Source organism: Triturus cristatus, unplaced genomic scaffold (genome assembly GCF_964204655.1).
Source record: "Triturus cristatus unplaced genomic scaffold, aTriCri1.1 SCAFFOLD_141, whole genome shotgun sequence".
NCBI lineage: Eukaryota > Metazoa > Chordata > Amphibia > Caudata > Salamandridae > Triturus > Triturus cristatus.
In genome coordinates, this window is record NW_028188323.1 from 1,414,850 (window position 1) to 1,479,300 (window position 64,451).

Sequence of the window (64,451 nt, forward strand, 5' to 3'; positions counted from 1 at the left end):
TGTGGTAAATATTTAAATTACCTGTACTATTTTTTATGCGGTAAAGTCTAGTAAGAATAACTCAGTCAAAATAAGAGGCAGAATCCGTGGTATTAGAGGTTCTGAAAAGGACTTTATTCCTTACAAAGGAATTATGGTTCGAACCAGGCAATCTTATTCCATCACCACGAAGGTTCAGGAAGGGATCGGCAATACTTTATTGACAAGTAACAATATATATATGAAAAGCATTGCATTAAGACAGATGCAGGAGGCGTAACAGCTGATAATACAGATAAGAATACACATACGTAATGAAAATAGGCGTAAATACAGGCGTATACTAGAAACGTCATTTAAAATGATGTCACAAGTGGGTGGATCCATAAGAGAATCCTGCAGTGTCAGCAGAAATATTTGGCAGAGATGCGCGCGCAGCCGCATGACGTGTGATTGACGTGCAACTAGAGGGTGAAGGGGAATTGACATTTAGCTCTACATATGGAGACAGAAGTCTGGGGGTTCAGGTCAACCTAATCCCAAATCGTATCTAATATCTTTGTTTAAGGAACTGTTTTATCCAAAAGGAAAGGTCTCTCGGACGGAATCTATTCTATACTGACTGTTAGTGCATGTACAAGCGTCTATGTGTCTACATGAGATGCGAGGGGGCAGGAATCTTCCATGGTAACAGGAGCTATGAATTACTTGCATAGAGATAGCGAGGCCGAGCCTTTTGCTCGGTAGCTGGAAGGATGTTTACCTAAACTACTAGACAGGAATGCATTGGATGAGGAGCGGAGCAGATAACTTGAAGGCTGAATACAGTTTTTGGCAGGCAACAGGCCGCGTCAGGCACCGCTAGCCGCGCAGGGAGTAAGACAAAGTTCATGGACACGGATGCAGGTCCAGGCTGGAGCATTTCAGAGGCAGAAGCAGGAAAAGGCTTGATGACAGAATTCAGGGCCTACTCGCCTGAACTGTAAAACGTGAAAAGTGAACCATATAAAGTCGGTGGCCAATCATACTTAGGAATGGACTATTTGACCCATTCATGGCGGATCTGAAAGAGGACATGTTGGCGTTGGACGCACATGTATTTGCGTCTTCATAGCTGGAACTGGAGGGAACATACATGTACTTGTAGCATGTACATGGAGTCGTTGGGGTCTAAGATAGGGGACATAACTGATCATAAAATTCATATTTCCTCAAGTGAGTCAGTCAGTGAGTCTGTCAGTGAGTCTGTCAGTCAGTGAGTCAGTCAGTCAGTGAGTCAGTCAGTGAGTCAGTCAGTGAGTCAGTCTGTCAGTGAGTCAGTCAGTGAGTGAGTCAGTCAGTGAGTCAGTCAGTCAGTGAGTCAGTCAGTCGGTGAGTCAGTCAGTCAGTGAGTCAGTCTGTAAGTCAGTCAGTGAGTCAGTCAGTGAGTCTGTCAGTCAGTCAGTGAGTGAGTCTGTCAGTCAGTCAGTGAGTCTGTCAGTCAGTGAGAGTGAGTCAGTCAGTGAGAGTGAGTCAGTAAGTGAGAGTGAGTCAGTCAGTGAGAGTGAGTCAGTCAGTGAGAGTGAGTCAGTCAGTCAGTGAGAGTGAGTCAGTCAGTGAGTGAGTGAGTCAGTGAGTGAGTCAGTCAGTGAGTGAGTCAGTCAGTGAGTCAGTCAGTCAGTGAGTCTGTCAGTCAGTCAGTGAATCTGTCAGTGAGTCAGTCAGTGAGTCAGTCAGTGAGTCAGTCAGTGAGACAGTCAGTGAGTAAGTCTGTCAGTCAGTCAGTGAGTCAGTCAGTGAGTCAGTCAGTGAGTCAGTCAGTCAGTGAGTCAGTCAGTCAGTCAGTGAGTCTGTCAGTCAGTGAGTCTGTCAGTCAGTCAGTCAGTGAGTCAGTCAGTCAGTCAGTCAGTGAGTCTGTCAGTCAGTGAGTCTGTCAGTCAGTGAGACTGTCAGTCAGTGAGTGAGTCTGTCAGTCAGTCAGTGAGTCAGTGAGTGAGTCTGTCAGTCAGTCAGTCAGTGAGTCTGTCAGTGAGTGAGTGAGTGAGTCTGTCAGTCAGTCAGTGAGTAAGTCTGTCAGTCAGTCAGTGAGTGAGTCTGTCAGTCAGTGAGTAAGTCTGTCAGTCAGTCAGTGAGTGAGTCTGTCAGTCAGTCAGTGAGTGAGTGAGTCTGTCAATCAGTCAGTGAGAGAGTCTGTCAGTCAGTCAGTCAGTGAGTGAGTCTGTCAGTGAGTGAGTCTGTCAGTCAGTCAGTGAGTGAGTCTGTCAGTCAGTCAGTGAGTGAGTGAGTCTGTCAGTCAGTCAGTGAGTGAGTCTGTCAGTCAGTCTGTGAGTGAGTCTGTCAGTCAGTCAGTCTGTCAGTCAGTCAGTCAGTGAGTGAGGCAGTGAGTGATTCTGTCAGGAAGTGTGTGAGTCTGTCAGTCAGTCAGTGAGTCAGTCAGTCTGTCAGTGGGTCAGTCAGTCTGTCAGTGAGTGAGCCTGTCAGTCAGTCAGTGAGTGAGTCTGTCAGTCAGTCAGTGAGTGAGTCTGTCAGTCAGTCAGTGATTCTGTCAGTCAGTCAGTGAGTCTGTCAGTCAGTCAGTGAGTGAGTCTGTCAGTCAGTCAGTGAGTGAGTCTGTCAGTCAGTCAGTCTGTCAGTCAGTCAGTCAGTGAGTGAGTCTGTCAGTCAGTCAGTCAGTCAGTCAGTGAGTCTGTCAGTCAGTCAGTCAGTCAGTGAGTCTGTCAGTCAGTCAGTCAGTGAGTCAGTCAGTCATTCAGTGAGTCTGTCAGTCAGTGAGTGAGTCAGTGAGTGAGTGTCAGTGAGTGAGACTGTGAGTGAGTGAGTGAGTGAGTCAGTGAGTGAGTGAGTCAGTGAGTGAGTGAGTCAGTGAGTGAGTGAGTGAGTCAGTCAGTCAGTGAGTCAGTCAGTGAGTGAGTGAGTGAGTCAGTCAGTCAGTGAGTCAGTCAGTCAGTGAGTGAGTCAGTCAGTGAGTGAGTGAGTGAGTGTCAGTGAGTGAGTCAGTCAGTGAGAGTGAGTCAGCCAGTGAGTCTGTCAGTCAGTGAGACAGTGAGTCAGTCAGTCAGTGAGTCTGTCAGTCAGTTAGTGAGTTGGTCAGTCAGTCAGTGAGTCAGTCAGTGAGTGAGTCTGTCAGTCAGTGAGACAGTGAGTCAGTCAGTCAGTGAGTCTGTCAGTCAGTCAGTCAGTGAGTCTGTCAGTCAGTGAGTGAGTCAGTGAGTGAGTGTCAGTGAGTGAGTGTCAGTGAGTGAGTGTGAGTGAGGGAATGTCAGTGAGTGAGTGAGTCTGTGAGTGAGTCAGTCAGTGAGTCAGTGAGTGAGTGAGTCAGTGAGTGAGTTAGTCAGTCAGTCAGTCAGTGAGTCAGTCAGTGAGTGAGTGAGTCAGTCTGTCAGTGAGTCAGTCAGTCAGTGAGTGAGTCAGTGAGTGAGTGAGTGAGTGAGTGTCAGTGAGTGAGTCAGTCAGTGAGAGTGAGTCAGTCAGTCAGTGAGTCTGTCAGTCAGTGAGTCAGTCAGTGAGTCAGTGAGTCAGTCAGTCAGTCAGTCAGTCAGTCAGTCAGTGAGTCTGTCAGTCAGTCAGTGAGTCTGTCAGTCAGTCAGTCAGTCAGTGAGTGAGTCAGTCAGTCAGTGAGTCTGTCAGTCAGTCAGTCAGTCAGTCAGTGTGTCTGTCAGTCAGTGAGTCAGTCAGTGAGTCAGTCAGTCATTCAGTGAGTCAGTCAGAGAGTCAGTCAGTCAGTGAGTCAGTCAGTGAGTCAGTCAGTCAGTCAGTCAGTGAGTCAGTCAGTCAGTGAGTCAGTCAGTGAGTCAGTCAGTGAGTCTGTCAGTGAGTCAGTCAGTCAGTGAGTCATTCAGTCAGTGAGTCAGTCTGTCAGTGAGTCAGTCAGTCAGTCAGTCAGTGAGTGAGTCAGTCAGTCATTGAGTCAGTCAGTGAGTCTGTCAGTCAGTCAGTGAGTCAGTCAGTCAGTGAGTCAGTCAGTCAGTGAGTCAGTCAGTGAGTCAGTCAGTGAGTCTGTCAGTGAGTCAGTCAGTCAGTGAGTCATTCAGTCAGTGAGTCAGTCTGTCAGTGAGTCAGTCAGTCAGTCAGTCAGTGAGTCAGTCAGTCAGTCAGTGAGTCAGTCAGTGAGTCTGTCAGTCAGTCAGTCAGTCAGTGAGTCAGTCAGTGAGTCAGTCAGTCAGTCAGTGAGTCAGTCAGTGAGACAGTCAGTGAGTTAGTCTGTCAGTCAGTCAGTGAGTCAGTCAGTGAGTTAGTCTGTCAGTCAGTCAGTGAGTCAGTCAGTGAGTCAGTCAGTCAGTCAGTGAGTCTGTCAGTCAGTGAGTCAGTCAGTGAGTCAGTCAGTGAGTCAGTCAGTGAGTGAGTCAGTCAGTCAGTGAGTGAGTCTGTCAGTCAGTCAGTGAGTCAGTCAGGGAGTCAGTGAGTGAGTCTGTCAGTCAGTCAGTGAGTCTGTCAGTCAGTGAGTCAGTCAGTGAGTCTGTCAGTCAGTCAGTGAGTGAGTCTGTCTGTCAGTCAGTTAGTCTGTCAGTCTGTGAGTGAGTGAGTCTGTCAGTCAGTCAGTGAGTGAGTCTGTCAGTCAGTCAGTGAGTGAGTGAGTCTGTCAGTCAGTGAGTGAGTCTGTCAGTCAGTCAGGGAGTCAGTCAGTGAGTGAGTCTGCCAGTCAGTCAGTGAGTGAGTCTGTCTGTCAGTCAGTGAGTCTGTCAGTCAGTGAGTGAGTCTGTCAGTCAGTCAGTGAGTGAGTCTGTCAGTCAGTCAGTGAGTGAGTGAGTCTGTCAGTCAGTGAGTGAGTCTGTCAGTCAGTCAGGGAGTCAGTCAGTCAGTGAGTCTGTCAGTCAGTCAGTGAGTCTGTCAGTCAGTCAGTGAGTCTGTCAGTCAGTCAGTGAGTCTGTCAGTCAGTGAGTCAGTCAGTCAGTGAGTCAGTCAGTCAGTGACTGAGTCAGTTAGTGAGTGAGTCAGTCAGTCAGTGAGTCAGTCAGTCAGTCAGTGAGTCTGTCAGTCAGTCAGTGAGTCTGTCAGTCAGTCAGTGAGTCTGTCAGTGAGTGAGTCTGTCAGTGAGTGAGTCTGTCAGTCAGTCAGTGAGTGAGTCTGTCAGTGAGTGAGTGAGTGAGTCTGTCAGTCAGTTAGTGAGTGAGTCTGTCAGTCAGTCAGTGAGTGAGTGAGTCTGTCAGTCAGTGAGTGAGTCTGTCAGTCAGTGAGTCTGTCAGTCAGTGAGTCAGTCAGTCAGTGAGTCAGTCAGTCAGTGAGTGAGTCAGTGAGTGAGTCAGTCAGTCTGTCAGTGAGTCTGTCAGTCATTCAGTGAGTCAGTGAGTCAGTCAGTGAGTCTGTCAGTCAGTCAGTGAGTCTGTCAGTCAGTCAGTGAGTGAGTCTGTCAGTCAGTGAGTGAGTCTGTCAGTCAGTGAGTGAGTCTGTCAGTCAGTCAGTAAATCAGTGAGTGAGTCAGTGAGTGAGTCAGTGAGTCAGTCAGTGAGTCAGTCAGTGAGTCTGTCAGTCAGTCAGTCAGTGAGTCAGTCAGTGAGTGAGTCAGTGAGTGAGTCAGTGAGTGAGTCAGTGAGTCAGTCAGTGAGTGAGTCAGTGAGTCAGTCAGTCAGTCAGTGAGTCTGTCAATCAGTCAGTGAGTGTCAGTGAGTCTGTCAGTCAGTCAGTCAGTGAGTCAGTCAGTGAGTGAGTCTGTCAGTCAGTCAGTGAGTCAGTCAATCAGTCAGTGAGTCTGTCAGTCAGTGAGTCAGTCAGTGAGTCTGTCAGTCAGTCAGTGAGTTAGTCTGTCAGTCAGTCAGTGTGTGAGTCTGTCTGTCAGTCAGTCAGTGAGTCTCTCAGTCTGTCAGTCAGTCAGTCAGTGTGTGAGTCAGTCAGTCAGTGACTCAGTCAGTCAGTGAGTCAGTCAGTGAGTCAGTCAGTGAGTCAGTGAGTGAGTCAGTCAGTCAGTCAGTGAGTCAGTGAGTGAGTGAGTCTGTCAGTCAGTGAGTCAGTCAGTCAGTGAGTGAGTCAGTGAGTCAGTAAGTGAATCAGTGAGTGAGTAAGTGAGTGAGTCAGTGAGTGAGTGTCAGTGAGTGAGTGTCAATGAGTGAATGTCAGTAAGTGAGTCAGTCAGTGAGTGAGTCAGTCAGTGAGTGAGTCAGTGAGTCAGTGAGTGAGTCAGTCAGTGAGTCAGTCAGTGAGTGAGTGAGTCAGTCTGTCAGTGAGTCAGTCAGTCAGTCAGTGAGTCAGTGAGTGAGTCAGTCAGTCAGTGAGTCAGTCAGTCAGTGAGTCTGTCAGTCAGTCAGTGAGTCTGTCAGTCAGTGAGTGAGTCTGTCAGTGAGTGAGTCTGTCAGTGAGTGAGTCTTTCAGTCAATCAGTGAGTGAGTGAGTCTGTCAGTCAGTGAGTGAGTCTGTCAGTCAGTGAGTCTGTAAGTCAGTGAGTCAGTCAGTCAGTGAGTGAGTCAGTGAGTGAATTCAGTCAGTCTGTCAGTGAGTCTGTCAGTCAGTCAGTGAGTCAGTCAGTCAGTCAGTCAGTGAGTGAGTCTGTCAGTCAGTGAGTGAGTCTGTCAGTCAGTCAGTGAGTGAGTCAGTGAGTGAGTCAGTGAGTGAGTCAGTGAGTCAGTCAGTGAGTCTGTCAGTCAGTCAGTCAGTGAGTCAGTCAGTGAGTCAGTCAGTCAGTCAGTCAGTGAGTCTGTCAGTCAGTCAGTGAGTCTGTCAATCAGTCAGTGAGTTTCAGTGAGTCTGTCAGTCAGTCAGTGAGTCAGTCAGTGAGTGAGTCTGTCAGTCAGTCAACGAGTCAGTCAGTCAATGAGTGAGTCTGTCAGTCAGTGAGTCAGTCAGTCAGTGAGTCAGTCAGTCAGTGACTGAGTCAGTTAGTGAGTGAGTCAGTCAGTCAGTGAGTCAGTCAGTCAGTCAGTGAGTCTGTCAGTCAGTCAGTGAGTCTGTCAGTCAGTCAGTGAGTCTGTCAGTGAGTGAGTCTGTCAGTGAGTGAGTCTGTCAGTCAGTCAGTGAGTGAGTCTGTCAGTGAGTGAGTGAGTGAGTCAGTCAGTCAGTCAGTGAGTGAGTCTGTCAGTCAGTCAGTGAGTGAGTGAGTCTGTCAGTCAGTGAGTGAGTCTGTCAGTCAGTGAGTCAGTCAGTCAGTGAGTCAGTCAGTCAGTGAGTCAGTCAGTCAGTGAGTGAGTCAGTGAGTGAGTCAGTCAGTCTGTCAGTGAGTCTGTCAGTCAGTCAGTGAGTCAGTGAGTCAGTCAGTGAGTCTGTCAGTCAGTCAGTGAGTCTGTCAGTCAGTCAGTGAGTGAGTCTGTCAGTCAGTGAGTGAGTCTGTCAGTCAGTGAGTGAGTCTGTCAGTCAGTCAGTGAGTCAGTGAGTGAGTCAGTGAGTGAGTCAGTGAGTCAGTGAGTCTGTCAGTCAGTCAGTGAGTCAGTCAGTGAGTGAGTCAGTGAGTGAGTCAGTGAGTGAGTCAGTGAGTCAGTCAGTGAGTGAGTCAGTGAGTCAGTGAGTCAGTCAGTCAGTGAGTCTGTCAATCAGTCAGTGAGTGTCAGTGAGTCTGTCAGTCAGTGAGTCAGTCAGTGAGTGAGTCTGTCAGTCAGTCAGTGAGTCAGTCAGTCAGTGACTGAGTCTGTCAGTCAGTGAGTCAGTCAGTGAGTCTGTCAGTCAGTCAGTGAGTTAGTCTGTCAGTCAGTGAGTGAGTGAGTCTGTCTGTCAGTCAGTCAGTGAGTCTCTCAGTCTGTCAGTCAGTCAGTCAGTGTGTGAGTCAGTCAGTCAGTGAGTCAGTCAGTGAGTCAGTCAGTGAGTCAGTGAGTCAGTCAGTCAGTCAGTCAGTGAGTCAGTCAGTCAGTCAGTCTGTCAGTCAGTGGGTCTGTCAGTCAGTGGGTCTGTCAGTGAGTCTGTCAGTCAGTGAGTCTGTCAGTCAGTGAGTCAGGCAGTGAGTGAGTCTGTCAGTGAGTGAGTAAGTCTGCCAGTCAGTCAGTGAGTGAGTCTGTCAGTCAGTGAGTGAGTCAGTCAGTCAGTGAGTGAGTCAGTCAGTGAGTCAGTCAGTGAGTGAGGCAGTGAGTGAGTCTGTCAGTCAGTGAGTCAGTGAGTCAGTCAGTCAGTGAGTCAGTCAGTGAGTCTGTCAGTCAGTGAGTCTGCCAGTCAGTGAGTCAGTGAGTCAGTGAGTCAGTGAGTGAGTGAGTCTGTCAGTCAGTGAGTCAGTCAGTCAGTCAGTGAGTCAGTGAGTCAGTGAGTGAATCAGTGAGTGAGTAAGTGAGTGAGTCAGTGAGTGAGTGTCAGTGAGTGAGTGTCAATGAGTGAGTGTCAGTAAGTGAGTCAGTCAGTGAGTGAGTAAGTCAGTGAGTGAGTCAGTGAGTCAGTGAGTGAGTCAGTCAGTGAGTCAGTCAGTGAGCGAGTGAGTCAGTCCGTCAGTCAGTCAGTCAGTCAGTCAGTGAGTCAGTCAGTGAGTGAGTGAGTGTCAGTGAGTGAGTCAGTCAGTGAGAGTGAGTCAGTCAGTCAGTGAGTCTGTCAGTCAGTGAGTCAGTCAGTGAGTCAGTCAGTGAGTGAGTCAGTGAGTCAGTTAGTCAGTGAGTCTGTCAGTCAGTCAGTGAGTCAGTCAGTCAGTGAGTCTGTCAGTCAGTCAGTGAGTCTGTCAGTCAGAGAGTGAGTCTGTCAGTGAGTGAGTCTGTCAGTGAGTGAGTGAGTCTTTCAGTCAATCAGTGAGTGAGTGAGTCTGTCAGTCAGTGAGTTCGTCTGTCAGTCAGTGAGTCTGTCAGTCAGTGAGTCAGTCAGTCAGTGAGTCAGTCAGTCAGTGAGTGAGTCAGTGAGTGAATTCAGTCAGTCTGTCAGTGAGTCTGTCAGTCAGTCAGTGAGTCAGTCAGTCAGTCAGTCAGTGAGTGAGTCTGTCAGTCAGTGAGTGAGTCTGTCAGTCAGTCAGTGAGTGAGTCAGTGAGTCAGTCAGTGAGTCAGTCAGTGAGTCAGTCAGTGAGTCAGTCAGTGAGTCTGTCTGTCAGTCAGTCAGTGAGTCAGTCAGTCAGTGAGTCAGTCAGTCAGTCAGTCAGTCAGTCAGTCAATGAGTCTGTCAGTCAGTCAGTGAGTCTGTCAATCAGTCAGTGAGTGTCAGTGAGTCTGTCAGTCAGTCAATGAGTCAGTCAGTGAGTGAGTCTGTCAGTCAGTCAGCGAGTCAGTCAGTCAGTGAGTGAGTCTGTCAGTCAGTGAGTGAGTCAGTCAGTCAGTGAGTGAGTCAGTGAGTCTGTCAGTCAGTGAGTCTGTCAGTCAGTGAGTCAGTGAGTGAGTGATTCTGTCAGTCAGTGAGTCAGTCAGTGAGTGAGTCAGTCAGTGAGTCAGTGAGTGAGTCTGTCAGTGAGTGAGTCAGTCAGTCAGTGAGTCAGTCAGTGAGTGAGTGAGTCAGTCAATCAGTGAGTCAGTCAGTCAGTGAGTGAGTCAGTCAGTGAGTGAGTGAGTGAGTGTCAGTGAGTGAGTCAGTCAGTGAGAGTGAGTCAGTCAGTCAGTGAGTCTGTCAGTCAGTGAGTCAGTCAGTGAGTCAGTCAGTGAGTCAGTCAGTCAGTGAGTCAGTCAGTGAGTCAATTAGTCAGCGAGTCAGTCAGTCAGTCAGTGAGTCTGTCAGTCAGTCAGTGAGTCTGTCAGTCAGTGAGTCTGTCAGTGAGTGAGTGAGTCTGTCAGTCAGTGAGTGAGTCTGTCAGTGAGTGAGTCTGTCAGTCTGTGAGTCTGTCAGTCAGTGAGTCAGTCAGTCAGTGAGTCAGTCAGTCAGTGAGTGAGTCTGTCAGTCAGTGAGTGAGTCTGTCTGTCAGTCAGTGAGTCAGTCAGGGAGTCAGTCAGTGAGTCTGTCAGCCAGTGAGTCAGTCAGTGAGTCTGTCAGTCAGTCAGTGAGTGAGTCTGTCTCTCAGTCAGTGAGTCTGTCAGTCAGTGAGTGAGTGAGTCTGTCAGTCAGTCAGTGAGTGAGTCTGTCAGTCAGTGAGTGAGTGAGTGAGTCTGTCAGTCAGTGAGTGAGTCTGTCTGTCAGTCAGGGAGTCAGTCAGTCAGTGAGTCTGTCAGTCAGTCAGTGAGTCTGTCAGTCAGTCAGTGAGTCTGTCAGTCAGTGAGTCAGTCAGTCAGTGAGTCAGTCAGTGACTGAGTCAGTCAGTGAGTGAGTCAGTCAGTCAGTGAGTCAGTCAGTCAGTCAGTGAGTCTGTCAGTCAGTCAGTGAGTCTGTCAGTCAGTCAGTGAGTCTGTCAGTCAGTGAGTGAGTCTCAGTGAGTGAGTCTGTCAGTGAGTGAGTGAGTCTTTCAGTCAATCAGTGAGTGAGTGAGTCTGTCAGTCAGTGAGTCTGTCAGTCAGTGAGTCAGTCAGTCAGTGAGTCAGTCAGTCAGTCAGTGAGTCAGTGAGTGAGTCAGTCAGTCTGTCAGTGAGTCTGTCAGTCAGTCAGTGAGTCTGTCAGTCAGTCAGTGAGTCTGTCAGTCAGTCAGTGAGTGAGTCTGTCAGTCAGTGAGTGAGTCAGTCAGTCAGTGAGTCTGTCAGTCAGTCAGTGAGTCAGTGAGTGTGTCAGTGAGTGAGTCAGTGAGTGAGTCAGTGAGTGAGTCAGTGAGTCAGTCAGTGAGTCTGTCAGTGAGTCAGTCAGTGAGTCAGTCAGTGAGTGAGTCAGTGAGTGAGTCAGTTAGTCAGTCAGTCAGTCAGTAAATGAGTCAGTGAGTGAGTCTGTCAGTCAGTCAGTGAGTGAGTCAGTCAGTGAGTGAGTCTGTCAGTCAGTGAGTCAGTCAGTGAGTGAGTCTGTCAGTCAGTGAGTGAGTGAGTCTGTCAGTCAGTGAGTGAGTGAGTCTGTCAGTCAGTGAGTGAGTCTGTCAGTCAGTCTGTCAGTCAGTCAGTCAGTGTGTGAGTCAGTGAGTCAGTCAGTCAGTCAGTCAGTGAGTCAGTGAGTCAGTCAGTGAGTCAGTCAGTGAGTCAGTCAGTGAGTCAGTCAGTCAGTCAGTCAGTGAGTCAGTCAGTGAGTCAGTCAGTCATTGAGTCTGTCAGTCAGTGGGTCTGTCAGTCAGTGGGTCTGTCAGTGAGTGAGTCTGTCAGTCAGTGAGTCTGTCAGTCAGTGAGTCTGTCAGTGAGTCAGGCAGTGAGTGAGTCTGTCAGTGAGTCAGTGAGTGAGTCTGTCAGTCAGTCAGTGAGTGAGTCAGTCAGTGAGTGAGGCAGTGAGTGAGTCTGTCAGTCAGTGAGTCTGTCAGTCAGTGGGTCTGTCAGTCAGTGGGTGTGTCAGTAAGTGAGTCAGTCAGTCAGTGAGTCTGACAGTCAGTGGGTCTGTCAGTCAGTGGGTCTGTCAGTGAGTGAGTCTGTCAGTCAGTGAGTCTGTCAGTCAGTGAGTCTGTCAGTCAGTGAGTCAGGCAGTGAGTGAGTCTGTCAGTGAGTGAGTGAGTCTGTCAGTCAGTGAGTGAGTGAGTCTGTCAGTCAGTCAGTGAGTGAGTCTGTCAGTCAGTCAGTGAGTGAGTCAGTGAGTGAGTCAGTCAGTGAGTGAGGCAGTGAGTGAGTCTGTCAGTCAGTGAGTCAGTCAGTCAGTGAGTTAGTCAGTGAGTCTGTCAGTCAGTGAGACTGTCAGTCAGTGAGTCAGTGAGTGAGTCTGTCAGTCAGTCAGTGAGTCAGTGAGTCAGTGAGTGAGTCAGTGAGTGAGTCAGTAAGTCAGTGAGTCTGTCAATCAGTCAGTGAGTGTCAGTGAGTCTGTCAGTGAGTGAGTCTGTCAGTCAGTCAGTCAGTGAGTCAGTCAGTGAGTGAGTCCGTCAGTCAGTGTGTCAGTCAGTGAGTGAGTCTGTCAGTCAGTCAGTGAGTGAATCTGTCAGTCAGTGAGTAAGTGAGTCTGTCAGTCAGTCAGTGAGTGAGTCTCTCAGTCAGTCTGTCAGTCAGTCAGTCAGTGTGTGAGTCAGTGAGTCAGTCAGTGAGTCAGTCAGTCAGTCAGTCAGTGAGTCAGTCAGTGAGTCAGTCAGTCAGTGAGTCTGTCAGTCAGTGGGTCTGTCAGTCAGTGGGTCTGTCAGTGAGTGAGTCTGTCAGTCAGTGAGTCTGTCAGTCAGTGAGTCAGGCAGTGAGTGAGTCTGTCAGTGAGTGAGTCTGTCAGTCAGTGAGTGAGTGAGTCTGTCAGTCAGTCAGTGATTGAGTCTGTCAGTCAGTCAGTGAGTGAGTCTGTCAGTCAGTCAGTGAGTGAGTCAGTCAGTGAGTCAGTTAGTGAGTGAGGCAGTGAGTGAGTCTGTCAGTCAGTGAGTCAGTAAATCAGTGAGTCAGTCAGTGAGTCAGTCAGTGAGTCTGTCAGTCAGTGAGTCTGTCAGTCAGTGAGACTGTCAGTCAGTGAGTCTGTCAGTCAGTGAGTCAGTGAGTGAGTGAGTCTGTCAGTCAGTGCGTCAGTCAGTCAGTGAGTGAGTCAGTGAGTCAGTGAGTGAGTCAGTGAGTGAGTCAGTAAGTGAGTCAGTGAGTGAGTGTCAGTAAGTGAGTCAGTCAGTGAGTGAGTCAGTCAGTGAGTAAGTGAGTCAGTGAGTGAGTGAGTCAGTGAGTGAGTCAGTGAGTGAGTGAGTCAGTGAGTGAGTGAGTCAGTCAGTCAGTCAGTGAGTCAGTCAGTGAGTCAGTGAGTCAGTCCGTCAGTCAGTCAGTCAGTGAGTGAGTCAGTGAGTGAGTGAGTGAGTGTCAGTGAGTGAGTCAGTCAGTGAGAGTGAGTCAGTCAGTCAGTGAATCTGTCAGTCAGTGAGTCAGTCGTTGAGTCAGTCAGTGAATCAGTCAGTCAGTGAGTCAGTCAGTCAGTGAGTCAGTCAGTCAGTCAGTGAGTCTGTCAGTCAGTCAGTGAGTTAGTCAGTTAGTGAGTGAGTCTGTCAGTCAGTCAGTGAGTCAGTCAGTGAGTCAGTCAGTCAGTGAGTCAGTCAGTGAGTCAGTCAGTCAGTGAGTCAGTCAGTCAGTGAGTCAGTCAGTCAGTGAGTCAGTCAGTGAGTCTGTCAGTGAGTCTGTCAGTCAGTCAGTCAGTCAGTGAGTCAGTCTGTAAGTCAGTCAGTGAGTCAGTCAGTCAGTGAGTCAGTCAGTCAGTCAGTCAGTCAGTCAGTGAGTCTGTCAGTCAGTCAGTCAGTGAGTCTGTCAGTCAGTCAGTGAGTCTGTCAGTCAGTGAGAGTGAGTCAGTCAGTGAGAGTGAGTCAGTAAGTGAGAGTGAGTCTGTCAGTGAGATTGAGTCAGTCAGTGAGAGTGAGTCAGTCAGTGAGAGTGAGTCAGTCAGTGAGTGAGTGAGTCAGTCAGTGAGTCAGTCAGTCAGTCAGTCAGTGAATCTGTCAGTGAATCTGTCAGTGAGTCAGTCAGTGAGTCAGTCAGTGAGTCAGTCAGTGAGACAGTCAGTGAGTGAGTCTGTCAGTGAGTCAGTCAGTGAGTCAGTCAGTGAGTCAGTCAGTGAGTCAGTCAGTCAGTCAGTCAGTCAGTCAGTGAGTCTGTCAGTCAGTGAGTCTGTCAGTCAGTCAGTCAGTGAGTCTGTCAGTCAGTGAGTCTGTCAGTCAGTGAGTGAGTCTGTCAGTCAGTGAGTGAGTCTGTCAGTCAGTCAGTGAGTCAGTGAGTGAGTCTGTCAGTCAGTCAGTGAGTCTGTCAGTGAGTGAGTGAGTGAGTCTGTCAGTCAGTGAGTGAGTCTGTCAGTCAGTCAGTGAGTGAGTCTGTCAGTCAGTCAGTGAGTGAGTCTGTCAATCAGTCAGTGAGTGAGTCTGTCAGTAAGTCAGTGAGTGAGTCTGTCAGTCAGTCAGTGAGTGAGTCTGTCAGTCACTCAGTGAGTGAGTCTGTCAGTCAGTCAGTGAGTCAGTGAGTGAGTCAGTCAGTCAGTCAGTGAGTCTGTCAGTGAGTGAGTGAGTCTGTCAGTCAGTCAGTGAGTGAGTCTGTCAGTCAGTCAGTGAGTGAGTGAGTCTGTCAGTCAGTCAGTGAGTGAGTCTGTCAGTCAGTCTGTGAGTGAGTCTGTCAGTCAGTCAGTCAGTGAGTCTGTCAGTCAGTCAGTCAGTCAGTGAGGCAGTGAGTGATTCTGTCAGGCAGTGAGTGAGTCAGTCAGTCTGTCAGTGAGTCAGTCAGTCAGTGAGTGAGTCAGTCAGTGAGTGAGTGAGTGTCAGTGAGTGAGTCAGTCAGTGAGAGTGAGTCAGTCAGTCAGTGAGTCTGTCAGTCAGTGAGTCAGTCAGTGAGTCAGTGAGTCAGTCAGTGAGTCAGTCAGTCAGTGAGTCAGTCAGTGAGTGAGTCAGTCAGTCAGTGAGTCAGTCAGTCAGTCAGTCAGTCAGTCTGTCAGTCAGTCAGTGAGTGAGTCAGTCAGTGAGTCAGTCAGTCAGTGAGTCAGTCAGTGAGTGAGTCAGTCAGTCAGTCAGTCAGTGAGTCAGTCAGTCAGTGAGTCAGTCTGTAAGTCAGTCAGTGAGTCAGTCTGTAAGTCAGTCAGTGAGTCAGTCAGTCAGTCAGTCAGTCAGTCAGTCAGTGAGTCAGTCAGTGAGTCTGTCAGTCAGTCAGTGAGTGAGTCTGTCAGTCAGTCAGTGAGTCTGTCAGTCAGTGAGAGTGAGTCAGTCAGTGAGAGTGAGTCAGTAAGTGAGAGTGAGTCTGTCAGTGAGAGTGAGTCAGTAAGTGAGAGTGAGTCTGTCAGTGAGAGTGAGTCAGTCAGTGAGAGTGAGTCAGTCAGTCAGTGAGAGTGAGTCAGTCAGTGAGTGAGTGAGTCAGTGAGTGAGTCAGTCTGTCAGTCAGTCAGTCAGTGAGTGAGTGAGTCAGTCAATCAGTGAGTCAGTCAGTCAGTGAGTGAGTCAGTCAGTGAGTGAGTGAGTGAGTGTCAGTGAGTGAGTCAGTCAGTGAGAGTGAGTCAGTCAGTCAGTGAGTCTGTCAGTCAGTGAGTCAGTCAGTGAGTCAGTCAGTGAGTCAGTCAGTCAGTGAGTCAGTCAGTGAGTCAATTAGTCAGCGAGTCAGTCAGTCAGTCAGTCAGTGAGTCTTTCAGTCAGTGAGTCTGTCAGTCAGTGAGTCTGTCAGTCAGTGAGTGAGTCTGTCAGTCAGTCAGTGAGTCAGTGAGTGAGTCTGTCAGTCAGTCAGTCAGTGAGTCTGTCAGTGAGTGAGTGAGTGAGTCTGTCAGTCAGTCAGTCAGTGAGTCTGTCAGTCAGTCAGTGAGTGAGTCTGTCACTCAGTCAGTGAGTGAGTGAGTCTGTCAATCAGTCAGTGAGTGAGTCTGTCAGTCAGTGAGTGAGTCTGTCAGTCAGTGAGTGAGTCTGTCAGTCAGTCAGTGAGTGAGTCTGTCAGTCAGTCAGTGAGTCAGTGAGTGAGTCTGTCAGTCAGTCAGTGAGTGAGTCTGTCAGTGAGTGAGTGAATGAGTCTGTCAGTCAGTGAGTGAGCGAGTCTGTCTGTCAGTCAGTGAGTGAGTGAGTCTGTCAGTCAGTCAGTGAGTGAGTCTGTCAGTCAGTCTGTGAGTGAGTCTGTCAGTCAGTCAGTGAGTCTGTCAGTAAGTCAGTCAGTGAGTGAGGCAGTGAGTGATTCTGTCAGGCAGTGAGTGAGTGTGTCAGTCAGTCAGTGAGTTAGTCACTCTGTCAGTGGGTCAGTCAGTCTGTCAGTGAGTGAGTCTGTCAGTCAGTCAGTGAGTGAGTCTGTCAGTCAGTCAGTGAGTGAGTCTGTCAGTCAGTCAGTGATTCTGTCAGTCAGTCAGTGAGTCTGTCAGTCAGTCAGTGAGTGAGTCTGTCAGTCAGTCAGTGCGTGAGTCTGTCAGTCAGTCAGTCTGTCAGTCAGTCAGTCAGTGAGTGAGTCTGTCAGTCAGTCAGTGAGTCTGTCAGTCAGTCAGTGAGTGAGTCTGTCAGTCAGTCAGTCAGTGAGTCAGTCAGTCAGTGAGTCAGTCAGTCAGTGAGTCTGTCAGTCAGTGAGTGAGACAGTGAGTGAGTGTCAGTGAGTGAGTGTCAGTGAGTGAGTGTGAGTGAGTGAGTGTGAGTGAGTGAGTGTCAGTGAGTCAGTGAGTGAGTGAGTGAGTCCGTGAGTGAGTGAGTGAGTCAGTGACTGAGTGAGTCAGTCAGTGAGTGAGTGAGTCTGTCAGTCAGTGAGTCTGTCAGTCAGTGAGTCTGTCAGTCAGTGAGTGAGTGAGTGAGTGAGTCTGTCAGTCAGTCAGTCAGTGAGTCTGTCAGTGAGTGAGTGAGTGAGTCTGTCAGTCAGTCAGTGAGTGAGTCTGTCAGTCAGTCAGTGAGTGAGTGAGTCAGTCAGTCAGTGAGTGAGTCTGTCAATCAGTCAGTGAGTGAGTCTGTCAGTCAGTCAGTGAGTGAGTCTGTCAGTCTGTCAGTGAGTGAGTCTGTCAGTCAGTCAGTGAGTCAGTGAGTGAGTCTGTCAGTCAGTCAGTGAGTGAGTCTGTCAGTGAGTGAGTGAGTGAGTCTGTCAGTCAGTGAGTGAGTGAGTCTGTCAGTCAGTCAGTGAGTGAGTGAGTCTGTCAGTCAGTCAGTGAGTGAGTCTGTGAGTGAGTCTGTCAGTCAGTCAGTGAGTCTGTCAGTCAGTCAGTCAGTCAGTGAGGCAGTGAGTGATTCTGTCAGGCAGTGAGTGAGTCTGTCAGTCAGTCAGTGAGTCAGTCAGTCTGTCAGTGGGTCAGTCAGTCTGTCAGTGAGTGAGTCTGTCAGTCAGTCAGTGAGTGAGTCTGTCAGTCAGTCAGTGAGTGAGTCTGTCAGTCAGTCAGTGATTCTGTCAGTCAGTCAGTGAGTCTGTCAGTCAGTCAGTGAGTTAGTCTGTCAGTCAGTCAGTGCGTGAGTCTGTCAGTCAGTCAGTCTGTCAGTCAGTCAGTCAGTCAGTGAGTCTGTCAGTCAGTCAGTCAGTGAGTCTGTCAGTCAGTGAGTGAGTGAGTCTGTCAGTCAGTCAGTCAGTCAGTCAGTGAGTCAGTCAGTGAGTCAGTCAGTCAGTGAGTCAGTCAGTCAGTGAGTCTGTCAGTGAGTGAGTGAGTCAATGAGTGAGTGTCAGTGAGTGAGTGTCAGTGAGTGAGTGTCAGTGAGTGAGTGTGAGTGAGTGAGTGTCAGTGAGTGAGTCAGTGAGTGAGTGAGTGAGTCCGTGAGTGAGTGAGTGAGTCAGTGAGTGAGTGAGTCAGTCAGTGAGTGAGTGAGTGAGTGAGTCAGTGAGTCAGTCAGTGAGTGAGTGAGTCAGTCAGTCAGTCAGTGAGTGAGTCAGTCAGTCAGTGAGTGAGTGAGTGAGTGTCAGTGAGTGAGTCAGTCAGTGAGAGTGAGTCAATCAGTCAGTGAGTCTGTCAGACAGTGAGACAGTCAGTGAGTCAGTCAGTCAGTCAGTGAGTCAGTCAGTGAGTCTGTCAGTCAGTCAGTGAGTGAGTCTGTCAGTGAGTCTGTCAGTCAGTGAGTCTGTCAGTCAGTTAGTGAGTTGGTCAGTCAGTCAGTGAGTCAGTCAGTCAGTGAGTGAGTCTGTCAGTCAGTCAGTGAGTCAGTCAGTCAGTGAGTGAGTCTGTCAGTCAGTCAGTGAGTCTGTCAGTCAGTCAGTCAGTCAGTCAGTCAGTCAGTGAGTCAGTGTGTCTGTCAGTCAGTCAGTCAGTCAGTCAGTCATTCAGTGAGTCAGTGAGTCAGTCAGTCAGTGAGTCAGTCAGTCAGTGAGTCAGTCAGTCAGTCAGTGAGTCAGTCAGTCAGTGAGTCAGTCAGTGAGTCAGTCAGTGAGTCTGTCAGTGAGTCAGTCAGTCAGTGAGTCATTCAGTCAGTGAGTCAGTCTGTCAGTGAGTCAGTGAGTCAGTCAGTGAGTCAGTCAGTCAGTCAGTGAGTCAGTCAGTGAGTCTGACAGTCAGTGAGTGAGTGAGTGAGTCAGTGAGTGAGTCAGTGAGAGAGTGAGTCAGTGAGTGAGTGAGTCAGTCAGTCAGTCAGTGAGTCAATCAGTGAGTGAGTGAGTCAGTCCATCAGTGAGTCAGTCAGTCAGTCAGTGAGTCAGTCAGTGAGTGAGTGAGTGTCAGTGAGTGAGTCAGTCAGTGAGAGTGAGTCAGTCAGTCAGTGAGTCTGTCAGTCAGTGAGTCAGTCAGTGAGTCAGTGAGTCAGTCAGTGAGTCAGTCAGTCAGTGAGTCAGTCAGTCAGTGAGTCAGTCAGTCAGTGAGTCTGTCAGTCAGTGAGACTGTCAGTCAGTGAGTCAGTGAGTGAGTCTGTCAGTCAGTCAGTGAGTCAGTGAGTCAGTGAGTGAGTCAGTGAGTGAGTCAGTAAGTCAGTGAGTCTGTCAATCAGTCAGTGAGTGTCAGTGAGTCTGTCAGTGAGTGAGTCTGTCAGTCAGTCAGTCAGTGAGTCAGTCAGTGAGTGAGTCCGTCAGTCAGTGAGTGAGTCTGTCAGTCAGTCAGTGAGTGAGTCTGTCAGTCAGTGAGTAAGTGAGTCTGTCAGTCAGTCAGTGAGTGAGTCTCTCAGTCAGTCTGTCAGTCAGTCAGTCAGTGTGTGAGTCAGTGAGTCAGTCAGTGAGTCAGTCAGTCAGTGAGTCAGTCAGTGAGTCAGTCAGTCAGTCAGTCAGTCAGTCAGTGAGTCAGTCAGTGAGTCAGTCAGTCAGTGAGTCTGTCAGTCAGTGGGTCTGTCAGTCAGTGGGTCTGTCAGTGAGTGAGTCTGTCAGTCAGTGAGTCTGTCAGTCAGTGAGTCAGGCAGTGAGTGAGTCTGTCAGTGAGTGAGTCTGTCAGTCAGTGAGTGAGTGAGTCTGTCAGTCAGTCAGTGATTGAGTCTGTCAGTCAGTCAGTGAGTGAGTCTGTCAGTCAGTCAGTGAGTGAGTCAGTCAGTGAGTCAGTTAGTGAGTGAGGCAGTGAGTGAGTCTGTCAGTCAGTGAGTCAGTAAATCAGTGAGTCAGTCAGTGAGTCAGTCAGTGAGTCTGTCAGTCAGTGAGTCTGTCAGTCAGTGAGACTGTCAGTCAGTGAGTCTGTCAGTCAGTGAGTCAGTGAGTGAGTGAGTCTGTCAGTCAGTGCGTCAGTCAGTCAGTGAGTGAGTCAGTGAGTCAGTGAGTGAGTCAGTGAGTGAGTCAGTAAGTGAGTCAGTGAGTGAGTGTCAGTAAGTGAGTCAGTCAGTGAGTGAGTCAGTCAGTGAGTAAGTGAGTCAGTGAGTGAGTGAGTCAGTGAGTGAGTCAGTGAGTGAGTGAGTCAGTGAGTGAGTGAGTCAGTCAGTCAGTCAGTGAGTCAGTCAGTGAGTCAGTGAGTCAGTCCGTCAGTCAGTCAGTCAGTGAGTGAGTCAGTGAGTGAGTGAGTGAGTGTCAGTGAGTGAGTCAGTCAGTGAGAGTGAGTCAGTCAGTCAGTGAATCTGTCAGTCAGTGAGTCAGTCGTTGAGTCAGTCAGTGAATCAGTCAGTCAGTGAGTCAGTCAGTCAGTGAGTCAGTCAGTCAGTCAGTGAGTCTGTCAGTCAGTCAGTGAGTTAGTCAGTTAGTGAGTGAGTCTGTCAGTCAGTCAGTGAGTCAGTCAGTGAGTCAGTCAGTCAGTGAGTCAGTCAGTGAGTCAGTCAGTCAGTGAGTCAGTCAGTCAGTGAGTCAGTCAGTCAGTGAGTCAGTCAGTGAGTCTGTCAGTGAGTCTGTCAGTCAGTCAGTCAGTCAGTGAGTCAGTCTGTAAGTCAGTCAGTGAGTCAGTCAGTCAGTGAGTCAGTCAGTCAGTCAGTCAGTCAGTGAGTGAGTCTGTCAGTCAGTCAGTCAGTGAGTCTGTCAGTCAGTCAGTGAGTCTGTCAGTCAGTGAGAGTGAGTCAGTCAGTGAGAGTGAGTCAGTAAGTGAGAGTGAGTCTGTCAGTGAGATTGAGTCAGTCAGTGAGAGTGAGTCAGTCAGTGAGAGTGAGTCAGTCAGTGAGTGAGTGAGTCAGTCAGTGAGTCAGTCAGTCAGTCAGTCAGTGAATCTGTCAGTGAATCTGTCAGTGAGTCAGTCAGTGAGTCAGTCAGTGAGTCAGTCAGTGAGACAGTCAGTGAGTGAGTCTGTCAGTGAGTCAGTCAGTGAGTCAGTCAGTGAGTCAGTCAGTGAGTCAGTCAGTCAGTCAGTCAGTCAGTCAGTGAGTCTGTCAGTCAGTGAGTCTGTCAGTCAGTCAGTCAGTGAGTCTGTCAGTCAGTGAGTCTGTCAGTCAGTGAGTGAGTCTGTCAGTCAGTGAGTGAGTCTGTCAGTCAGTCAGTGAGTCAGTGAGTGAGTCTGTCAGTCAGTCAGTGAGTCTGTCAGTGAGTGAGTGAGTGAGTCTGTCAGTCAGTCAGTGAGTGAGTCTGTCAGTCAGTCAGTGAGTGAGTCTGTCAGTCAGTCAGTGAGTGAGTCTGTCAATCAGTCAGTGAGTGAGTCTGTCAGTAAGTCAGTGAGTGAGTCTGTCAGTCAGTCAGTGAGTGAGTCTGTCAGTCACTCAGTGAGTGAGTCTGTCAGTCAGTCAGTGAGTCAGTGAGTGAGTCAGTCAGTCAGTCAGTGAGTCTGTCAGTGAGTGAGTGAGTCTGTCAGTCAGTCAGTGAGTGAGTCTGTCAGTCAGTCAGTGAGTGAGTGATTCTGTCAGTCAGTCAGTGAGTGAGTCTGTCAGTCAGTCTGTGAGTGAGTCTGTCAGTCAGTCAGTCAGTGAGTCTGTCAGTCAGTCAGTCAGTCAGTGAGGCAGTGAGTGATTCTGTCAGGCAGTGAGTGAGTCAGTCAGTCTGTCAGTGAGTCAGTCAGTCAGTGAGTGAGTCAGTCAGTGAGTGAGTGAGTGTCAGTGAGTGAGTCAGTCAGTGAGAGTGAGTCAGTCAGTCAGTGAGTCTGTCAGTCAGTGAGTCAGTCAGTGAGTCAGTGAGTCAGTCAGTGAGTCAGTCAGTCAGTGAGTCAGTCAGTGAGTGAGTCAGTCAGTCAGTGAGTCAGTCAGTCAGTCAGTCAGTCAGTCTGTCAGTCAGTCAGTGAGTGAGTCAGTCAGTGAGTCAGTCAGTCAGTGAGTCAGTCAGTGAGTGAGTCAGTCAGTCAGTCAGTCAGTGAGTCAGTCAGTCAGTGAGTCAGTCTGTAAGTCAGTCAGTGAGTCAGTCTGTAAGTCAGTCAGTGAGTCAGTCAGTCAGTCAGTCAGTCAGTCAGTCAGTGAGTCAGTCAGTGAGTCTGTCAGTCAGTCAGTGAGTGAGTCTGTCAGTCAGTCAGTGAGTCTGTCAGTCAGTGAGAGTGAGTCAGTCAGTGAGAGTGAGTCAGTAAGTGAGAGTGAGTCTGTCAGTGAGAGTGAGTCAGTAAGTGAGAGTGAGTCTGTCAGTGAGAGTGAGTCAGTCAGTGAGAGTGAGTCAGTCAGTCAGTGAGAGTGAGTCAGTCAGTGAGTGAGTGAGTCAGTGAGTGAGTCAGTCTGTCAGTCAGTCAGTCAGTGAGTGAGTGAGTCAGTCAATCAGTGAGTCAGTCAGTCAGTGAGTGAGTCAGTCAGTGAGTGAGTGAGTGAGTGTCAGTGAGTGAGTCAGTCAGTGAGAGTGAGTCAGTCAGTCAGTGAGTCTGTCAGTCAGTGAGTCAGTCAGTGAGTCAGTCAGTGAGTCAGTCAGTCAGTGAGTCAGTCAGTGAGTCAATTAGTCAGCGAGTCAGTCAGTCAGTCAGTCAGTGAGTCTTTCAGTCAGTGAGTCTGTCAGTCAGTGAGTCTGTCAGTCAGTGAGTGAGTCTGTCAGTCAGTCAGTGAGTCAGTGAGTGAGTCTGTCAGTCAGTCAGTCAGTGAGTCTGTCAGTGAGTGAGTGAGTGAGTCTGTCAGTCAGTCAGTCAGTGAGTCTGTCAGTCAGTCAGTGAGTGAGTCTGTCACTCAGTCAGTGAGTGAGTGAGTCTGTCAATCAGTCAGTGAGTGAGTCTGTCAGTCAGTGAGTGAGTCTGTCAGTCAGTGAGTGAGTCTGTCAGTCAGTCAGTGAGTGAGTCTGTCAGTCAGTCAGTGAGTCAGTGAGTGAGTCTGTCAGTCAGTCAGTGAGTGAGTCTGTCAGTGAGTGAGTGAATGAGTCTGTCAGTCAGTGAGTGAGCGAGTCTGTCAGTCAGTCAGTGAGTGAGTGAGTCTGTCAGTCAGTCAGTGAGTGAGTCTGTCAGTCAGTCTGTGAGTGAGTCTGTCAGTCAGTCAGTGAGTCTGTCAGTAAGTCAGTCAGTGAGTGAGGCAGTGAGTGATTCTGTCAGGCAGTGAGTGAGTCTGTCAGTCAGTCAGTGAGTTAGTCAGTCTGTCAGTGGGTCAGTCAGTCTGTCAGTGAGTGAGTCTGTCAGTCAGTCAGTGAGTGAGTCTGTCAGTCAGTCAGTGAGTGAGTCTGTCAGTCAGTCAGTGATTCTGTCAGTCAGTCAGTGAGTCTGTCAGTCAGTCAGTGAGTGAGTCTGTCAGTCAGTCAGTGCGTGAGTCTGTCAGTCAGTCAGTCTGTCAGTCAGTCAGTCAGTGAGTGAGTCTGTCAGTCAGTCAGTGAGTCTGTCAGTCAGTCAGTGAGTGAGTCTGTCAGTCAGTCAGTCAGTGAGTCAGTCAGTCAGTGAGTCAGTCAGTCAGTGAGTCTGTCAGTCAGTGAGTGAGACAGTGAGTGAGTGTCAGTGAGTGAGTGTCAGTGAGTGAGTGTGAGTGAGTGAGTGTGAGTGAGTGAGTGTCAGTGAGTCAGTGAGTGAGTGAGTGAGTCCGTGAGTGAGTGAGTGAGTCAGTGACTGAGTGAGTCAGTCAGTGAGTGAGTGAGTCTGTCAGTCAGTGAGTCTGTCAGTCAGTGAGTCTGTCAGTCAGTGAGTGAGTGAGTGAGTGAGTCTGTCAGTCAGTCAGTCAGTGAGTCTGTCAGTGAGTGAGTGAGTGAGTCTGTCAGTCAGTCAGTGAGTGAGTCTGTCAGTCAGTCAGTGAGTGAGTGAGTCAGTCAGTCAGTGAGTGAGTCTGTCAATCAGTCAGTGAGTGAGTCTGTCAGTCAGTCAGTGAGTGAGTCTGTCAGTCTGTCAGTGAGTGAGTCTGTCAGTCAGTCAGTGAGTCAGTGAGTGAGTCTGTCAGTCAGTCAGTGAGTGAGTCTGTCAGTGAGTGAGTGAGTGAGTCTGTCAGTCAGTGAGTGAGTGAGTCTGTCAGTCAGTCAGTGAGTGAGTGAGTCTGTCAGTCAGTCAGTGAGTGAGTCTGTGAGTGAGTCTGTCAGTCAGTCAGTGAGTCTGTCAGTCAGTCAGTCAGTCAGTGAGGCAGTGAGTGATTCTGTCAGGCAGTGAGTGAGTCTGTCAGTCAGTCAGTGAGTCAGTCAGTCTGTCAGTGGGTCAGTCAGTCTGTCAGTGAGTGAGTCTGTCAGTCAGTCAGTGAGTGAGTCTGTCAGTCAGTCAGTGAGTGAGTCTGTCAGTCAGTCAGTGATTCTGTCAGTCAGTCAGTGAGTCTGTCAGTCAGTCAGTGAGTTAGTCTGTCAGTCAGTCAGTGCGTGAGTCTGTCAGTCAGTCAGTCTGTCAGTCAGTCAGTCAGTCAGTCAGTGAGTCAGTCAGTCAGTCAGTGAGTCTGTCAGTCAGTGAGTGAGTGAGTCTGTCAGTCAGTCAGTCAGTCAGTCAGTGAGTCAGTCAGTGAGTCAGTCAGTCAGTGAGTCAGTCAGTCAGTGAGTCTGTCAGTGAGTGAGTGAGTCAATGAGTGAGTGTCAGTGAGTGAGTGTCAGTGAGTGAGTGTCAGTGAGTGAGTGTGAGTGAGTGAGTGTCAGTGAGTGAGTCAGTGAGTGAGTGAGTGAGTCCGTGAGTGAGTGAGTGAGTCAGTGAGTGAGTGAGTCAGTCAGTGAGTGAGTGAGTGAGTGAGTGAGTCAGTGAGTCAGTCAGTGAGTGAGTGAGTCAGTCAGTCAGTCAGTGAGTGAGTCAGTCAGTCAGTGAGTGAGTGAGTGAGTGTCAGTGAGTGAGTCAGTCAGTGAGAGTGAGTCAATCAGTCAGTGAGTCTGTCAGACAGTGAGACAGTCAGTGAGTCAGTCAGTCAGTCAGTGAGTCAGTCAGTGAGTCTGTCAGTCAGTCAGTGAGTGAGTCTGTCAGTGAGTCTGTCAGTCAGTGAGTCTGTCAGTCAGTTAGTGAGTTGGTCAGTCAGTCAGTGAGTCAGTCAGTCAGTGAGTGAGTCTGTCAGTCAGTCAGTGAGTCAGTCAGTCAGTGAGTGAGTCTGTCAGTCAGTCAGTGAGTCTGTCAGTCAGTCAGTCAGTCAGTCAGTCAGTCAGTGAGTCAGTGTGTCTGTCAGTCAGTCAGTCAGTCAGTCAGTCATTCAGTGAGTCAGTGAGTCAGTCAGTCAGTGAGTCAGTCAGTCAGTGAGTCAGTCAGTCAGTCAGTGAGTCAGTCAGTCAGTGAGTCAGTCAGTGAGTCAGTCAGTGAGTCTGTCAGTGAGTCAGTCAGTCAGTGAGTCATTCAGTCAGTGAGTCAGTCTGTCAGTGAGTCAGTGAGTCAGTCAGTGAGTCAGTCAGTCAGTCAGTGAGTCAGTCAGTGAGTCTGACAGTCAGTGGGTGAGTGAGTGAGTCAGTGAGTGAGTCAGTGAGAGAGTGAGTCAGTGAGTGAGTGAGTCAGTCAGTCAGTCAGTGAGTCAATCAGTGAGTGAGTGAGTCAGTCCATCAGTGAGTCAGTCAGTCAGTGAGTGAGTCAGTCAGTGAGTGAGTGAGTGTCAGTGAGTGAGTCAGTCAGTGAGAGTGAGTCAGTCAGTCAGTGAGTCTGTCAGTCAGTGAGTCAGTCAGTGAGTCAGTGAGTCAGTCAGTGAGTCAGTCAGTGAGTCAGTCAGTCAGTGAGTCAGTCAGTCAGTCAGTCAGTCAGTCAGTCAGTCACTCTGTCAGTCAGTCAGTGAGTTAGTCAGTGAGTGAGTGAGTCAGTCAGTCAGTGAGTGAGTGAGTCTGTCAGTCAGTCAGTGAGTGAGTCTGTCAGTCAGTCTTTGTGAGTGAGTCTGTCAGTCAGTCAGTGAGTCTGTCAGTCAGTCAGTCAGTGAGTGAGGCAGTGAGTGATTCTGTCAGGCAGTGAGTGAGTCTGTCAGTCAGTCAGTGAGTCAGTCAGTCTGTCAGTGGGTCAGTCAGTCTGTCAGTGAGTGAGTCTGTCAGTCAGTCAGTGAGTGAGTCTGTCAGTCAGTCAGTAAGTGAGTCTGTCAGTCAGTCAGTGATTCTGTCAGTCAGTCAGTGAGTCTGTCAGTCTGTCAGTGAGTGAGTCTGTCAGTCAGTCAGTGCGTGAGTCTGTCAGTCAGTCAGTCAGTCTGTCAGTCAGTCAGTCAGTGAGTGAGTCTGTCAGTCAGTCAGTCAGTCAGTCTGTCAGTCAGTCAGTGAGTGAGTCTGTCAGTGAGTCAGTCAGTGAGTCAGTCAGTGAGTCAGTCAGTCAGTGAGTGAGTCAGTCAGTGAGTCTGTCAGTCAGTGAGTGAGACAGTGAGTGAGTGTCAGTGAGTGAGTGTCAGTGAGTGAGTGTCAGTGAATGAGTGTGAGTGAGTGAGTGTCAGTGAGTGAGTCAGTGAGTGAGTGAGTGAGTCCGTGAGTGAGTGAGTGAGTCAGTGAGTGAGTGAGTCAGTCAGTGAGTGAGTGAGTCTGTCAGTCAGTGAGTCTGTCAGTCAGTGAGTCTGTCAGTCAGTGAGTGAGTCTGTCAGTCTGTCAGTGAGTGAGTGAGTGAGTCTGTCAATCAGTCAGTGAGTGAGTCTGTCAGTCAGTCAGTGAGTGAGTCAGTCAGTCAGTCAGTGAGTGAGTCTGTCAATCAGTCAGTGAGTGAGTCTGTCAGTCAGTCAGGGAGTGAGTCTGTCAGTCAGTCAGTGAGTGAGTCTGTCAGTCAGTCAGTGAGTGAGTCTGTCAGTCAGTCAGTGAGTCAGTGAGTGAGTCTATCAGTCAGTCAGTGAGTGAGTCTGTCAGTGAGTGAGTGAGTGAGTCTGTCAGTCAGTGAGTGAGTGAGTCTGTCAGTCAGTCAGTGAGTGAGTGAGTCTGTCAGTCAGTCAGTCAGTCAGTGAGGCAGTGAGTGATTCTGTCAGGCAGTGAGTGAGTATGTCAGTCAGTCAGTGAGTCAGTCAGTCTGTCAGTGGGTCAGTCAGTCTGTCAGTGAGTGAGTCTGTCAGTCAGTCAGTGAGTGAGTCTGTCAGTCAGTCAGTGAGTGAGTCTGTCAGTCAGTCAGTCTGTCAGTCAGTCAGTCAGTGAGTGAGTCTGCCAGTCAGTCAGTCAGTGAATCTGTCAGTCAGTCAGTGAGTGAGTCTGTCAGTGAGTCAGTCAGTGAGTCAGTCAGTGAGTCAGTCAGTCAGTGAGTCAGTCAGTCAGTGAGTCTGTCAGTGAGTGAGTGAGTCAGTGAGTGAGTGTCAGTGAGTGAGTGTGAGTGAGTGAGTGTCAGTGAGTGAGTCAGTGAGTGAGTCCGTGAGTGAGTGAGTGAGTCAGTGAGTGAGTGAGTCAGTCAGTGAGTGAGTGAGTGAGTGAGTCAGTCAGTGAGTGAGTGAGTGAGTCAGTCAGTCAGTGAGTCAGTCAGTCAGTGAGTGAGTGAGTGAGTGAGTGAGTGAGTGTCAGTGAGTGAGTCAGTCAGTGAGAGTGAGTCAGTCAGTCAGTGAGTCTGTCAGTCAGTGAGACAGTCAGTGAGTCAGTCAGTCAGTCAGTGAGTCAGTCAGTGAGTCTGTCAGTCAGTCAGTGAGTGAGTCTGTCAGTGAGTCTGTCAGTCAGTGAGTCTGTCAGTCAGTTAGTGAGTCGGTCAGTCAGTCAGTCAGTGAGTGAGTCTGTCAGTCAGTCAGTGAGTCAGTCAGTCAGTGAGTGAGTCTGTCAGTCAGTCAGTGAGTGAGTCTGTCAGTCAGTCAGTGAGTCTGTCAGTCAGTGAGAGTGAGTCAGTCAGTGAGAGTGAGTCAGTAAGTGAGAGTGAGTCTGTCAGTGAGAGTGAGTCAGTCAGTGAGAGTGAGTCAGTCAGTCAGTGAGAGTGAGTCAGTCAGTGAGTGAGTGAGTCAGTGAGTGAGTCAGTCAGTGAGTGAGTCAGTCAGTGAGTCAGTCAGTCAGTGAGTCTGTCAGTCAGTCAGTGAATCTGTCAGTGAGTCAGTCAGTGAGTCAGTCAGTGAGTCAGTCAGTGAGACAGTCAGTGAGTAAGTCTGTCAGTCAGTCAGTGAGTCAGTCAGTGAGTCAGTCAGTGAGTCAGTCAGTCAGTGAGTCAGTCAGTCAGTCAGTGAGTCTGTCAGTCAGTGAGTCTGTCAGTCAGTCAGTCAGTGAGTCAGTCAGTCAGTCAGTCAGTGAGTCTGTCAGTCAGTGAGTCTGTCAGTCAGTGAGACTGTCAGTCAGTGAGTGAGTCTGTCAGTCAGTCAGTGAGTCAGTGAGTGAGTCTGTCAGTCAGTCAGTCAGTGAGTCTGTCAGTGAGTGAGTGAGTGAGTCTGTCAGTCAGTCAGTGAGTAAGTCTGTCAGTCAGTCAGTGAGTGAGTCTGTCAGTCAGTGAGTAAGTCTGTCAGTCAGTCAGTGAGTGAGTCTGTCAGTCAGTCAGTGAGTGAGTGAGTCTGTCAATCAGTCAGTGAGAGAGTCTGTCAGTCAGTCAGTCAGTGAGTGAGTCTGTCAGTGAGTGAGTGAGTGAGTCTGTCAGTCAGTCAGTGAGTGAGTCTGTCAGTCAGTCAGTGAGTGAGTGAGTCTGTCAGTCAGTCAGTGAGTGAGTCTGTCAGTCAGTCTATGAGTGAGTCTGTCAGTCAGTCAGTCTGTCAGTCAGTCAGTCAGTGAGTGAGGCAGTGAGTGATTCTGTCAGGCAGTGTGTGAGTCTGTCAGTCAGTCAGTGAGTCAGTCAGTCTGTCAGTGGGTCAGTCAGTCTGTCAGTGAGTGAGCCTGTCAGTCAGTCAGTGAGTGAGTCTGTCAGTCAGTCAGTGAGTGAGTCTGTCAGTCAGTCAGTGATTCTGTCAGTCAGTCAGTGAGTCTGTCAGTCAGTCAGTGAGTGAGTCTGTCAGTCAGTCAGTGAGTGAGTCTGTCAGTCAGTCAGTCTGTCAGTCAGTCAGTCAGTGAGTGAGTCTGTCAGTCAGTCAGTCAGTCAGTCAGTGAGTCTGTCAGTCAGTCAGTCAGTCAGTGAGTCTGTCAGTCAGTCAGTCAGTGAGTCAGTCAGTCAGTCATTCAGTGAGTCTGTCAGTCAGTGAGTGAGTCAGTGAGTGAGTGTCAGTGAGTGAGACTGTGAGTGAGTGAGTGAGTGAGTCAGTGAGTGAGTGAGTCAGTGAGTGAGTGAGTCAGTGAGTGAGTGAGTGAGTCAGTCAGTCAGTCAGTCAGTCATTCAGTGAGTCTGTCAGTCAGTGAGTGAGTCAGTGAGTGAGTGTTAGTGAGTGAGACTGTGAGTGAGTGAGTGAGTGAGTCAGTGAGTGAGTGAGTCAGTGAGTGAGTGAGTCAGTGAGTGAGTGAGTGAGTCAGTCAGTCAGTGAGTCAGTCAGTGAGTGAGTGAGTGAGTCAGTCAGTCAGTGAGTCAGTCAGTCAGTGAGTGAGTCAGTCAGTGAGTGAGTGAGTGAGTGTCAGTGAGTGAGTCAGTCAGTGAGAGTGAGTCAGCCAGTGAGTCTGTCAGTCAGTGAGACAGTGAGTCAGTCAGTCAGTGAGTCTGTCAGTCAGTGAGTGAGTGAGTGAGTCAGTCAGTCAGTGAGTCAGTCAGTCAGTGAGTGAGTCAGTCAGTGAGTGAGTGAGTGAGTGTCAGTGAGTGAGTCAGTCAGTGAGAGTGAGTCAGCCAGTGAGTCTGTCAGTCAGTGAGACAGTGAGTCAGTCAGTCAGTGAGTCTGTCAGTCAGTTAGTGAGTTGGTCAGTCAGTCAGTGAGTCAGTCAGTGAGTGAGTCTGTCAGTCAGTGAGACAGTGAGTCAGTCAGTCAGTGAGTCTGTCAGTCAGTCAGTCAGTGAGTCTGTCAGTCAGTGAGTGAGTCAGTGAGTGAGTGTCAGTGAGTGAGTGTCAGTGAGTGAGTGTGGGAATGTCAGTGAGTGAGTGAGTCTGTGAGTGAGTCAGTCAGTGAGTCAGTGAGTGAGTGAGTCAGTGAGTGAGTGAGTCAGTCAGTCAGTCAGTGAGTCAGTCAGTGAGTGAGTGAGTCAGTCTGTCAGTGAGTCAGTCAGTCAGTGAGTGAGTCAGTGAGTGAGTGAGTGAGTGAGTGTCAGTGAGTGAGTCAGTCAGTGAGAGTGAGTCAGTCAGTCAGTGAGTCTGTCAGTCAGTGAGTCAGTCAGTGAGTCAGTGAGTCAGTCAGTCAGTCAGTCAGTCAGTCAGTCAGTGAGTCTGTCAGTCAGTCAGTGAGTCTGTCAGTCAGTCAGTCAGTGAGTGAGTCAGTCAGTCAGTGAGTCTGTCAGTCAGTCAGTCAGTCAGTCAGTGTGTCTGTCAGTCAGTGAGTCAGTCAGTGAGTCAGTCAGTCATTCAGTGAGTCAGTCAGAGAGTCAGTCAGTCAGTGAGTCAGTCAGTGAGTCAGTCAGTCAGTCAGTCAGTCAGTGAGTCAGTCAGTCAGTGAGTCAGTCAGTGAGTCAGTCAGTGAGTCTGTCAGTGAGTCAGTCAGTCAGTGAGTCATTCAGTCAGTGAGTCAGTCTGTCAGTGAGTCAGTCAGTCAGTCAGTCAGTGAGTGAGTCAGTCAGTCAGTGAGTCAGTCAGTGAGTCTGTCAGTCAGTCAGTGAGTCAGTCAGTCAGTGAGTCAGTCAGTCAGTGAGTCAGTCAGTGAGTCAGTCAGTGAGTCTGTCAGTGAGTCAGTCAGTCAGTGAGTCATTCAGTCAGTGAGTCAGTCTGTCAGTGAGTCAGTCAGTCAGTCAGTCAGTGAGTCAGTCAGTCAGTCAGTGAGTCAGTCAGTGAGTCTGTCAGTCAGTCAGTCAGTCAGTGAGTCAGTCAGTGAGTCAGTCAGTCAGTCAGTGAGTCAGTCAGTGAGACAGTCAGTGAGTTAGTCTGTCAGTCAGTCAGTGAGTCAGTCAGTGAGTTAGTCTGTCAGTCAGTCAGTGAGTCAGTCAGTGAGTCAGTCAGTCAGTCAGTGAGTCTGTCAGTCAGTGAGTCAGTCAGTGAGTCAGTCAGTGAGTCAGTCAGTGAGTGAGTCAGTCAGTCAGTGAGTGAGTCTGTCAGTCAGTCAGTGAGTCAGTCAGGGAGTCAGTGAGTGAGTCTGTCAGTCAGTCAGTGAGTCTGTCAGTCAGTGAGTCAGTCAGTGAGTCTGTCAGTCAGTCAGTGAGTGAGTCTGTCTGTCAGTCAGTGAGTCTGTCAGTCAGTGAGTGAGTGAGTCTGTCAGTCAGTCAGTGAGTTAGTCTGTCAGTCAGTCAGTGAGTGAGTGAGTCTGTCAGTCAGTGAGTGAGTCTGTCAGTCAGTCAGGGAGTCAGTCAGTGAGTGAGTCTGCCAGTCAGTCAGTGAGTGAGTCTGTCTGTCAGTCAGTGAGTCTGTCAGTCAGTGAGTGAGTCTGTCAGTCAGTCAGTGAGTGAGTCTGTCAGTCAGTCAGTGAGTGAGTGAGTCTGTCAGTCAGTGAGTGAGTCTGTCAGTCAGTCAGGGAGTCAGTCAGTCAGTGAGTCTGTCAGTCAGTCAGTGAGTCTGTCAGTCAGTCAGTGAGTCTGTCAGTCAGTCAGTGAGTCTGTCAGTCAGTGAGTCAGTCAGTCAGTGAGTCAGTCAGTCAGTGACTGAGTCAGTTAGTGAGTGAGTCAGTCAGTCAGTGAGTCAGTGAGTCAGTCAGTGAGTCTGTCAGTCAGTCAGTGAGTCAGTCAGTGAGTGAGTCTGTCAGTGAGTGAGTGAGTGAGTCTGTCAGTCGGTCAGTGAGTGAGTCTGTCAGTCAGTCAGTGAGTGAGTGAGTCTGTCAGTCAGTGAGTGAGTCTGTCAGTCAGTGAGTCTGTCAGTCAGTGAGTCAGTCAGTCAGTGAGTCAGTCAGTCAGTGAGTCAGTCAGTCAGTGAGTCAGTCAGTCTGTCAGTGAGTCTGTCAGTCATTCAGTGAGTCAGTGAGTCAGTCAGTGAGTCTGTCAGTCAGTCAGTGAGTCTGTCAGTCAGTCAGTGAGTGAGTCTGTCAGTCAGTGAGTGAGTCTGTCAGTCAGTGAGTGAGTCTGTCAGTCAGTCAGTAAATCAGTGAGTGAGTCAGTGAGTGAGTCAGTGAGTCAGTCAGTGAGTCAGTCAGTGAGTCTGTCAGTCAGTCAGTCAGTGAGTCAGTCAGTGAGTGAGTCAGTGAGTGAGTCAGTGAGTGAGTCAGTGAGTCAGTCAGTGAGTGAGTCAGTGAGTCAGTCAGTCAGTCAGTGAGTCTGTCAATCAGTCAGTGAGTGTCAGTGAGTCTGTCAGTCAGTCAGTCAGTGAGTCAGTCAGTGAGTGAGTCTGTCAGTCAGTCAGTGAGTCAGTCAGTCAGTCAGTGAGTCAGTCAGTCAGTGAGTCAGTCAGTGAGTCTGTCAGTCAGTCAGTGAGTTAGTCTGTCAGTCAGTCAGTGTGTGAGTCTGTCTGTCAGTCAGTCAGTGAGTCTCTCAGTCAGTCAGTCAGTGTGTGAGTCAGTCAGTCAGTGACTCAGTCAGTCAGTGAGTCAGTCAGTGAGTCAGTCAGTGAGTCAGTGAGTGAGTCAGTCAGTCAGTCAGTGAGTCAGTGAGTGAGTGAGTCTGTCAGTCAGTGAGTCAGTCAGTCAGTGAGTGAGTCAGTGAGTCAGTAAGTGAATCAGTGAGTGAGTAAGTGAGTGAGTCAGTGAGTGAGTGTCAGTGAGTGAGTGTCAATGAGTGAATGTCAGTAAGTGAGTCAGTCAGTGAGTGAGTCAGTCAGTGAGTGAGTCAGTGAGTCAGTGAGTGAGTCAGTCAGTGAGTCAGTCAGTGAGTGAGTGAGTCAGTCTGTCAGTGAGTCAGTCAGTCAGTCAGTGAGTCAGTGAGTGAGTCAGTCAGTCAGTGAGTCTGTCAGTCAGTGAGTCTGTCAGTCAGTCAGTGAGTCTGTCAGTCAGTGAGTGAGTCTGTCAGTGAGTGAGTCTGTCAGTGAGTGAGTCTTTCAGTCAATCAGTGAGTGAGTGAGTCTGTCAGTCAGTGAGTGAGTCTGTCAGTCAGTGAGTCTGTAAGTCAGTGAGTCAGTCAGTCAGTGAGTGAGTCAGTGAGTGAATTCAGTCAGTCTGTCAGTGAGTCTGTCAGTCAGTCAGTCAGTGAGTCAGTCAGTCAGTCAGTCAGTCAGTGAGTGAGTCTGTCAGTCAGTGAGTGAGTCTGTCAGTCAGTCAGTGAGTGAGTCAGTGAGTGAGTCAGTGAGTGAGTCAGTGAGTCAGTCAGTGAGTCTGTCAGTCAGTCAGTGAGTCAGTCAGTGAGTGAGTCAGTCAGTCAGTCAGTGAGTCTGTCAGTCAGTCAGTGAGTCTGTCAATCAGTCAGTGAGTTTCAGTGAGTCTGTCAGTCAGTCAGTGAGTCAGTCAGTGAGTGAGTCTGTCAGTCAGTCAACGAGTCAGTCAGTCAATGAGTGAGTCTGTCAGTCAGTGAGTCAGTCAGTCAGTGAGTCAGTCAGTCAGTGACTGAGTCAGTTAGTGAGTGAGTCAGTCAGTCAGTGAGTCAGTCAGTCAGTCAGTGAGTCTGTCAGTCAGTCAGTGAGTCTGTCAGTCAGTGAGTGAGTCTGTCAGTGAGTGAGTCTGTCAGTGAGTGAGTCTGTCAGTCAGTCAGTGAGTGAGTCTGTCAGTGAGTGAGTGAGTGAGTGAGTCAGTCAGTCAGTGAGTGAGTCTGTCAGTCAGTCAGTGAGTGAGTGAGTCTGTCAGTCAGTGAGTGAGTCTGTCAGTCAGTGAGTCAGTCAGTCAGTGAGTCAGTCAGTCAGTGAGTCAGTCAGTCAGTGAGTGAGTCAGTGAGTGAGTCAGTCAGTCTGTCAGTGAGTCTGTCAGTCAGTCAGTGAGTCAGTGAGTCAGTCAGTGAGTCTGTCAGTCAGTCAGTGAGTCTGTCAGTCAGTCAGTGAGTGAGTCTGTCAGTCAGTGAGTGAGTCTGTCAGTCAGTGAGTGAGTCTGTCAGTCAGTCAGTGAGTCAGTGAGTGAGTCAGTGAGTGAGTCAGTGAGTCAGTGAGTCAGTCAGTGAGTCTGTCAGTCAGTCAGTGAGTCAGTCAGTGAGTGAGTCAGTGAGTGAGTCAGTGAGTGAGTCAGTGAGTCAGTCAGTGAGTGAGTCAGTGAGTCAGTGAGTCAGTCAGTCAGTGAGTCTGTCAATCAGTCAGTGAGTGTCAGTGAGTCTGTCAGTCAGTCAGTGAGTCAGTCAGTGAGTGAGTCTGTCAGTCAGTCAGTGAGTCAGTCAGTCAGTGACTGAGTCTGTCAGTCAGTGAGTCAGTCAGTGAGTCTGTCAGTCAGTCAGTGAGTTAGTCTGTCAGTCAGTGAGTGAGTGAGTCTGTCTGTCAGTCAGTCAGTGAGTCTCTCAGTCTGTCAGTCAGTCAGTCAGTGTGTGAGTCAGTCAGTCAGTGAGTCAGTCAGTGAGTCAGTCAGTGAGTCAGTGAGTCAGTCAGTCAGTCAGTCAGTGAGTCAGTCAGTCAGTCAGTCTGTCAGTCAGTGGGTCTGTCAGTCAGTGGGTCTGTCAGTGAGTCTGTCAGTCAGTGAGTCTGTCAGTCAGTGAGTCAGGCAGTGAGTGAGTCTGTCAGTGAGTGAGTAAGTCTGCCAGTCAGTCAGTGAGTGAGTCTGTCAGTCAGTGAGTGAGTCAGTCAGTCAGTGAGTGAGTCAGTCAGTGAGTCAGTCAGTGAGTGAGGCAGTGAGTGAGTCTGTCAGTCAAAGAGTCAGTGAGTCAGTCAGTCAGTGAGTCAGTCAGTGAGTCTGTCAGTCAGTGAGTCTGCCAGTCAGTGAGTCAGTGAGTCAGTGAGTCAGTGAGTGAGTGAGTCTGTCAGTCAGTGAGTCAGTCAGTCAGTGAGTGAGTCAGTGAGTCAGTGAGTGAATCAGTGAGTGAGTAAGTGAGTGAGTCAGTGAGTGAGTGTCAGTGAGTGAGTGTCAATGAGTGAGTGTCAGTAAGTGAGTCAGTCAGTGAGTGAGTAAGTCAGTGAGTGAGTCAGTGAGTCAGTGAGTGAGTCAGTCAGTGAGTCAGTCAGTGAGCGAGTGAGTCAGTCCGTCAGTCAGTCAGTCAGTCAGTCAGTGAGTGAGTGAGTGTCAGTGAGTGAGTCAGTCAGTGAGAGTGAGTCAGTCAGTCAGTGAGTCTGTCAGTCAGTGAGTCAGTCAGTGAGTCAGTCAGTGAGTGAGTCAGTGAGTCAGTTAGTCAGTGAGTCTGTCAGTCAGTCAGTGAGTCAGTCAGTCAGTGAGTTTGTCAGTCAGTCAGTGAGTCTGTCAGTCAGAGAGTGAGTCTGTCAGTGAGTGAGTCTGTCAGTGAGTGAGTGAGTCTTTCAGTCAATCAGTGAGTGAGTGAGTCTGTCAGTCAGTGAGTTTGTCTGTCAGTCAGTGAGTCTGTCAGTCAGTGAGTCAGTCAGTCAGTGAGTCAGTCAGTCAGTGAGTGAGTCAGTGAGTGAATTCAGTCAGTCTGTCAGTGAGTCTGTCAGTCAGTCAGTGAGTCAGTCAGTCAGTCAGTCAGTGAGTGAGTCTGTCAGTCAGTGAGTGAGTCTGTCAGTCAGTCAGTGAGTGAGTCAGTGAGTCAGTCAGTGAGTCAGTCAGTGAGTCAGTCAGTGAGTCAGTCAGTGAGTCAGTCAGTGAGTCTGTCTGTCAGTCAGTCAGTGAGTCAGTCAGTCAGTGAGTCAGTCAGTCAGTCAGTCAGTCAATGAGTCTGTCAGTCAGTCAGTGAGTCTGTCAATCAGTCAGTGAGTGTCAGTGAGTCTGTCAGTCAGTCAATGAGTCAGTCAGTGAGTGAGTCTGTCAGTCAGTCAGCGAGTCAGTCAGTCAGTGAGTGAGTCTGTCAGTCAGTGAGTGAGTCAGTCAGTCAGTGAGTGAGTCAGTGAGTCTGTCAGTCAGTGAGTCTGTCAGTCAGTGAGTCAGTGAGTGAGTGATTCTGTCAGTCAGTGAGTCAGTCAGTGAGTGAGTCAGTCAGTGAGTCAGTGAGTGAGTCTGTCAGTGAGTGAGTCAGTCAGTCAGTGAGTCAGTCAGTGAGTGAATGAGTCAGTCAATCAGTGAGTCAGTCAGTCAGTGAGTCTGTCAGTCAGTGAGTCAGTCAGTGAGTCAGTCAATGAGTCAGTCAGTCAGTGAGTCAGTCAGTGAGTCAATTAGTCAGCGAGTCAGTCAGTCAGTCAGTGTGTCTGTCAGTCAGTCAGTGAGTCTGTCAGTCAGTGAGTCTGTCAGTGAGTGAGTGAGTCTGTCAGTCAGTGAGTGAGTCTGTCAGTGAGTGAGTCTGTCAGTCTGTGAGTCTGTCAGTCAGTGAGTCAGTCAGTCAGTGAGTCAGTCAGTCAGTGAGTGAGTCTGTCAGTCAGTGAGTGAGTCTGTCTGTCAGTCAGTGAGTCAGTCAGGGAGTCAGTCAGTGAGTCTGTCAGCCAGTGAGTCAGTCAGTGAGTCTGTCAGTCAGTCAGTGAGTGAGTCTGTCTCTCAGTCAGTGAGTCTGTCAGTCAGTGAGTGAGTGAGTCTGTCAGTCAGTCAGTGAGTGAGTCTGTCAGTCAGTGAGTGAGTGAGTCTGTCAGTCAGTGAGTGAGTCTGTCTGTCAGTCAGGGAGTCAGTCAGTCAGTGAGTCTGTCAGTCAGTCAGTGAGTCTGTCAGTCAGTCAGTGAGTCTGTCAGTCAGTGAGTCAGTCAGTCAGTGAGTCAGTCAGTGACTGAGTCAGTCAGTGAGTGAGTCAGTCAGTCAGTGAGTCAGTCAGTCAGTCAGTGAGTCTGTCAGTCAGTCAGTGAGTCTGTCAGTCAGTCAGTGAGTCTGTCAGTCAGTGAGTGAGTCTCAGTGAGTGAGTCTGTCAGTGAGTGAGTGAGTCTTTCAGTCAATCAGTGAGTGAGTGAGTCTGTCAGTCAGTGAGTCTGTCAGTCAGTGAGTCAGTCAGTCAGTGAGTCAGTCAGTCAGTCAGTGAGTCAGTGAGTGAGTCAGTCAGTCTGTCAGTGAGTCTGTCAGTCAGTCAGTGAGTCTGTCAGTCAGTCAGTGAGTCTGTCAGTCAGTCAGTGAGTGAGTCTGTCAGTCAGTGAGTGAGTCAGTCAGTCAGTGAGTCTGTCAGTCAGTCAGTGAGTCAGTGAGTGTGTCAGTGAGTGAGTCAGTGAGTGAGTCAGTGAGTGAGTCAGTGAGTCAGTCAGTGAGTCTGTCAGTGAGTCAGTCAGTGAGTCAGTCAGTGAGTGAGTCAGTGAGTGAGTCAGTTAGTCAGTCAGTCAGTCAGTAAATGAGTCAGTGAGTGAGTCTGTCAGTCAGTCAGTGAGTGAGTCAGTCAGTGAGTGAGTCTGTCAGTCAGTGAGTCAGTCAGTGAGTGAGTCTGTCAGTCAGTGAGTGAGTGAGTCTGTCAGTCAGTGAGTGAGTGAGTCTGTCAGTCAGTGAGTGAGTCTGTCAGTCAGTCTGTCAGTCAGTCAGTCAGTGTGTGAGTCAGTGAGTCAGTCAGTCAGTCAGTCAGTGAGTCAGTGAGTCAGTCAGTGAGTCAGTCAGTGAGTCAGTCAGTGAGTCAGTCAGTCAGTCAGTCAGTGAGTCAGTCAGTGAGTCAGTCAGTCATTGAGTCTGTCAGTCAGTGGGTCTGTCAGTCAGTGGGTCTGTCAGTGAGTGAGTCTGTCAGTCAGTGAGTCTGTCAGTCAGTGAGTCTGTCAGTGAGTCAGGCAGTGAGTGAGTCTGTCAGTGAGTCAGTGAGTGAGTCTGTCAGTCAGTCAGTGAGTGAGTCAGTCAGTGAGTGAGGCAGTGAGTGAGTCTGTCAGTCAGTGAGTCTGTCAGTCAGTGGGTCTGTCAGTCAGTGGGTCTGTCAGTAAGTGAGTCAGTCAGTCAGTGAGTCTGACAGTCAGTGGGTCTGTCAGTCAGTGGGTCTGTCAGTGAGTGAGTCTGTCAGTCAGTGAGTCTGTCAGTCAGTGAGTCTGTCAGTCAGTGAGTCAGGCAGTGAGTGAGTCTGTCAGTGAGTGAGTGAGTCTGTCAGTCAGTGAGTGAGTGAGTCTGTCAGTCAGTCAGTGAGTGAGTCTGTCAGTCAGTCAGTGAGTGAGTCAGTGAGTGAGTCAGTCAGTGAGTGAGGCAGTGAGTGAGTCTGTCAGTCAGTGAGTCAGTCAGTCAGTGAGTTAGTCAGTGAGTCTGTCAGTCAGTGAGACTGTCAGTCAGTGAGTCAGTGAGTGAGTCTGTCAGTCAGTCAGTGAGTCAGTGAGTCAGTGAGTGAGTCAGTGAGTGAGTCAGTAAGTCAGTGAGTCTGTCAATCAGTCAGTGAGTGTCAGTGAGTCTGTCAGTGAGTGAGTCTGTCAGTCAGTCAGTCAGTGAGTCAGTCAGTGAGTGAGTCCGTCAGTCAGTGTGTCAGTCAGTGAGTGAGTCTGTCAGTCAGTCAGTGAGTGAGTCTGTCAGTCAGTGAGTAAGTGAGTCTGTCAGTCAGTCAGTGAGTGAGTCTGTCAGTCAGTCTGTCAGTCAGTCAGTCAGTGTGTGAGTCAGTGAGTCAGTCAGTGAGTCAGTCAGTCAGTGAGTCAGTCAGTGAGTCAGTCAGTCAGTCAGTCAGTCAGTCAGTCAGTGAGTCAGTCAGTGAGTCAGTCAGTCAGTGAGTCTGTCAGTCAGTGGGTCTGTCAGTCAGTGGGTCTGTCAGTGAGTGAGTCTGTCAGTCAGTGAGTCTGTCAGTCAGTGAGTCAGGCAGTGAGTGAGTCTGTCAGTGAGTGAGTCTGTCAGTCAGTGAGTGAGTGAGTCTGTCAGTCAGTCAGTGATTGAGTCTGTCAGTCAGTCAGTGAGTGAGTCTGTCAGTCAGTCAGTGAGTGAGTCAGTCAGTGAGTCAGTTAGTGAGTGAGGCAGTGAGTGAGTCTGTCAGTCAGTGAGTCAGTAAATCAGTGAGTCAGTCAGTGAGTCAGTCAGTGAGTCTGTCAGTCAGTGAGTCTGTCAGTCAGTGAGACTGTCAGTCAGTGAGTCTGTCAGTCAGTGAGTCAGTCAGTGAGTGAGTGAGTCTGTCAGTCAGTGCGTCAGTCAGTCAGTGAGTGAGTCAGTGAGTGAGTCAGTGAGTGAGTCAGTAAGTGAGTCAGTGAGTGAGTGTCAGTAAGTGAGTCAGTCAGTGAGTGAGTCAGTCAGTGAGTAAGTGAGTCAGTGAGTGAGTGAGTCAGTGAGTGAGTCAGTGAGTGAGTGAGTCAGTGAGTGAGTGAGTCAGTCAGTCAGTCAGTGAGTCAGTCAGTGAGTCAGTGAGTCAGTCCGTCAGTCAGTCAGTCAGTGAGTGAGTCAGTGAGTGAGTGAGTGAGTGTCAGTGAGTGAGTCAGTCAGTGAGAGTGAGTCAGTCAGTCAGTGAATCTGTCAGTCAGTGAGTCAGTCGTTGAGTCAGTCAGTGAATCAGTCAGTCAGTGAGTCAGTCAGTCAGTGAGTCAGTCAGTCAGTCAGTGAGTCTGTCAGTCAGTCAGTGAGTTAGTCAGTTAGTGAGTGAGTCTGTCAGTCAGTCAGTGAGTCAGTCAGTGAGTCAGTCAGTCAGTGAGTCAGTCAGTGAGTCAGTCAGTCAGTGAGTCAGTCAGTCAGTGAGTCAGTCAGTCAGTGAGTCAGTCAGTGAGTCTGTCAGTGAGTCTGTCAGTCAGTCAGTCAGTCAGTGAGTCAGTCTGTAAGTCAGTCAGTGAGTCAGTCAGTCAGTGAGTCAGTCAGTCAGTCAGTCAGTCAGTGAGTGAGTCTGTCAGTCAGTCAGTCAGTGAGTCTGTCAGTCAGTCAGTGAGTCTGTCAGTCAGTGAGAGTGAGTCAGTCAGTGAGAGTGAGTCAGTAAGTGAGAGTGAGTCTGTCAGTGAGATTGAGTCAGTCAGTGAGAGTGAGTCAGTCAGTGAGAGTGAGTCAGTCAGTGAGTGAGTGAGTCAGTCAGTGAGTCAGTCAGTCAGTCAGTCAGTGAATCTGTCAGTGAATCTGTCAGTGAGTCAGTCAGTGAGTCAGTCAGTGAGTCAGTCAGTGAGACAGTCAGTGAGTGAGTCTGTCAGTCAGTGAGTCTGTCAGTCAGTGAGTGAGTCTGTCAGTCAGTGAGTGAGTCTGTCAGTCAGTCAGTGAGTCAGTGAGTGAGTCTGTCAGTCAGTCAGTGAGTCTGTCAGTGAGTGAGTGAGTGAGTCTGTCAGTCAGTCAGTGAGTGAGTCTGTCAGTCAGTCAGTGAGTGAGTCTGTCAGTCAGTCAGTGAGTGAGTCTGTCAATCAGTCAGTGAGTGAGTCTGTCAGTAAGTCAGTGAGTGAGTCTGTCAGTCAGTCAGTGAGTGAGTCTGTCAGTCACTCAGTGAGTGAGTCTGTCAGTCAGTCAGTGAGTCAGTGAGTGAGTCAGTCAGTCAGTCAGTGAGTCTGTCAGTGAGTGAGTGAGTCTGTCAGTCAGTCAGTGAGTGAGTCTGTCAGTCAGTCAGTGAGTGAGTGAGTCTGTCAGTCAGTCAGTGAGTGAGTCTGTCAGTCAGTCTGTGAGTGAGTCTGTCAGTCAGTCAGTCAGTGAGTCTGTCAGTCAGTCAGTCAGTCAGTGAGGCAGTGAGTGATTCTGTCAGGCAGTGAGTGAGTCAGTCAGTCTGTCAGTGAGTCAGTCAGTCAGTGAGTGAGTCAGTCAGTGAGTGAGTGAGTGTCAGTGAGTGAGTCAGTCAGTGAGAGTGAGTCAGTCAGTCAGTGAGTCTGTCAGTCAGTGAGTCAGTCAGTGAGTCAGTGAGTCAGTCAGTGAGTCAGTCAGTCAGTGAGTCAGTCAGTGAGTGAGTCAGTCAGTCAGTGAGTCAGTCAGTCAGTCAGTCAGTCAGTCTGTCAGTCAGTCAGTGAGTGAGTCAGTCAGTGAGTCAGTCAGTCAGTGAGTCAGTCAGTGAGTCAGTCAGTCAGTCAGTCAGTGAGTCAGTCAGTCAGTGAGTCAGTCTGTAAGTCAGTCAGTGAGTCAGTCTGTAAGTCAGTCAGTGAGTCAGTCAGTCAGTCAGTCAGTCAGTCAGTCAGTGAGTCAGTCAGTGAGTCTGTCAGTCAGTCAGTGAGTGAGTCTGTCAGTCAGTCAGTGAGTCTGTCAGTCAGTGAGAGTGAGTCAGTCAGTGAGAGTGAGTCAGTAAGTGAGAGTGAGTCTGTCAGTGAGAGTGAGTCAGTAAGTGAGAGTGAGTCTGTCAGTGAGAGTGAGTCAGTCAGTGAGAGTGAGTCAGTCAGTCAGTGAGAGTGAGTCAGTCAGTGAGTGAGTGAGTCAGTGAGTGAGTCAGTCTGTCAGTCAGTCAGTCAGTGAGTGAGTGAGTCAGTCAATCAGTGAGTCAGTCAGTCAGTGAGTGAGTCAGTCAGTGAGTGAGTGAGTGAGTGTCAGTGAGTGAGTCAGTCAGTGAGAGTGAGTCAGTCAGTCAGTGAGTCTGTCAGTCAGTGAGTCAGTCAGTGAGTCAGTCAGTCAGTGAGTCAGTCAGTGAGTCAATTAGTCAGCGAGTCAGTCAGTCAGTCAGTCAGTGAGTCTTTCAGTCAATGAGTCTGTCAGTCAGTGAGTCTGTCAGTCAGTGAGTGAGTCTGTCAGTCAGTCAGTGAGTCAGTGAGTGAGTCTGTCAGTCAGTCAGTCAGTGAGTCTGTCAGTGAGTGAGTGAGTGAGTCTGTCAGTCAGTCAGTCAGTGAGTCTGTCAGTCAGTCAGTGAGTGAGTCTGTCACTCAGTCAGTGAGTGAGTGAGTCTGTCAATCAGTCAGTGAGTGAGTCTGTCAGTCAGTGAGTGAGTCTGTCAGTCAGTGAGTGAGTCTGTCAGTCAGTCAGTGAGTGAGTCTGTCAGTCAGTCAGTGAGTCAGTGAGTGAGTCTGTCAGTCAGTCAGTGAGTGAGTCTGTCAGTGAGTGAGTGAATGAGTCTGTCAGTCAGTCAGTGAGTGAGTGAGTCTGTCAGTCAGTCAGTGAGTGAGTCTGTCAGTCAGTCTGTGAGTGAGTCTGTCAGTCAGTCAGTGAGTCTGTCAGTAAGTCAGTCAGTGAGTGAGGCAGTGAGTGATTCTGTCAGGCAGTGAGTGAGTCTGTCAGTCAGTCAGTGAGTTAGTCAGTCTGTCAGTGGGTCAGTCAGTCTGTCAGTGAGTGAGTCTGTCAGTCAGTCAGTGAGTGAGTCTGTCAGTCAGTCAGTGAGTGAGTCTGTCAGTCAGTCAGTGATTCTGTCAGTCAGTCAGTGAGTCTGTCAGTCAGTCAGTGAGTGAGTCTGTCAGTCAGTCAGTGCGTGAGTCTGTCAGTCAGTCAGTCTGTCAGTCAGTCAGTCAGTGAGTGAGTCTGTCAGTCAGTCAGTGAGTCTGTCAGTCAGTCAGTGAGTGAGTCTGTCAGTCAGTCAGTCAGTGAGTCAGTCAGTCAGTGAGTCAGTCAGTCAGTGAGTCTGTCAGTCAGTGAGTGAGACAGGGAGTGAGTGTCAGTGAGTGAGTGTCAGTGAGTGAGTGTGAGTGAGTGAGTGTGAGTGAGTGAGTGTCAGTGAGTCAGTGAGTGAGTGAGTGAGTCCGTGAGTGAGTGAGTGAGTCAGTGACTGAGTGAGTCAGTCAGTGAGTGAGTGAGTCTGTCAGTCAGTGAGTCTGTCAGTCAGTGAGTCTGTCAGTCAGTGAGTGAGTGAGTGAGTGAGTCTGTCAGTCAGTCAGTCAGTGAGTCTGTCAGTGAGTGAGTGAGTGAGTCTGTCAGTCAGTCAGTGAGTGAGTCTGTCAGTCAGTCAGTGAGTGAGTGAGTCAGTCAGTCAGTGAGTGAGTCTGTCAATCAGTCAGTGAGTGAGTCTGTCAGTCAGTCAGTGAGTGAGTCTGTCAGTCTGTCAGTGAGTGAGTCTGTCAGTCAGTCAGTGAGTCAGTGAGTGAGTCTGTCAGTCAGTCAGTGAGTGAGTCTGTCAGTGAGTGAGTGAGTGAGTCTGTCAGTCAGTGAGTGAGTGAGTCTGTCAGTCAGTCAGTGAGTGAGTGAGTCTGTCAGTCAGTCAGTGAGTGAGTCTGTGAGTGAGTCTGTCAGTCAGTCAGTGAGTCTGTCAGTCAGTCAGTCAGTCAGTGAGGCAGTGAGTGATTCTGTCAGGCAGTGAGTGAGTCTGTCAGTCAGTCAGTGAGTCAGTCAGTCTGTCAGTGGGTCAGTCAGTCTGTCAGTGAGTGAGTCTGTCAGTCAGTCAGTGAGTGAGTCTGTCAGTCAGTCAGTGAGTGAGTCTGTCAGTCAGTCAGTGATTCTGTCAGTCAGTCAGTGAGTCTGTCAGTCAGTCAGTGAGTTAGTCTGTCAGTCAGTCAGTGCGTGAGTCTGTCAGTCAGTCAGTCTGTCAGTCAGTCAGTGAGTGAGTCTGTCAGTCAGTCAGTCAGTGAGTCTGTCAGTCAGTGAGTGAGTGAGTCTGTCAGTCAGTCAGTCAGTCAGTGAGTCAGTCAGTGAGTCAGTCAGTCAGTGAGTCAGTCAGTCAGTGAGTCTGTCAGTGAGTGAGTGAGTCAATGAGTGAGTGTCAGTGAGTGAGTGTCAGTGAGTGAGTGTCAGTGAGTGAGTGTGAGTGAGTGAGTGTCAGTGAGTGAGTCAGTGAGTGAGTGAGTGAGTCCGTGAGTGAGTGAGTGAGTCAGTGAGTGAGTGAGTCAGTCAGTGAGTGAGTGAGTGAGTGAGTGAGTCAGTGAGTCAGTCAGTGAGTGAGTGAGTCAGTCAGTCAGTCAGTGAGTGAGTCAGTCAGTCAGTGAGTGAGTGAGTGAGTGTCAGTGAGTGAGTCAGTCAGTGAGAGTGAGTCAATCAGTCAGTGAGTCTGTCAGACAGTGAGACAGTCAGTGAGTCAGTCAGTCAGTCAGTGAGTCAGTCAGTGAGTCTGTCAGTCAGTCAGTGAGTGAGTCTGTCAGTGAGTCTGTCAGTCAGTGAGTCTGTCAGTCAGTTAGTGAGTTGGTCAGTCAGTCAGTGAGTCAGTCAGTCAGTGAGTGAGTCTGTCAGTCAGTCAGTGAGTCAGTCAGTCAGTGAGTGAGTCTGTCAGTCAGTCAGTGAGTCTGTCAGTCAGTCAGTCAGTCAGTCAGTCAGTGAGTCAGTGTGTCTGTCAGTCAGTCAGTCAGTCAGTCAGTCATTCAGTGAGTCAGTGAGTCAGTCAGTCAGTGAGTGAGTCAGTCAGTGAGTCAGTCAGTCAGTCAGTGAGTCAGTCAGTCAGTGAGTCAGTCAGTGAGTCAGTCAGTGAGTCTGTCAGTGAGTCAGTCAGTCAGTGAGTCATTCAGTCAGTGAGTCAGTCTGTCAGTGAGTCAGTGAGTCAGTCAGTGAGTCAGTCAGTCAGTCAGTGAGTCAGTCAGTGAGTCTGACAGTCAGTGAGTGAGTGAGTGAGTCAGTGAGTGAGTCAGTGAGAGAGTGAGTCAGTGAGTGAGTGAGTCAGTCAGTCAGTCAGTGAGTCAGTCAGTGAGTGAGTGAGTCAGTCCGTCAGTGAGTCAGTCAGTCAGTGAGTGAGTCAGTCAGTGAGTGAGTGAGTGTCAGTGAGTGAGTCAGTCAGTGAGAGTGAGTCAGTCAGTCAGTGAGTCTGTCAGTCAGTGAGTCAGTCAGTGAGTCAGTGAGTCAGTCAGTGAGTCAGTCAGTCAGTGAGTCAGTCAGTCAGTGAGTCAGTCAGTCAGTCAGTCAGTCAGTCAGTCAGTCAGTCACTCTGTCAGTCAGTCAGTGAGTTAGTCAGTGAGTGAGTGAGTCAGTCAGTCAGTGAGTGAGTGAGTCTGTCAGTCAGTCAGTGAGTGAGTCTGTCAGTCAGTCTTTGTGAGTGAGTCTGTCAGTCAGTCAGTGAGTCTGTCAGTCAGTCAGTCAGTGAGTGAGGCAGTGAGTGATTCTGTCAGGCAGTGAGTGAGTCTGTCAGTCAGTCAGTGAGTCAGTCAGTCTGTCAGTGGGTCAGTCAGTCTGTCAGTGAGTGAGTCTGTCAGTCAGTCAGTCAGTGAGTCTGTCAGTCAGTCAGTAAGTGAGTCTGTCAGTCAGTCAGTGATTCTGTCAGTCAGTCAGTGAGTCTGTCAGTCTGTCAGTGAGTGAGTCTGTCAGTCAGTCAGTGCGTGAGTCTGTCAGTCAGTCAGTCAGTCTGTCAGTCAGTCAGTCAGTGAGTGAGTCTGTCAGTCAGTCAGTCAGTCAGTCTGTCAGTCAGTCAGTGAGTGAGTCTGTCAGTGAGTCAGTCAGTGAGTCAGTCAGTGAGTCAGTCAGTCAGTGAGTGAGTCAGTCAGTGAGTCTGTCAGTCAGTGAGTGAGACAGTGAGTGAGTGTCAGTGAGTGAGTGTCAGTGAGTGAGTGTCAGTGAGTGAGTGTGAGTGAGTGAGTGTCAGTGAGTGAGTCAGTGAGTGAGTGAGTGAGTCCGTGAGTGAGTGAGTGAGTCAGTGAGTGAGTGAGTCAGTCAGTGAGTGAGTGAGTCTGTCAGTCAGTGAGTCTGTCAGTCAGTGAGTCTGTCAGTCAGTGAGTGAGTCTGTCAGTCTGTCAGTGAGTGAGTGAGTGAGTCTGTCAATCAGTCAGTGAGTGAGTCTGTCAGTCAGTCAGTGAGTGAGTCAGTCAGTCAGTCAGTCAGTCAGTGAGGCAGTGAGTGATTCTGTCAGGCAGTGAGTGAGTATGTCAGTCAGTCAGTGAGTCAGTCAGTCTGTCAGTGGGTCAGTCAGTCTGTCAGTGAGTGAGTCTGTCAGTCAGTCAGTGAGTGAGTCTGTCAGTCAGTCAGTGAGTGAGTCTGTCAGTCAGTCAGTCTGTCAGTCAGTCAGTCAGTGAGTGAGTCTGCCAGTCAGTCAGTCAGTGAATCTGTCAGTCAGTCAGTGAGTGAGTCTGTCAGTCAGTCAGTCAGTGAGTCAGTCAGTGAGTCAGTCAGTCAGTGAGTCAGTCAGTCAGTGAGTCTGTCAGTGAGTGAGTGAGTCAGTGAGTGAGTGTCAGTGAGTGAGTGTGAGTGAGTGAGTGTCAGTGAGTGAGTCAGTGAGTGAGTCCGTGAGTGAGTGAGTGAGTGAGTGAGTGAGTGAGTCAGTCAGTGAGTGAGTGAGTGAGTGAGTCAGTCAGTGAGTGAGTGAGTCAGTCAGTCAGTCAGTGAGTCAGTCAGTCAGTGAGTGAGTGAGTGAGTGAGTGAGTGAGTGAGTGTCAGTGAGTGAGTCAGTCAGTGAGAGTGAGTCAGTCAGTCAGTGAGTCTGTCAGTCAGTGAGACAGTCAGTGAGTCAGTCAGTCAGTCAGTGAGTCAGTCAGTGAGTCTGTCAGTCAGTCAGTGAGTGAGTCTGTCAGTGAGTCTGTCAGTCAGTGAGTCTGTCAGTCAGTTAGTGAGTCGGTCAGTCAGTCAGTCAGTGAGTGAGTCTGTCAGTCAGTCAGTGAGTCAGTCAGTCAGTGAGTGAGTCTGTCAGTCAGTCAGTCAGTCTGTCAGTCAGTCAGTCAGTCAGTCAGTCAGTCAGTGAGTCAGTGTGTCTGTCAGTCAGTGAGTCAGTCAGTGAGTCAGTCAGTCATTCAGTGAGTCAGTGAGTCAGTCAGTCAGTCAGTCAGTCAGTCAGTCAGTCAGTCAGTCAGTCAGTCAGTGAGTCAGTCAGTCAGTGAGTCAGTCAGTGAGTCTGTCAGTGAGTCAGTCAGTCAGTGAGTCATTCAGTCAGTGAGTCAGTCAGTCAGTCAGTGAGTCAGTCAGTGAGTCTGTCAGTCAGTGAGTGAGTGAGTGAGTGAGTCAGTGAGTGAGTCAGTGAGTGAGTGAGTCAGTGAGTGAGTGAGTCAGTCAGTCAGTCAGTGAGTCAGTCAGTGAGTGAGTGAGTCAGTCCGTCAGTGAGTCAGTCAGTCAGTCAGTGAGTCAGTGAGTGAGTGAGTGAGTGAGTGTCAGTGAGTGAGTCAGTCAGTGAGAGTGAGTCAGTCAGTCAGTGAGTCTGTCAGTCAGTGAGTCAGTCAGTGAGTCAGTGAGTCAGTCAGTGAGTCAGTCAGTGAGTGAGTCAGTCAGTGAGTGAGTCAGTCAGTGAGTCAGTCAGTCAGTCAGTCAGTCAGTCAGTCAGTCAGTCAGTCAGTGAGTCAGTCAGTGAGTCAGTCAGTCAGTGAGTCAGTCAGTCAGTGAGTCAGTCAGTCAGTGAGTCAGTCTGTAAGTCAGTCAGTGAGTCAGTCAGTCAGTGAGTCAGTCAGTCAGTCAGTCAGTCAGTGAGTCTGTCAGTCAGTCAGTGAGTGAGTCTGTCAGTCAGTCAGTGAGTCTGTCAGTCAGTGAGAGTGAGTCAGTCAGTGAGAGTGAGTCAGTAAGTGAGAGTGAGTCTGTCAGTGACAGTGAGTCAGTAAGTGAGAGTGATTCTGTCAGTGAGAGTGAGTCAGTCAGTGAGAGTGAGTCAGTCAGTCAGTGAGAGTGAGTCAGTCAGTGAGTGAGTCAGTCAGTCAGTGAGTCTGTCAGTCAGTGAGTGAGTCTGTCAGTCAGTGAGTGAGTCTGTCAGTCAGTGAGTCAGTCAGTGAGTCAGTCAGTGAGTGAGTCTGTCAGTCAGTCAGTGAGTCTGTCAGTCAGTGAGTGAGTCAGTCAGTGAGTCTGTCAGACAGTCAGTGAGTGAGTGAGTCAGTCAGTGAGTCTGTCAGTGAGTGAGTCTGTCAGTCAGTCAGTCAGTCAGTGAGTGAGGCAGTGAGTGATTCTGTCAGGCAGTGAGTGAGTCTGTCAGTCAGTCAGTGAGTCAGTCAGTGAGTCAGTCAGTGAGTCAGTCAGTGAGTCTGTCAGTCAGTCAGTGAGTCTGTCAGTCAGTGAGTCAGTCGGTGAGTCAGTCAGTGAGTCAGTCAGTGAGTCAGTCTGTCAGTCAGTCAGTGAGTCTGTCAGTCAGTCAGTGAGTCAGTCAGTGAGTCTGTCAGTCAGTCAGTGAGTCTGTCAGTCAGTGAGTTAGTCGGTGAGTCAGTCAGTGAGTCAGTCAGTGAGTCAGTCTGTCAGTCAGTCAGTGAGTCAGTCAGTCAGTGAGTGAGTCTGTCAGTCAGTCAGTGAGTCTGTCAGTCAGTCAGTGAGTCAGTCAGTCAGTCAGTCAGTGAGTCAGTGTGTCTGTCAGTCAGTGAGTCAGTCAGTGAGTCAGTCAGTCATTCAGTGAGTCAGTCAGTGAGTCAGTCAGTCAGTGAGTCAGTCAGTCAGTGAGTCAGTCAGTCAGTCAGTGAGTCAGTCAGTCAGTGAGTCAGTCAGTGAGTCAGTCAGTGAGTCTGTCAGTGAGTCAGTCAGTCAGTGAGTCATTCAGTCAGTGAGTCAGTCTGTCAGTGAGTCAGTCAGTCAGTCAGTGAGTCAGTCAGTCAGTCAGTGAGTCAGTCAGTGAGTCTGTCAGTCAGTCAGTCAGTCAGTCAGTGAGTCAGTCAGTGAGTCTGTCAGTCAGTGAGTGAGTGAGTGAGTCAGTGAGTGAGTCAGTGAGTGAGTGAGTCAGTGAGTGAGTGAGTCAGTGAGTCAGTCAGTCAGTGAGTGAGTCAGTGAGTGAGTGAGTGAGTGTCAGTGAGTGAGTCAGTCAGTGAGAGTGAGTCAGTCAGTCAGTGAGTCTGTCAGTCAGTGAGTCAGTCAGTGAGTCAGAGAGTCAGTCAGTGAGTCAGTCAGTCAGTCAGTCAGTCAGTGAGTCTATCAGTCAGTCAGTGAGTTAGTCAGTCAGTGAGTCAGTCAGTCAGTGAGTCAGTCAGTGAGTCAGTCAGTGAGTCTGTCAGTCAGTGAGTCAGTCAGTCAGTGAGTCAGTCAGTGAGTCAGTCAGTAAGTCAGTCAGTCAGTGAGTGAGTCTGTCAGTCAGTCAGTGAGTCTGTCAGTCAGTGAGAGTGAGTCAGTCAGTGAGAGTGAGTCAATAAGTGAGAGTGAGTCTGTCAGTGAGAGTGAGTCAGTCAGTGAGAGTGAGTCAGTCAGTCAGTGAGAGTGAGTCAGTCAGTGAGTGAGTGAGTCAGTCAGTGAGTCAGTCAGTGAGTGAGTCAGTCAGTCAGTCTGTCAGTCAGTCAGTGAATCTGTCAGTGAGTCAGTCAGTGAGTCAGTCAGTCAGTCAGTCAGTGAGTCAGTCAGTGAGACAGTCAGTGAGTGAGTCTGTCAGTCAGTCAGTGAGTCAGTCAGTGAGTCAGTCAGTGAGTCAGTCAGTCAGTGAGTCAGTCAGTGAGTCTGTCAGTCAGTGAGTCTGTCTGTCAGTGAGTCTGTCAGTCAGTCAGTCAGTGAGTCTGTCAGTCAGAGAGTCTGTCAGTCAGTGAGTCAGTCAGTGAGAGTGAGTCAGTCAGTGAGAGTGAGTCAGTCAGTGAGAGTGAGTCAGTCAGTCAGTGAGAGTGAGTCAGTCAGTGAGTGAGTCAGTCAGTGAGTGAGTCAGTCAGTGAGTCAGTCAGTCAGCCAGTGAGTCTGTCAGTCAGTCAGTGAGTGAGTCTGTCAGTCAGTCAGTGAGTGAGTCTGTCAGTCAGTCAGTGAGTGAGTGAGTCTGTCAGTCAGTCAGTGAGTGAGTCTGTCAGTCAGTCAGTGAGCGAGTTTGTCAGTCAGTCAGTGAGTGAGTGAGTCAGTCAGTCAGTGAGTCTGTCAGTCAGTGAGTGAGTCTGTCAGTCAGTGAGTGAGTCTGTCAGTCAGTGAGTCAGTCAGTGAGTCAGTCAGTGAGTGAGTCTGTCAGTCAGTCAGTGAGTCTGTCAGTCAGTGAGTGAGTCAGTCAGTGAGTCTGTCAGACAGTCAGTGAGTGAGTGAGTCAGTCAGTGAGTCTGTCAGTGAGTGAGTCTGTCAGTCAGTCAGTCAGTCAGTGAGTGAGGCAGTGAGTGATTCTGTCAGGCAGTGAGTGAGTCTGTCAGTCAGTCAGTGAGTCAGTCAGTGAGTCAGTCAGTGAGTCAGTCAGTGAGTCTGTCAGTCAGTCAGTGAGTCTGTCAGTCAGTGAGTCAGTCGGTGAGTCAGTCAGTGAGTCAGTCAGTGAGTCAGTCTGTCAGTCAGTCAGTGAGTCTGTCAGTCAGTGAGTGAGTCAGTCAGTGAGTCTGTCAGACAGTCAGTGAGTGATCCAGTCAGTGAGTGAGTCTGTCAGTGAGTGAGTCTGTCAGTCAGTCAGTCAGTCAGTCAGTGAGGCAGTGAGTGATTCTGTCAGGCAGTGAGTGAGTCTGTCAGTCAGTCAGTGAGTCAGTCAGTCTGTCAGTCAGTCTGTCAGTGAGTGAGTCTGTCAGTCAGTCAGTGAGTGAGTCTGTCAGTCAATCAGTGAGTGAGTCTGTCAGTCAGTCAGTGATTCTGTCAGTCAGTCAGTGAGTCTGTCAGTCAGTGAGTGAGTGAGTCGTTCAGTCAGTCAGTGAGTGAGTCTGTCAGTCAGTCAGTCAGTGAGTCTGTCAGTCAGTCAGTGAGTGAGTCTGTCAGTCAATCAGTCAGTTAGTCTGTCAGTCAGTCAGTCAGTGAGTCTGTCAGTCAGTCAGTGAGTCAGTCAGTGAGTCAGTCAGTGAGTCTGTCAGTCAGTCAGTCAGTGAGTCTGTCAGTCAGTGAGTGAGTCAGTTAGTGAGTGTCAGTGAGTGAGTGTCAGTGAGTGAGTGTGAGTGAGTGAGTGAGTGTCAGTGAGTGAGTCAGTGAGTGAGTGAGTGAGTCAGTGAGTGAGTGAGTGAGTCAGTGAGTGAGTGAGTCAGTGAGTCCATGAGTGAGTCAGTCAGTGAGTCAGTCAGTGAGTGAGTGAGTCAGTCAGTCAGTCAGTGAGTCAGTCAGTGAGTGAGTCAGTGAGTGAGTGAGTGAGTGTCAGTGAGTCAGTCAGTCAGTGAGAGTGAGTCAGTCAGTCAGTGAGTCTGTCAGTCAGTAAGTCAGTCAGTGAGTCAGTCAGTCAGTCAGTCAGTCAGTCAGTGAGTCTGTCAGTCAGTCAGTGAGTGAGTTTGTCAGTGAGTCTGTCAGTCAGTCAGTGAGTCTGTCAGTCAGTTAGTGAGTCGGTCAGTCAGTCAGTGAGTCAGTCAGTGAGTGAGTCTGTCAGTCAGTCAGGGAGTCAGTCAGTCAGTGAGTCTGTCAGTCAGTCAGTGAGTCTGTCAGTCAGTCAGTGAGTCTGTCAGTCAGTGAGTCAGTCAGTCAGTGAGTCAGTCAGTCAGTGACTGAGTCAGTCAGTGAGTCAGTCAGTCAGTCAGTGAGTCAGTCAGTCAGTGAGTCTGTCAGTCAGTCAGTGAGTCTGTCAGTCAGTGAGTGAGTCTGTCAGTGAGTGAGTCTGTCAGTCAGTGAGTGAGTCTGTCAGTGAGTGAGTCTGTCAGTCAGTAAGTCTGTCAGTCAGTCAGTGAGTGAGTCTGTCAGTCAGTGAGTGAGTAAGTCTGTCAGTCAGTCAGTGAGTGAGTCTGTCAGTCAGTCAGTGAGTGAGTCTGTCAGTCAGTCAGTGAGTCAGTCAGTCTGTCAGTGGGTCAGTCAGTCTGTCAGTGAGTGAGTCTGTCAGTCAGTCAGTGAGTGAGTCTGTCAGTCAGCCAGTGAGTGAGTCTGTCAGTCAGTCAGTGATTCTGTCAGTCAGTCAGTGAGTCTGTCAGTCAGTCAGTGAGTCTGTCAGTCAGTCAGTCAGTGAGTGAGGCAGTGAGTGATTCTGTCAGGCAGTGAGTGAGTCTGTCAGTCAGTCAGTGAGTCAGTCAGTCTGTCAGTGGGTCAGTCAGTCTGTCAGTGAGTGAGTCTGTCAGTCAGTCAGTGAGTGAGTCTGTCAGTCAGCCAGTGAGTGAGTCTGTCAGTCAGTCAGTGATTCTGTCAGTCAGTCAGTGAGTCTGTCAGTCAGTCAGTGAGTGAGTCTGTCAGTCAGTCAGTGCGTGAGTCTGTCAGTCAGTCAGTCAGTCTGTCAGTCAGTCAGTCAGTGAGTGAGTCTGTCAGTAAGTCAGTCAGTGAGTCTGTCAGTCAGTCAGTGAGTGAGTCTGTCAGTCAGTCAGTCAGTGAGTCAGTCAGTGAGTCAGTCATTCAGTGAGTCAGTCAGTCAGTGAGTCTGTCAGTCAGTGAGTGAGTCAGTGAGTGAGTGTCAGTGAGTGAGTGTCAGTGAGTGAGTGTCAGTGAGTGAGTGTGAGTGAGTGAGTGTGAGTGAGTGAGTGCGTCAGTGAGTGAGTGAGTCCGTGAGTGAGTGAGTGAGTGAGTCAGTGAGTGAGTGAGTCAGTCAGTGAGTGAGTCTGTCAGTCAGTGAGTCTGTCAGTCAGTGAGTCTGTCAGTTAGTGAGTGAGTCTGTCAGTCAGTCAGTGAGTCAGTGAGTGAGTCTGTCAGTCAGTCAGTCAGTGAGTCTGTCAGTGAGTGAGTGAGTGAGTCTGTCAGTCAGTCAGTGAGTGAGTCTGTCAGTCAGTCAGTGAGTGAGTCAGTCAGTCAGTCAGTGAGTGAGTCTGTCAATCAGTCAGTGAGTGAGTCTGTCAGTCAGTCAGTGAGTGAGTCTGTCAGTCAGTCAGTGAGTGAGTCTGTCAGTCAGTCAGTGAGTGAGTCAGTCAGTCAGTCAGTGAGTCTGTCAGTGAGTGAGTGAGTGAGTCTGTCAGTCAGTGAGTGAGTGAGTCTGTCAGTCAGTCAGTGAGTGAGTGAGTCTGTCAGTCAGTCAGTGAGTGAGTCTGTGAGTGAGTCTGTCAGTCAGTCAGTGAGTCTGTCAGTCAGTCAGTCAGTCAGTCAGTCAGTGAGGCAGTGAGTGATTCTGTCAGGCAGTGAGTGAGTCTGTCAGTCAGTCAGTGAGTCAGTCAGTCTGTCAGTGGGTCAGTCAGTCTGTCAGTGAGTGAGTCTGTCAGTCAGTCAGTGAGTGAGTCTGTCAGTCAGTCAGTGAGTGAGTCTGTCAGTCAGTCAGTGATTCTGTCAGTCAGTCAGTGAGTCTGTCAGTCAGTCAGTGAGTGAGTCTGTCAGTCAGTCAGTGCGTGAGTCTGTCAGTCAGTCAGTCTGTCAGTCAGTCAGTCAGTGAGTGAGTCTGTCAGTCAGTCAGTCAGTGAGTCTGTCAGTCAGTCAGTGAGTGAGTCTGTCAGTCAGTGAGTCAGTGAGTCAGTCAGTGAGTCAGTGAGTGAGTCAGTCAGTCAGTGAGTCTGTCAGTCAGTGAGTGAGTCAGTGAGTGAGTGTCAGTGAGTGAGTGTCAGTGAGTGAGTGTCAGTGAGTGAGTGTGAGTTAGTGAGTGTCAGTGAGTGAGTCAGTGAGTGAGTCAGTGAGTCCGTGAGTGAGTGAGTGAGTCAGTGAGTGAGTCAGTCAGTGAGTGAGTGAGTCAGTGAGTCAGTGAGTCAGTCAGTGAGTGAGTGAGTCAGTCAGTCAGTCAGTGAGTCAGTCAGTCAGTGAGTCAGTGAGTGAGTGAGTGAGTGAGTGAGTGTCAGTGAGTGAGTCAGTCAGTGAGAGTGAGTCAGTCAGTCAGTGAGTCTGTCAGTCAGTGAGTCAGTCAGTGAGTCAGTCAGTCAGTCAGTGAGTCAGTCAGTGAGTCTGTCAGTCAGTCAGTGAGTGAGTCTGTCAGTGAGTCTGTCAGTCAGTGAGTCTGTCAGTCAGTTAGTGAGTCGGTCAGTCAGTCAGTGAGTCAGTCAGTCAGTGAGTGAGTCTGTCAGTCAGTCAGTGAGTCAGTCAGTCAGTGAGTGAGTCTGTCAGTCAGTCAGTGAGTCTGTCAGTCAGTCAGTGAGTCAGTCAGTCAGTCAGTCAGTGAGTCAGTGTGTCTGTCAGTCAGTGAGTCAGTCAGTGAGTCAGTCAGTCATTCAGTGAGTCAGTCAGTGAGTCAGTCAGTCAGTGAGTCAGTCAGTCAGTGAGTCAGTCAGTCAGTCAGTGAGTCAGTCAGTCAGTGAGTCAGTCAGTGAGTCAGTCAGTGAGTCTGTCAGTGAGTCAGTCAGTCAGTGAGTCATTCAGTCAGTGAGTCAGTCTGTCAGTGAGTCAGTCAGTCAGTCAGTGAGTCAGTCAGTCAGTCAGTGAGTCAGTCAGTGAGTCAGTCAGTCAGTCAGTCAGTGAGTCAGTCAGTGAGTCTGTCAGTCAGTGAGTGAGTGAGTGAGTCAGTGAGTGAGTCAGTGAGTGAGTGAGTCAGTGAGTGAGTGAGTCAGTGAGTCAGTCAGTCAGTGAGTGAGTCAGTGAGTGAGTGAGTGAGTGTCAGTGAGTGAGTCAGTCAGTGAGAGTGAGTCAGTCAGTCAGTGAGTCTGTCAGTCAGTGAGTCAGTCAGTGAGTCAGTCAGTGAGTCAGTCAGTCAGTCAGTCAGTCAGTGAGTCTATCAGTCAGTCAGTGAGTTAGTCAGTCAGTGAGTCAGTCAGTCAGTGAGTCAGTCAGTGAGTCAGTCAGTCAGTGAGTCAGTCAGTCAGTGAGTCAGTCAGTGAGTCAGTCAGTAAGTCAGTCAGTCAGTGAGTGAGTCTGTCAGTCAGTCAGTGAGTCTGTCAGTCAGTGAGAGTGAGTCAGTCAGTGAGAGTGAGTCAATAAGTGAGAGTGAGTCTGTCAGTGAGAGTGAGTCAGTCAGTGAGAGTGAGTCAGTCAGTCAGTGAGAGTGAGTCAGTCAGTGAGTGAGTGAGTCAGTCAGTGAGTCAGTCAGTGAGTGAGTCAGTCAGTCAGTCTGTCAGTCAGTCAGTGAATCTGTCAGTGAGTCAGTCAGTGAGTCAGTCAGTCAGTCAGTCAGTGAGTCAGTCAGTGAGACAGTCAGTGAGTGAGTCTGTCAGTCAGTCAGTGAGTCAGTCAGTGAGTCAGTCAGTGAGTCAGTCAGTCAGTGAGTCAGTCAGTGAGTCTGTCAGTCAGTGAGTCTGTCTGTCAGTGAGTCTGTCAGTCAGTCAGTCAGTGAGTCTGTCAGTCAGAGAGTCTGTCAGTCAGTGAGTCTGTCAGTGAGAGTGAGTCAGTCAGTGAGAGTGAGTCAGTCAGTGAGAGTGAGTCAGTCAGTCAGTGAGAGTGAGTCAGTCAGTGAGTGAGTCAGTCAGTGAGTGAGTCAGTCAGTGAGTCAGTCAGTCAGCCAGTGAGTCTGTCAGTCAGTCAGTGAGTGAGTCTGTCAGTCAGTCAGTGAGTGAGTCTGTCAGTCAGTCAGTGAGTGAGTGAGTCTGTCAGTCAGTCAGTGAGTGAGTCTGTCAGTCAGTCAGTGAGCGAGTTTGTCAGTCAGTCAGTGAGTGAGTGAGTCAGTCAGTCAGTGAGTCTGTCAGTCAGTGAGTGAGTCTGTCAGTCAGTGAGTGAGTCTGTCAGTCAGTGAGTCAGTCAGTGAGTCAGTCAGTGAGTGAGTCTGTCAGTCAGTCAGTGAGTCTGTCAGTCAGTGAGTGAGTCAGTCAGTGAGTCTGTCAGACAGTCAGTGAGTGAGTGAGTCAGTCAGTGAGTCTGTCAGTGAGTGAGTCTGTCAGTCAGTCAGTCAGTCAGTGAGTGAGGCAGTGAGTGATTCTGTCAGGCAGTGAGTGAGTCTGTCAGTCAGTCAGTGAGTCAGTCAGTGAGTCAGTCAGTGAGTCAGTCAGTGAGTCTGTCAGTCAGTCAGTGAGTCTGTCAGTCAGTGAGTCAGTCGGTGAGTCAGTCAGTGAGTCAGTCAGTGAGTCAGTCTGTCAGTCAGTCAGTGAGTCTGTCAGTCAGTCAGTGAGTCAGTCAGTGAGTCTGTCAGTCAGTCAGTGAGTCTGTCAGTCAGTGAGTCAGTCGGTGAGTCAGTCAGTGAGTCAGTCAGTGAGTCAGTCTGTCAGTCAGTCAGTGAGTCAGTCAGTCAGTGAGTGAGTCTGTCAGTCAGTCAGTGAGTCTGTCAGTCAGTCAGTGAGTCAGTCAGTCAGTCAGTCAGTGAGTCAGTGTGTCTGTCAGTCAGTGAGTCAGTCAGTGAGTCAGTCAGTCATTCAGTGAGTCAGTCAGTGAGTCAGTCAGTCAGTGAGTCAGTCAGTCAGTGAGTCAGTCAGTCAGTCAGTGAGTCAGTCAGTCAGTGAGTCAGTCAGTGAGTCAGTCAGTGAGTCTGTCAGTGAGTCAGTCAGTCAGTGAGTCATTCAGTCAGTGAGTCAGTCTGTCAGTGAGTCAGTCAGTCAGTCAGTGAGTCAGTCAGTCAGTCAGTGAGTCAGTCAGTGAGTCTGTCAGTCAGTCAGTCAGTCAGTCAGTGAGTCAGTCAGTGAGTCTGTCAGTCAGTGAGTGAGTGAGTGAGTCAGTGAGTGAGTCAGTGAGTGAGTGAGTCAGTGAGTGAGTGAGTCAGTGAGTCAGTCAGTCAGTGAGTGAGTCAGTGAGTGAGTGAGTGAGTGTCAGTGAGTGAGTCAGTCAGTGAGAGTGAGTCAGTCAGTCAGTGAGTCTGTCAGTCAGTGAGTCAGTCAGTGAGTCAGAGAGTCAGTCAGTGAGTCAGTCAGTCAGTCAGTCAGTCAGTGAGTCTATCAGTCAGTCAGTGAGTTAGTCAGTCAGTGAGTCAGTCAGTCAGTGAGTCAGTCAGTGAGTCAGTCAGTGAGTCTGTCAGTCAGTGAGTCAGTCAGTCAGTGAGTCAGTCAGTGAGTCAGTCAGTAAGTCAGTCAGTCAGTGAGTGAGTCTGTCAGTCAGTCAGTGAGTCTGTCAGTCAGTGAGAGTGAGTCAGTCAGTGAGAGTGAGTCAATAAGTGAGAGTGAGTCTGTCAGTGAGAGTGAGTCAGTCAGTGAGAGTGAGTCAGTCAGTCAGTGAGAGTGAGTCAGTCAGTGAGTGAGTGAGTCAGTCAGTGAGTCAGTCAGTGAGTGAGTCAGTCAGTCAGTCTGTCAGTCAGTCAGTGAATCTGTCAGTGAGTCAGTCAGTGAGTCAGTCAGTCAGTCAGTCAGTGAGTCAGTCAGTGAGACAGTCAGTGAGTGAGTCTGTCAGTCAGTCAGTGAGTCAGTCAGTGAGTCAGTCAGTGAGTCAGTCAGTCAGTGAGTCAGTCAGTGAGTCTGTCAGTCAGTGAGTCTGTCTGTCAGTGAGTCTGTCAGTCAGTCAGTCAGTGAGTCTGTCAGTCAGAGAGTCTGTCAGTCAGTGAGTCTGTCAGTGAGAGTGAGTCAGTCAGTGAGAGTGAGTCAGTCAGTGAGAGTGAGTCAGTCAGTCAGTGAGAGTGAGTCAGTCAGTGAGTGAGTCAGTCAGTGAGTGAGTCAGTCAGTGAGTCAGTCAGTCAGCCAGTGAGTCTGTCAGTCAGTCAGTGAGTGAGTCTGTCAGTCAGTCAGTGAGTGAGTCTGTCAGTCAGTCAGTGAGTGAGTGAGTCTGTCAGTCAGTCAGTGAGTGAGTCTGTCAGTCAGTCAGTGAGCGAGTTTGTCAGTCAGTCAGTGAGTGAGTGAGTCAGTCAGTCAGTGAGTCTGTCAGTCAGTGAGTGAGTCTGTCAGTCAGTGAGTGAGTCTGTCAGTCAGTGAGTCAGTCAGTGAGTCAGTCAGTGAGTGAGTCTGTCAGTCAGTCAGTGAGTCTGTCAGTCAGTGAGTGAGTCAGTCAGTGAGTCTGTCAGACAGTCAGTGAGTGAGTGAGTCAGTCAGTGAGTCTGTCAGTGAGTGAGTCTGTCAGTCAGTCAGTCAGTCAGTGAGTGAGGCAGTGAGTGATTCTGTCAGGCAGTGAGTGAGTCTGTCAGTCAGTCAGTGAGTCAGTCAGTGAGTCAGTCAGTGAGTCAGTCAGTGAGTCTGTCAGTCAGTCAGTGAGTCTGTCAGTCAGTGAGTCAGTCGGTGAGTCAGTCAGTGAGTCAGTCAGTGAGTCAGTCTGTCAGTCAGTCAGTGAGTCTGTCAGTCAGTGAGTGAGTCAGTCAGTGAGTCTGTCAGACAGTCAGTGAGTGAGCCAGTCAGTGAGTGAGTCTGTCAGTGAGTGAGTCTGTCAGTCAGTCAGTCAGTCAGTCAGTGAGGCAGTGAGTGATTCTGTCAGGCAGTGAGTGAGTCTGTCAGTCAGTCAGTGAGTCAGTCAGTCTGTCAGTCAGTCTGTCAGTGAGTGAGTCTGTCAGTCAGTCAGTGAGTGAGTCTGTCAGTCAATCAGTGAGTGAGTCTGTCAGTCAGTCAGTGATTCTGTCAGTCAGTCAGTGAGTCTGTCAGTCAGTCAGTGAGTGAGTCGTTCAGTCAGTCAGTGAGTGAGTCTGTCAGTCAGTCAGTCAGTGAGTCTGTCAGTCAGTCAGTGAGTGAGTCTGTCAGTCAATCAGTCAGTTAGTCTGTCAGTCAGTCAGTCAGTGAGTCTGTCAGTCAGTCAGTGAGTCAGTCAGTGAGTCAGTCAGTGAGTCTGTCAGTCAGTCAGTCAGTGAGTCTGTCAGTCAGTGAGTGAGTCAGTTAGTGAGTGTCAGTGAGTGAGTGTCAGTGAGTGAGTGTGAGTGAGTGAGTGAGTGTCAGTGAGTGAGTCAGTGAGTGAGTGAGTGAGTGAGTCAGTGAGTGAGTGAGTGAGTCAGTGAGTGAGTGAGTGAGTGAGTCCGTGAGTGAGTCAGTCAGTGAGTCAGTCAGTGAGTGAGTGAGTCAGTCAGTCAGTCAGTGAGTCAGTCAGTGAGTGAGTCAGTGAGTGAGTGAGTGAGTGTCAGTGAGTCAGTCAGTCAGTGAGAGTGAGTCAGTCAGTCAGTGAGTCTGTCAGTCAGTAAGTCAGTCAGTGAGTCAGTCAGTCAGTCAGTCAGTCAGTCAGTGAGTCTGTCAGTCAGTCAGTGAGTGAGTTTGTCAGTGAGTCTGTCAGTCAGTCAGTGAGTCTGTCAGTCAGTTAGTGAGTCGGTCAGTCAGTCAGTGAGTCAGTCAGTGAGTGAGTCTGTCAGTCAGTCAGGGAGTCAGTCAGTCAGTGAGTCTGTCAGTCAGTCAGTGAGTCTGTCAGTCAGTCAGTGAGTCTGTCAGTCAGTGAGTCAGTCAGTCAGTGAGTCAGTCAGTCAGTGACTGAGTCAGTCAGTGAGTCAGTCAGTCAGTCAGTGAGTCAGTCAGTCAGTGAGTCTGTCAGTCAGTCAGTGAGTCTGTCAGTCAGTGAGTGAGTCTGTCAGTGAGTGAGTCTGTCAGTCAGTGAGTGAGTCTGTCAGTGAGTGAGTCTGTCAGTCAGTAAGTCTGTCAGTCAGTCAGTGAGTGAGTCTGTCAGTCAGTGAGTGAGTGAGTCTGTCAGTCAGTCAGTGAGTGAGTCTGTCAGTCAGTCAGTGAGTGAGTCTGTCAGTCAGTCAGTGAGTCAGTGAGTGAGTCTGTCAGTGAGTGAGTGAGTGAGTCTGTCAGTCAGTCAGTCAGTGAGTCTGTCAGTCAGTCAGTGAGTGAGTCTGTCAGTCAGTCAGTCAGTGAGTCAGTCAGTGAGTCAGTCAGTCAGTGAGTCAGTCAGTCAGTGAGTCTGTCAGTGAGTGAGTGAGTGAGTGTCAGTGAGTGTCAGTGAGTGAGTGTGAGTGAGTGAGTGTGAGTGAGTGAGTGTCAAAGAGTGAGTCAGTGAGTGAGTGAGTGAGTCCGTGAGTGAGTGAGTCAGTGAGTGAGTCAGTCAGTCAGTGAGTGAGTGAGTCTGTCAGTCAGTGAGTCTGTCAGTCAGTGAGTGAGTCTGTCAATCAGTCAGTGAGTCAGTGAGTCAGTGAGTGAGTCTGTCAGTCATTCAGTCAGTGAGTCTGTCAGTGAGTGAGTGAGTGAGTCTGTCAGTCAGTCAGTGAGTGAGTCTGTCAGTCAGTCAGTGAGTGAGTCAGTCAGTCAGTGAGTGAGTGAGGCATTGAGTGATTCTGTCAGGCAGTGAGTGAGTCTGTCAGTCAGTCAGTGAGTCAGTCAGTCTGTCAGTGGGTCAGTCAGTCTGTCAGTGAGTGAGTCTGTCAGTCAGTCAGTGAGTGAGTCTGTCAGTCAGTGAGTGAGTGAGTCTGTCAGTCAGTCAGTGATTCTGTAAGTCAGTCAGTGAGTCTGTCAGTCAGTCAGTGAGTGAGTCTGTCAGTCAGTCAGTGCGTGCGTGAGTCTGTCAGTCAGTCAGTCAGTCTGTCAGTCAGTCAGTCAGTGAGTGAGTCTGTCAGTCAGTCAGTCAGTGAGTCTGTCAGTCAGTCAGTGAGTGAGTCTGTCAGTCAGTCAGTCAGTCAGTCAGTGAGTCAGTCAGTGAGTCAGTCAGTCAGTGAGTCAGTCAGTCAGTGAGTCTGTCAGTCAGTGAGTGAGTCAGTGAGTGAGTGTGAGTGAGTGTCAGTGAGTGAGTGTCAGTGAGTGAGTGTGAGTGAGTGAGTGTCAGTGAGTGAGTGAGTCCGTGAGTGAGTGAGTCAGTGAGTGAGTCAGTCAGTGAGTGAGTGAGTCAGTCAGTCAGTGAGTCTATCAGTCAGTGAGTCTGTCAGTCAGTGAGTGAGTCTGTCAGTCAGTCAGTGAGTGAGTCTGTCAGTCAGTCAGTCAGTGAGTCTGTCAGTGAGTGAGTGAGTGAGTCTGTCAGTCAGTCAGTGAGTGAGTCTTTCAGTCAGTCAGTGAGTGAGTCTGTCAGTCAGTCAGTGAGTGAGTGAGTCTGTCAATCAGTCAGTGAGTGAGTCTGTCAGTCAGTCAGTGAGTGAGTCTGTCAGTCAGTCAGTGAGTGAGTCTGTCAGTCAGTCAGTGAGTGAGTCTGTCAGTCAGTCAGTGAGTCAGTGAGTGAGTCTGTCAGTCAGTCAGTGAGTGAGTCTGTCAGTGAGTGAGTGAGTGAGTCTGTCAGTCAGTGAGTGAGTGAGTGTCAGTCAGTCAGTGAGTGAGTCTGTCAGTCAGTCAGTGAGTGAGTCTGTCAGTCAGTCTGTGAGTGAGTCTGTCAGTCAGTCAGTGAGTCAGTCAGTCAGTCAGTAAGTGAGGCAGTGAGTGATTCTGTCAGGCAGTGAGTGAGTCTGTCAGTCAGTCAGTGAGTCAGTCAGTCTGTCAGTGGGTCAGTCAGTCTGTCAGTGAGTGAGTCTGTCAGTCAGTCAGTGAGTGAGTCTGTCAGTCAGTCAGTGAGTGAGTCTGTCAGTCAGTCAGTGATTCTGTCAGTCAGTCAGTGAGTCTGTCAGTCAGTCAGTGAGTGAGTCTGTCAGTCAGTCAGTGCGTGAGTCTGTCAGTCAGTCAGTCAGTGAGTCTGTCAGTCAGTCAGTGAGTGAGTCTGTCTGTCAGTCAGTCAGTGAGTCAGTCAGTGAGTCAGTCAGTCAGTGAGTCAGTCAGTCAGTGAGTCTGTCAGTCAGTGAGTGAGTCAGTGAGTGAGTGTCAGTGAGTGAGTGTCAGTGAGTGAGTGTCAGTGAGTGAGTGTCAGTGAGTGAGTGTGAGTGAGTGAGTGTCAGTGAGCGAGTCAGTGAGTGAGTGAGTGAGTCCGTGAGTGAGTGAGTGAGTCAGTGAGTGAGTGAGTCAGTCAGTGAGTGAGTCAGTCAGTCAGTCAGTGAGTCAGTCAGTGAGTGAGTGAGTCAGTCAGTCAGTGAGTCAGTCAGTCAGTCAGTGAGTCAGTCAGTGAGTGAGTGAGTGAGTGTCAGTGAGTGAGTCAGTCAGTGAGAGTGAGTCAGTCAGTCAGTGAGTCTGTCAGTCAGTGAGACAGTCAGTAAATCAGTCAGTCAGTCAGTGAGTCAGTCAGTGAGTCTGTCAGTCAGTGAGTGAGTGAGTCTGTCAGTGAGTCTGTCAGTCAGTGAGTCTGTCAGTCAGTTAGTGAGTCGGTCAGTCAGTCAGTGAGTCAGTCAGTCAGTGAGTGAGTCTGTCAGTCAGTGAGTGAGTCTGTCAGTCAGTCAGTGAGTCAGTCAGTCAGTGAGTGAGTCTGTCAGTCAGTCAGTGAGTCTGTCAGTCAGTCAGTCAGTCAGTCAGTCAGTCAGTGAGTCAGTGTGTCTGTCAGTCAGTGAGTCAGACAGTGAGTCATTCAGTCATTCAGTGAGTCAGTCAGTGAGTCAGTCAGTCAGTGAGTCAGTCAGTCAGTGAGTCAGTCAGTCAGTCAGTGAGACAGTCAGTCAGTGAGTCAGTCAGTGAGTCAGTCAGTCAGTGAGTCAGTCAGTGAGTCATTCAGTCAGTGAGTCAGTCTGTCAGTGAGTCAGTGAGTCAGTCAGTCAGTGAGTCAGTCAGTCAGTCAGTGAGTCAGTCAGTGAGTCTGTCAGTCAGTGAGTCAGTGAGTGAGTCAGTGAGTGAGTCAGTGAGTGAGTGAGTCAGTGAGTGAGTGAGTCAGTCATTCAGTCAGTGAGTCAGTCAGTGAGTGAGTGAGTCAGTCCGTCAGTGAGTCAGTCAGTCAGTGAGTGAGTCAGTCAGTGAGTGAGTGAGTGAGTGTCAGTGAGTGAGTCAGTCAGTGAGAGTGAGTCAGTCAGTCAGTGAGTCTGTCAGTCAGTGAGTCAGTCAGTGAGTCAGTGAGTCAGTCAGTGAGTCAGTCAGTCAGTCAGTCAGTCAGTCAGTCAGTGAGTCTGTCAGTCAGTGAGTTAGTCAGTCAGTCAGTGAGTCTGTCAGTCAGTCAGTGAGTGAGTGAGTCAGTCAGTCAGTCAGTGAGTCAGTCAGTTAGTGAGTCAGTCAGTGAGTCAGTCAGTCAGTCAGTCAGTGAGTCAGTCAGTGAGTCTGTCAGTCAGTGAGTCAGTCAGTCAGTGAGTCAGTCAGTGAGTCAGTCAGTGAGTCAGTCAGTGAGTCTGTCAGTCAGTCAGTGAGTGAGTCTGTCAGTCAGTCAGTGAGTCTGTCAGTCAGTTAGAGTGAGTCAGTCAGTGAGAGTGAGTCAGTAAGTGAGAGTGAGTCTGTCAGTGAGAGTGAGTCAGTCAGTGAGAGTGAGTCAGTCAGTGAGAGTGAGTCAGTCAGTCAGTGAGAGTGAGTCAGTCAGTGAGTGAGTGAGTCAGTGAGTGAGTCAGTGAGTCAGTCAGTCAGTCAGTGAGTCTGTCAGTCAGTCAGTGAATCTGTCAGTGAGTCAGTCAGTGAGTCAGTCAGTGAGTCAGTCAGTGAGTCAGTCAGTGAGACAGTCAGTGAGTGAGTCTGTCAGTCAGTCAGTGAGTCAGTCAGTGAGTCAGTCAGTCAGTCAGTCAGTCAGTGAGTCTGTCAGTCAGTGAGTCTGTCAGTCAGTCAGTCAGTCAGTGAGTCTGTCAGTCAGTGAGTCTGTCAGTCAGTGAGTCTGTCAGTCAGTGAGAGTGAGTCAGTCAGTGAGAGTGAGTCAGTCAGTGAGAGTGAGTCAGTCAGTGAGAGTGAGTCAGTCAGTCAGTGAGAGTGAGTCAGTCAGTGAGTGAGTTAGTCAGTGAGTGAGTCAGTCAATGAGTCAGTCAGTCAGCCAGTGAGTCTGTCAGTCTGTCAGTGAGTGAGTCTGTCAGTCAGTCAGTGAGTGAGTCTGTCAGTCAGTCAGTGAGTGAGTGAGTCTGTCAGTCAGTCAGTGAGTGAGTCTGTCAGTCAGTCAGTCAGTGAGTCTGTCAGTCAGTCAGTCAGTGAGTCTGTCAGTGAGTCAGTGAGTGAGTCTGTCAGTCAGTGAGTGAGTCTGTCAGTCAGTCAGTGAGTCAGTGAGTCAGTGAGTCAGTGAGTCAGTGAGTCAGTCAGTCAGTAAGTCAGTCAGTGTTGGACCCGGCCTCGTGGCGTGGTCCTGACTTCCCTGGGGTTGGGCCCGTTCCCCGCCCTGGCCTCTACGGGCCACCCGTTCGAGCCGCACGAGGTCGCATACACCTCGGGGCTCCACCATTTTGTTGCCTGCCACGTGACCCTGCACACCAGTCCACCTGACTCCGCTCAACCCGGCCTCGGCCCCAGCGAGGCCCAGACATTGAGGCACCAAGAACTGGCCAGGGGGTATCACGTGAACACCTCATCGCCCTGGCGGAGGGCGGTATCGATGGGACCCCCAACCGTCCCCACACACCGAGGTGCGATCGGCCTCCATCTCTCCTGGGCCCGGCGCCTCTCCTGCTGGGCGTCTGGCTGCTCCCAACCCGGCCTTTCCGCCCCTCCGGGCGCAAGGGTCCGGACTTCAAAGGGCTCCAGGCCTATATCTGGGGCGACCCCGCAACAGACCGGCAGTTGTATTCCGGAGTCGAGAGCCCTGCTGATTGAATCGCGGCCGACCCTACGGAGAAGAACTCTTGCTTGAAACCACCACGAGCCCTGCAGACTGCGTCGCGGCTCCTTCTTGCTGAAACCTTGAAGCCCCCCGGAACATCGGGGCCCTGCTGACGCTGTCGCGGCCCAACCTCGCTGAAACCTCCCTCGGAGCCCTGCTGACGACGTTGCGGCTCGAGCTGAGCAGAAACCATCTTGAGAGTCCCGCTGACCTGGTCGCGGCTCTCCACGAACTGAACGCCAGAGCCCTGCTGACGCCGTCGCGGCTCGACCCCTCCGAGTTCCGGAGGCCCTCCAGCTTGAAGATAAGAACTGGGCCCCAGGTACCCTCGTACCAAGCTCCTGCCAAAGACTGTCCCGCTACCCCTCCACTTCTAAAGAGACACTGAGACTTTTGTGGATCCCTTGATCCCTTTTCGTGTAAATATTGATCCCGTAAAGTGCTGATAAAGAATTGCTCATCTTGAGACAACCTCCTTGAGTCCTGTGTGGTGGTGTTACTGTTCTAGTACATAATAGGAGAAGGATCTCCCAGGAGGCTTCTCTGCAGCGCTCGGCTACTTCGTACAGTGTGGGGGCCCCTCTGGGTGGTCTCTCCGACTCCCCGAGGTCCGCCTTCCAACAGTCAGTGAGTGAGTCTGTCTGTCAGTCAGTCAGTGAGTCAGTCAGTGAGTCAGTCAGTCAGTGAGTCAGTCAGTGTGTCTGTCAGTCACTCAGTGAGTCTGTCAGACAGTCAGTGAGTGAGTCTGTCAGACAGTCAGTGAGTGAATCAGTCAGTGAGTGAGTCTGTCAGTCAGTCAGTGAGTGAGTCTGTCAGTCAGTCAGTGAGTGAGTCAGTCAGTCAGTCAGTGAGTCTGTCAGTCAGTGAGTGAGTCTGTCAGTCAGTGAGTGAGTCTGTCAGTCAGTGAGTCAGTCAGTGAGTCAGTCAGTCAGTGAGTCTGTCAGTCGGTCAGTGAGTCTGTCAGTCAGTGAGTGAGTCAGTCAGTGAGTCTGTCAGACAATCAGTGAGTGAGTCAGTCAGTGAGTGAGTCTGTCAGTGAGTGATTCTGTCAGTCAGTCAGTCAGTCAGTGAGTGAGGCAGTGAGTGATTCTGTCAGGCAGTGAGTAAGTCTGTCAGTCAGTCAGTGAGTCAGTCAGTGAGTCAGTCAGTGAGTCAGTCAGTGAGTCTGTCAGTCAGTCAGTGAGTCTGTCAGACAGTCAGTGAGTGAGTCTGTCAGACAGTCAGTGAGTGAGTCAGTCAGTGAGTGAGTCTCTCAGTCAGTCAGTGAGTGAGTCTGTCAGTCAGTCAGTCAGTGAGTCTGTCAGTAAGTCAGTGAGTGAGTCTGTCAGTCAGTGAGTGAGTCTGTCAGTCAGTGAGTGAGTCTGTCAGTCAGTGAGTCAGTCGGTGAGTCAGTCAGTGAGTCAGTCAGTGAGTCAGTCTGTCAGTCAGTCAGTGAGTCTGTCAGTCAGTGAGTGAGTCAGTGAGTGAGTCTGTCAGACAGTCAGTGAGTGAGTCAGTCAGTGAGTGAGTCTGTCAGTGAGTGAGTCTGTCAGTCAGTCAGTTAGTCAGTCAGTCAGTGAGGCAGTGAGTGATTCTGTCAGGCAGTGAGTGAGTCTGTCAGTCAGTCAGTGAGTCAGTCAGTGAGTCAGTCAGTGAGTCAGTCAGTGAGTCTGTCAGTCAGTCAGTGAGTCTGTCAGACAGTCAGTGAGTGAGTCTGTCAGACAGTCAGTGAGTGAGTCAGTCAGTGAGTGAGTCTCTCAGTCAGTCAGTGAGTGAGTCTGTCAGTCAGTCAGTCAGTGAGTCTGTCAGTAAGTCAGTGAGTGAGTCTGTCAGTCAGTGAGTGAGTCTGTCAGTCAGTGAGTGAGTCTGTCAGTCAGTGAGTCAGTCGGTGAGTCAGTCAGTGAGTCAGTCAGTGAGTCAGTCTGTCAGTCAGTCAGTGAGTCTGTCAGTCAGTGAGTGAGTCAGTGAGTGAGTCTGTCAGACAGTCAGTGAGTGAGTCTGTCAGTGAGTCAGTCAGTCTGTCAGTGAGTGAGTCTGTCAGTCAGTCAGTGAATGAGTCTGTCAGTCAATCAGTGAGTGAGTCTGTCAGTCAGTCAGTGATTCTGTCAGTCAGTCAGTGAGTCTGTCAGTCAGTCAGTGAGTGAGTCTGTCAGTCAGTCAGTGAGTGAGTCTGTCAGTCAGTCAGTCAGTCAGTCAGTCTGTCAGTCAGTCAGTGAGTGAGTCTGTCAGTCAGTCAGTCAGTCTGTCAGTCAGTCAGTCAGTGAGCCTGTCAGTCAGTCAGTCAGTCAGTGAGTCAGTCAGTGAGTCAGTCAGTGAGTCTGTCAGTCAGTCAGTCAGTGAGTCTGTCAGTCAGTGAGTGAGTCAGTGAGTGAGTGTCAGTTAGTGAGTGTCAGTGAGTGAGTGTCAGTGAGTGAGTGTGAGTGAGTGAGTGTCAGTGAGTGAGTCAGTAAGTGAGTGAGTGAGTCAGTGAGTGAGTGAGTGAGTCAGTGAGTGAGTGAGTCAGTGAGTGAGTCAGTCAGTCAGTGAGTCAGTCAGTGAGTGAGTGAGTCAGTCAGTCAGTGAGTGAGTCAGTCAGTGAGTGAGTCAGTGAGTGAGTGAGTGTCAGTGAGTGAGTCAGTCAGTGAGAGTGAGTCAGTCAGTCAGTGAGTCTGTCAGTCAGTGAGTCAGTCAGTG